This window comes from Puma concolor, chromosome A3 (genome assembly GCF_028749965.1).
Source record: "Puma concolor isolate L17-30 chromosome A3, mPumCon1.1.hap2, whole genome shotgun sequence".
NCBI classification, from domain to species: domain Eukaryota; kingdom Metazoa; phylum Chordata; class Mammalia; order Carnivora; family Felidae; genus Puma; species Puma concolor.
In genome coordinates this window covers 46,051,432-46,123,520 of record NC_141669.1, presented here as the reverse complement: position 1 = coordinate 46,123,520, position 72,089 = coordinate 46,051,432, and positions in this window count along the sequence as shown.

Below are 72,089 nucleotides of genomic sequence, written 5' to 3'. Positions count from 1 at the left end.
CGAGTCTTATAGGTGTCCCTTTATATGTGAGGGCACGTTTACCCCTTGCTGCTTTCAGAATTTTCTCTTTATCCTTGTATTTTGCCAGTTTCACTATGATATGTCGTGCAGAAGATCGATTCAAGTTACGTCTGAAGGGAGTTCTCTGTGCCTCTTGGATTTCAATGCCTTTTTCCTTCCCCACTTCAGGGAAGTTCTCAGCTATTATTTCTTCAAGTACACCTTCAGCACCTTTCCCTCTCTCTTCCTCCTCTGGGATGCCAATTATGCGTAGATTATTTCTTTTTAGTGTATCACTTAGTTCTCTAATTTTCCCCTCATACTCCTGGATTTTTTTATCTCTCTTTTTCTCAGCTTCCTCTTTTTCCATAACTTTATCTTCTAGTTCACCTATTCTCTCCTCTGCCTCTTCAATCCGAGCCGTGGTGGTTTCCATTTTGTTATGCATTTCGTTTAAAGCGTTTTTCAGCTCCTCGTGACTGTTCCTTAGTCCCTTGATCTCTGTAGCAAGAGATTCTCTGCTGTCAGTTATACTGTTTTCAAGCCCAGCGATTAATTTTATGACTATTATTCTAAATTCACTTTCTGTTATATTATTTAAATCGTTTTTGATCAGTTCATTAGCTGTTTTTATTTCCTGGAGGTTTTTTTGAGGGGAATTCTTCCGTTTCGTCATTTTGGATACTCCCTGGAGTGGTGCAGAACTGCAGGGCACTTCCCCTGTGCTGTCTTGAATAACTTGGGTTAGTGGGTGGGGCCGCAGTCAGACCTGATGTCTGCCCCCAGCGCACACTGGGGCCACAGTCTGACTGGTGTGTGCCTTCTCTTCCCCTCTCCTAGGGGCAGGATTTACTGTGGGGTCTCGTGGCCTGTCTGGGCTACTTGCACTCTGCCAGGCTTGTGGTGCTCAGGATCTGGCGTATTAGCTGGGGTGGATCGGCAAGGTGCACAGGGGCGGGAGGGGCAGTGTCAGCTCACTTATCCTTTGGTGATCCACTTCGGGAGGGGCCCTGTGGCATCAGGAGGGAGTCAGACCCACTGCTGGAAGGATGGATCCGCAGAAGCACAGCGTTGGGTGTTTGCGTGGTGCAAGCAAGTTCCCTGGCAGGAACTGGTTCCCTTTGGGATTTTGGCTGGGTGATGGGCAAGGGAGATGGCGCTGGCGAGCGCCTTTGTTCCCCGCCAAGCTGAGCTCTGTCGTCTGGGGCTCAACAACTCTCCCTCCCATTGTCCTCCAGCCTTCCCGCTTTCCGAGCAGAGCTGTTAACTTATGACCTCCCAGATGTCAAATCCCGCTTGCTGTCGGAACACACTCCCTCTGGCCCCTCCGCTTTTGCAAGCCAGACTCGGGGGCTCTGCTTGGCCGGCGGGCCGCCCCCTGCCCCGGCTCCCTCCCACCAGTCCGTGTAGCGCGCACCGCCTCTCTGCCCTTCCTACCCTCTTCCGTGGGCCTCTCGTCTGCGCTTGGGTCCGGAGACTCCGTTCTGCTAGTCTTCTGGCGGTTTTCTGGGTTATTTAAACAGGTGTAGGTGGAATCCAAGTGATCAGCAGGACGCCTGGTGAGCTCAGTGTCCTCCTACGCTGCCATCCTCCTAGACTAGCATTATGTTTTCAAGATTCATACATGTTATAACCTATACCATTCATTCATTTTTATGACCTACTAATATTCCATTGTGTAGATATACCACATTTTGCTTATTCATCATTTGATTGACTTTTGAGTTCTGTGTACTTTTTGACTATATGAATACTCCTGTAAATATTTGTGCACAAGTTTTTGTATGGAATTTTTTTAAATTTCTTTTGGGCATATACCTAAGAGTGGAATTTATGGGACATATAGTAATTACATATTTAACTCTTTGAAGAACTGCTAAACTGTTTTTGTAAGTGGCTTTGCCATTTCACATTCCTACCAGCAATTAATGAAGACTCCAATTTCTCTACATCTTCACTTGGTGTATATGTGGTGCATAACATTAAGTCGTTTTCACAGCTTGAACCAATCTTGCATGACTGAGGCAAATCCCACTTGGTCATGGTATATAATTATTTTTACATGTTGTTGGACTCAGTTTGCTAGGATTTTGTTGAGGATTTTTGCATTCATATTAATAAGATATATTGATCTGTAGTTTTATTTTCTCGTGATGTCTTCATCTGATTTGGGTACCAGGGTAAAACTTGCCTTATAGATTGAATTGGGTTATTTGATTTTCTTCACAGACTCTTCTCCACCAAGAATATAAGTACTTATGGGCAGAATCAAGCTCAAAGACTTACAAACCCATAATTCAATAAAGGTGTGATGAACTGAATTGATTTGGCTGCACAGTGAGCCCCTTCTGTTATAGGTTTCTACCAAATCCTGAGGAAATGGCTTATTTCCCCCCCCTCTCAATTTTCCTTAATTATACTTGGCTTCTCATTCCAAAGCTTTGAATATGTCTATTTTCATAAGTTTTGCTGGAAATAGAGCAGGTTGATCATTTATTTTTCCTTGTTTCAAATTCTAGGCTTCCTGGAAATTTAGCAAGATTTATAAAAAACCTTAAAGTTTGCCATGTATTTTGACCTTTTCTGTGATTTTCTCTTAATGTATTAATACCATAGGTATTTTTTTAAAAAATTAAGAAAGTATTGGAATAAGCAAATGTTAATCATATAAATATTAAATCATTTAATCAAATTTTCATATAATAAATGGAAATCATGTAATATTATAAAGGATATTATATAAAAACATTGTAGTTATTCATTCAAAAATATTTATTGAACACCTATTCTTCTTAGACAAATGCAAGATGAATGTTAGGTTGAGGCTATTGGTCCATCTCTTAAAAGTGATGATTTCATTGTTTTTTTTTTCATCAGTATTCTTTCTGAAGCCATCATTCAAATGCAATCTGGTCAATAAGATAGAAACAGTAGATTTTAGGTGGAGCAAAAAAGGAAAAATAAAGTGTTTTAAGAGTTCCTCTCTAATAAGAATTAACTTTTTCTTACATCAAGATGGCTACTACCTCACTTTTTCAAAGTTTACCAGGTCCCAGTTCAATTTGAATTAAGAAACATTGATTAATCCCATTGATTTCCATACATTGGGCTCTGGTCACTCATATAAAAAGATGAGTGTATCGTTTATATGGGCATTAAGGTGCTCTCCATAGATGGGAAGATGTGTACCCTATAGAAAACTATGAAAGTCTAAGGAATCCTCAAGAACAGGATCATGGTCTAAAGGCCAAATCGTTCTGCTTCCTGTTTTTGTAAATAGAAATTTATTGGAACAAAGGCACACTTATTCATTTTATTTTCTATAGCTATTTTTCTGCTACAGTAACAGGTTGGAGTGGTCCTGACAGAACTGTATGGCCTGCAAAGCCCAAAACATTTACTAGCTGGCTCTTTACAGAACAAGTTTGCCAGTCCCTTCTCAAAGAACTCTCTCTACTCCTTTGTATCCATCTGAATGAATGAAGAAGATAACTGGCCTGTCCATTTGGACTTTAAGCTTGGTCTAAACAGAGCCACTAAACAAGTACACCTGATACAACACGAGAACAATCCTAATGTAAACTGACTTAATGAAGCACAGAGTTAATAACCACTGAAAAATTAGGAAAGATTTTTCTGAAGAAGAATGACCTGTGAGGCCAGTACTGAAGATAAGGAAAGAACACTATTTAATAATGATAAGGAATCCTTCTCCAATAGAGAAAACGTACTGGCATGGGGTTTATCCAACACACTACTGCCAACTTGTAATATACAATGTGTGCTCCATTCTTTCCAGAATTTCCTAGGAAAAATTCAGAAAATGATGTTATGCTTATTGTCTTAAGAGAAATGTCAAAGTGTTTTTCTGAAACATGAAAAAAAATCTCATTTATTGGTGATTTCTTTCACTTTCCTGCTAATTACAGGCAGTTTCAGTTGTAGTTGAGAAGATGAAAGTACTAGCATGGAGTTTAACCAATTTACTACTCATTTCTTCTCTGGGTCAAGAGAAAATTAATGTGGACCTTATTCACAGTCCATTGTGCAGAGGAGTTCTGTTCCATATAGTCCTTCAGAGATCCCGGATTCTTTCACCTGTGGCTCTTGGCAACCTACTCATTCATCTGGCAGAAGGGAAAAAAATATAAATATACACCTAAAGATAATGCACATCATGTCTGCTCACATGCTGTTGGCCACAACTTAAGCCACACCAGACTACCATGGAGCTAGAAAGTGAAGTCTAGAACTCTGCCTTATTGTCACATCTCTTTCCTTCTCTTTTCAGTCCCATTCTGAAGCTTCTCAGGACTCATATTATGGCCACATTTTTCCTTTTTACATTTTTTCTTGTTATCCTTATCTACTTCCCCTCCTCTTATTTACTGTAAACTTAATGTATCTTCTAAAATACAACTGAAACTGCCTGTAATTAGTAGGAAAGTGAAATAAATCACCAATAAATGAGATTTTTTTTCATGTTTCAGACAGACACTTTGACATTTCTCTTAAGATAATAAGCACAACATCATCCTCTGAATTTTGTCCTGGAATTGCTGGGAAGAATGAACACAAGAGCACTAAAATTGCTCTGCCTACAAAAGTAACATGGATTTGAGAGTTGTTCACTCTATCTCATGAGACACAGGAAAAGAGAACCTTGGGAAAAAAACAAGAAGCAGAGAGACATGAAGGGAAGGAAAAGAAGAGAGACCAGATTGGCTAGGTAGGTGGGGGGGGGGGGGGTGGGGTGGGGACATGAAGAGCCTCAGCTAGTAGAAATTCCATTTGTCAGGGAATTTCAAGGAATTGTTATTTGACATTCATCTTGATGTGCATTTCTTCCCTATACTGGCATTACTTTCCACTATCCTCATCTTTTTCTGTAAATACTTACCACAAAAACATTTTTGAGATGGGTATTTTCAGGAAATCAAATAAGAAAAAGTTGCCTAGTATGGCACAAAACAAGTCAAACTCAGGAATGAAGGCCAATGTCAAGAGATGAAAACAGCAGAGAGGCAGGCAGGTTTAGCAAGGCCTGACACAAGAAAATGAAACATTCCCCTAACCTCCTCAGGAATCTTTGGAGAACACACAGAAGACTTCCCTTAGTTACATACTTTTAAGTCTCAAGTTATTTTACCTTAGTCTTGAAGAAAAGGGCAGTCTCAGAAACTGGAGGACTTGGGACAGATGGGTTCCCACTATGATGTGTGTTAGCTTTCCAAGTGACTCATCCTATGTGCCAAATGGTCTCCAGGCCCATGAAAGGCACATGTGGAGACGTGAAGTTTATCACATCTCTAACCTAGTCCTAGGCATAGAGTACCATACAGCTTCTTCTGAGTACTTGATGATGTTGCTATAAAAAATTGTAGTTTGCCATGATGTAAACCTCAAGGTTGAATGGAATCAGTACCTGGCAGGCAGAAAGTAAGGCTCTGTTTCTTCAGCTCTGATGATCCTTGCACCCAAAGTAGGAGGAAGTCTTATAGAGGCTGGGATCCACTGGCAAGACCTGTAGACAAAATTACATATGAGATGGCTGCAGGCTTTGCAGAGAAGATCTGTGAGCACTAGTCAGAATCTAGTGCAGAAAGGGAAATCAGACTTGTGCTTGCATTTTTCAGATAAAGAAAATACCATTTATTTTTTAAATATATTTTTTAATGTTATTTTTTTTTGAAAGAAGAGAGCATGAGCAGGGGAGGGGCAGAAAGAGAGGGAGATACAGAATTTGAAGAAGGCTCCAGGCTCTAAGCTGTCAGCACAGAGCCTGAGGCAAGGCTCAAACCCATGAACTGTGCGATCATGACCTGAGCCGAAGTCAGATGCTTAACTGACTGAGCCATCCAGGGGCCCCAAAGAAATCACCATTTGGAAAAAAAAAATGAAAACAACATGGAGGTGCTTGCTCACAATCAAAATATCAAATTTTATTCTTTGGCAGTAAGAAAGACACAGTGAAGTATCAAAAGTCTAGGCAAGTAATAACAGTTTAAAAGTCACAGGTCTATTAAAATACACTAAAGACTAAATACCATGTTGAATTTGAATCTAACTTTTCTTCACTGATTCCAAAAGCACTCTAGACTCTTATGGTGTCTCAAGGTCATCACTATAAATAGTACCATAACATTTTTGGCTATTATTATTAAGTAATCATACCTGCCTTTACTCAGTACTTATTATTTGTCAGAAACCATGCTAAAGCCTTCAGATATTTGTCTTATTTAATTGCCACACCAAATTTTTGAGCTAGTTATTACTACCTCCATTTTTCAAAGGAAAAAACTGAGACTTAAAAGGTCAGCCTTCTAGGAAACCAACTTCCTAGGAAAAACTAGGATTTGTATTAATATGTATTGACTCCAAAACCACTGCCCTTACCTAGTTCACCACCTTTCACGTAAGACATTGGCCCCAGTTACAAGAATCTTAGAGTTCACCCATTGAGATAAAAATGAATATGAGACTCACTCAGAAATAAGTTATGTAGAATTATTGGTGCCACAGGAGTTGAGAAAAAACAGAAATGTGTTTACTAAAGAAGTTAGAAATGTTTTGTGAAGAAGGAAGGACATGAGCTAGTCTGTGAGAGTTGACTAGGGTTTCTGTTTGTAGAGTCTCTGATGAGTGTCGCTGACAGGAAATCCTTTACACAATGCTTCCTAATGATGTATTATTTAAATAATTCTTATGAAAGCACTGTGAAGTAAGAAGAGCAAATTTCATGATCTTAGCATCACAGATAACAAGCCAGGGACAAAAGGGGCACCTGGGTGGCTCAGTCAGTTAAGTGTCCAACTCTTGGTTTCCATTCAGGGCATGATCTCATGGTTTTGTGAGTCTGAGCCCCGTTTTGGCCTGTGTGCTGGCAGTGCAAAGCCTGCTTGGGATTCTCTGTCTCCCTGTCTCTATGCCCCTCCCCCCACTCAGGCTGTCTCTGTCTCTCTCAAAAATAAATAAATAAATAAATAAATAAATAAATAAATAAAGCAAGCCAGGGTCCAGGGAGGGACAGTGACTGCTGGGTACCCTAATGTGATAATGTGGTCAGAGGGCAGAGACAAGATGTAGGTTTTTGGAGTCAACCATGTCTATTATTTCTCACTACTCTGCTGACACATACACCATTACATGCAAGCATACATATACATACACACATAATCTCAAACCAGTAGCTGCACAGAAAGTCCCACATTTCTGTCCTAGACTCTGACTAGCCACGGGGCTTTGACAGACATAGATAACATCCCAGCAGATATATTATCCCCAACTGCACCACTACTGAGTATTTGAAGTCCATATTTTTAGTCTTTTCATTTATAAAAATTACAGTGAGAACATCATTTGAAGATAAAAGGGCAAATGTGATCACAGAAACTAATTAAGGACAATTAATAAATCAAAACTTTAATAAAGCTGTTTTATAGGCAGAAGCTATTCTGGAAATGGTCCTCAAGCCTGCGACTACTCTCCTAAAGGAGAAGTCTTTAAAGGAACAAAGAAAATTGTGAACGAGGACATAGAAGATTCTGTTTGAGAAGTTTCCAAGCACTAAATGAATGGTTTCTTAGGCATGGACTATGGTATGCTGCCTGTTAATCTTACTGTCTTGCCATTTCATTGAGACCCTGAACTGGCTTTGCATTACCTTTCTGTGTTTAATGGTGGTGTTTGATCTTCATATATACATATATATCTGTTATTAGGAAAAGAATCATTTGGTAGAAGTTTTTCCTGAATATCTCATATCAGTTTAGGAGAGTGGATTATATTTTGCCTTTTCAGTTTTTCCAAAACATAAACGTTAGAAAGTACACTCAGCCTAGATTTTAAATTTGCTGGTTGATCTGACTAGTAAAGAGAAAGGTAGGTGTGGGGACTCGATATATTTACAGAGATAGGGCATATTTTTGTCCATATCTATGAAGAATAGTGTTTTTTAAAACACTTTCATTTCCACTGAGTCATTCAGTTCTCATGGTCCACTTGAGAGGTTCAGAAGGCAGACACATTTACTACCATTTGACTGATGGAAAGACTGTATCTAAAATAGGCTCAGAATTTGCTCAAGATAAAATTGAGAGCAAATGGTGAAGGTGGACTTGAACTTTGTTTCTGTCTCCTGGTCAGGTATTCATTCTACCTCACCAGTCTCTACCCGCCCATTTTCCTATAGCTTTCTTTCACTAGTAAGCCATTACTTTTGTGTTTAGGGAGAAAAGTTTTTGATTTGCCATGGCTCCTTATTTCCCTACAAATACATTCTCTTTGCTTTAACATCTTTCTTCATGGACTTTGGGATATTTTACCATGGCAGGAAAAAGATAAGTAGTATAAAAGATAGAGAAGATTTAGTTGTGTTCCTTCCCCCAAATTTCATATCCCTGATGTGCTGAAGGTGTTCCATATTTCCCCCTACTCCTGCAAGTCCTGACCACAGGACCGCATCCAACATCAGCTACACTGATGGATATAGTATAGTACGTTACTCCCCTTTGCAATATTATTTGTGTGTTCTAAAGCCAACTCCTCTATTTAGGAAGAAAAGACTTTATCCAAAGATCAAGGAATATCAGCCATCAGCTATACTGTTTTGTCCTATATGTTAATGGTGACGAATTTTCATTGATTTTTTCCCCTAAAATTGTATCATAGTTGAGGAAATTCATGTTTCAAGAGTCTAAGGAAGTTGTCCAAGATTACAAAGCTAGCAATTATAAAGGTGAGCTTAGAAGAATGAAGTAAATAAAGACGTATACCTAGGCACAGTAAATACTGCTGGTTCTTTGCCAACATTCATTTCCACGTTCCTCCTTAAAAGTGAAATATATGGGGCGCCTGGGTGGTGCAGTCGGTTAAGCGTCCGACTTCAGCCAGGTCACGATCTCGCGGTCCATGAGTTCGAGCCCCGCGTCAGGCTCTGGGCTGATGGCTCAGGGCCTGGAGCCTGTTTCCGATTCTGTGTCTCCCTCTCTCTCTGCCCCTCCCCCGTTCATGCTCTGTCTCTCTCTCTGTCCGAAAAATAAATAAACGTTGAAAAAAAAAATTTAAAAAAAAAAAGTGAAATATATATATATATATATATATATATATATATATATATGAAAAGCAATTGTGGATCTGTGTGTGTGTATATGTATGTATATATATATATATCTATATATCTATATATATATATACACATTTAACCTCTTCTATGTCACCATGAGTTTCAAGGGAGGGTGGCTATATTCTGACTCGGGTTAAATTTAACCTAATAGTGGTCTCAACAAAAGCCAAGAATTGTTACTCAAGTCAATAAAAAGGAGGAGTGATTTGGGGCGCCTGGGTGGCTTAGTCAGTTGAGCATCCGACTTCAGCTCAGGTCATGATCTTAGGGTCCGTGGGTTCGAGCCCCGCGTCGGGCTCTATGCTGACACCTCAGAGCCTGGAGCCTGGTTCGGATTCAGTGTCTCCTTCTCTCTCTGCTCCTCCCCTGCTCGCACTCTGTCTCTGTCTCTGTCTTTCTCTCAAAAATAAATAAAAACGTTTTAAAAAATTTAAAAACAATTTAAGAAGGAGGAGTGACATCAGCATATGGTGGAATAAAGTGTTTCTCACTTTTGTCCTCCCCTCAACAATGGTTTGAGATCTATCCATGGATAAAAGTGCCTTTGAAGGAACTATGGGATCCAGCATTATACATCAAGTCCCTAAGGATGAGTCTCAAACCCGTGCATTGAGTAACAGACATACAGACCTCAGTCCTGGCAATGGCACCTGCAGTGGCCTATGAATGGGCCCTAGCCCCTGTCAGTCAAAGTCAGGGACTCCCTGGAAAACAGTGTTTTAGACAATCACCCATGGACAGAATAGCCTTTATGGAAGTTCAGGTTTTCAAAGGAGAAGTTTCAGTGTACTACTGGAGCAAAACAATACAAGTTTGGACACACGGGAAAGGGTAAGAGGAGCAGATTTACTACCCATATCAGCCCTCTTCCAAGGTAGCACAGTTTATGAACAAGAAAGATCTTGGCTGTGATTTCTCTCATGGAAGAAATTAAGAAACACAACTGATTTCTGTATATTGATTTTATATCCTGCATGTTTACTGAATTTGTTGATTAGTTCCAGCAGTTGTTTTGTTGATTATTTAGGATTCTCTCTCTATAAAATCATATCATCTGCAAATCACAACAGTTTTGCTTCTTCATTTTCAAATTGGATATATTTTTATTTCTTTGCCTTGTTTAGTTGCTCTGGCTAGGACTTCCAGTGCAATGTTAAATAACAGTGGTGAGAATGGGCACCCTTGTCTTATTCCTGATCTTAAAAGAAAAGCTTTCAGTTTTTCACCAGTGAGTGTGATATTAGCTGTGGGTTTGCCACATATGGCCTTTATGATGTTGAGGTTTATTCCTTCTATACCCAATTTGTTGACATTTTTAATCATGAAAGGATGCTGTATTTTGTCAAATGCTTTTTCTTTGTCTCTTTTTACTGTTTTTGGCTTAAAGTCTATTTTATCTAACATGTCCATATTGTACAAAACCATCTATAGATTCAATGAAATCCCTATGAAAGTTCCAATGACATTTTTCATAGAAATAGAAAAAAACAATCTTAAAATCTATATGGTGTCACAGAAGTCCCAACTAGCCAAAGAAATCCTGAGAAAGATAAACAAAGCTGGAGACATCACACTTCCTCATTTCAAACTACACTACAAAACTGTAGTGATCACGGGGCGCCTGGGTGGCGCAGTCGGTTAAGCGTCCGGCTTCAGCCAGGTCACGATCTCGCGGTCCGTGGGTTCGAGCCCCGCGTCAGGCTCTGGGCTGATGGCTCAGAGCCTGGAGCCTGTTTCTGATTCTGTGTCTCCCTCTCTCTCTGCCCCTCCCCCGTTCATGCTCTGTCTCTCTCTGTCCCAAAAATAAATAAAAACGTTGAAAAAAAAAATTCAAAACTGTAGTGATCAGGAGAGTATGGTAATAGCATAAAAATACACATACCTGTTAGAATCAGGAAGATAAGAGAAAACAAGTGTTAGTAAATATGTACAGAAAAGGGAACTTTTGTGCACTATTGATGGGAATGTAAATTGGTGCAGCCACTGTGGAAAACAATATCGAAGTTCCCCAAAAATTTTAAAATAAAACTACAATATAATTCAGCAGTTCCACTCCTGGGTATTTATCTGAGGGAAATGAAAACACTAAGTTGAAATGATATATACACCCCATTTTCAATGCAGCATTATTTGCAATAGGGGAGACAATGGAAATAGCCTAGATGCCTATGGATGAATGAATGGATAAAGAAAATTTACTGTACACACACACACATACACACATACACACATGAATATTATTCAACCATAGAAAAGGAAATCTTACCATTTGCAAAAACATGAATGGACCTTGATGTCATCATGCTATGTGAAATAAATCAGCCAAATAAAGACAACCCATATGATCTCACATGTGAAATCTCAAGAAAAGAAAAGAAAGAAAAGAAAAGAAAAGAAAAGAAAAGAAAAGAAAAGAAAAGAAAAGAAAAAGCTCACAGATACAGAGAACAGATTAGTGGTTGCCAGAGGTTGGAAGCAGGGGCAAGGGGGTAAAGTGGGTAAGAGGATCAAAAGGTACAAATGTCTAGTTATAAACTAAGTAAGTCATGGGTATGTAATGTACAGCATGGCAAGTATAGTTAACAATACTGTATTCCACATTTAAAGTTGCTAAGAGAGTAAATCTTTTTTTTTTTTTTAAGTGTTTATTTTTGAGAGAGAGGGAAAGCATACATAAACGGAGGAGGGGCAGAGAGAGCTGGGGACAGAGGATCCTAAGTGGGCTCCATGCTGACAGCAGAGAGCTCCATGTGGGGCTCAAACTCACAAACCACAAGATCATGACCTGAACCGAAGTTGGATACTTAACCAACTGACCCACCCAGGTGTCCCTAAGAGAGTACATCTGAAAAGTTCTCATCATAAGAAAAAAACAAATGTTTTAACTTTGGTGATAGGTGTTAACCAGACATATTGTGATGATCATTTCACAATATATACAAATAATGAATCATTATCTTGTACATCTCAAGCTAATATATCAATTATATGTCAATAAAAAATTATTTAACAAAGAAGGGAAGAGCCTTCAGAATCATGTAGAAGAGGAGTCCAAGCTTTGATCAGTGGGTACCTGAAGCTGACCCTATTTTGAATTTCTTGTAATTGAGTCAAAAGATCTCCTTATAGTTTAAGCCACTTGAATCCATGCTGTCAATTCCTGAGAGTGAAGGCATCTTAAACAGTACCCTGCTATTTTATGAGATTTAAAGATTCTTTTAGTGGCACGCAACATAATTACACTTGAATAGGTGGAAGGCAGAGAAGAACTGCCAGGCAGGGCCACCTAGGGGATTGCACTCTAGAGATAGGGTAGCAGCAAGCTAGAGTTGTAGGGTACAGCTTATGTGTGACAGTTGAGGTGAGATTAATTAGGTTTGTGTCTCCCTGTGAACTGGCTAATTCAAATAACTTCTCTGACTCCAGGCACAGGGACAGTTGCTAGTTGTTTGGTACCTGGCCCTAGGGTAATTGGGCATTAGGTATTAAGAGGCCCTGGAGTGTGAGACCTGATAACGGAAGGGATTTGGGTATGGACTTAATCACCTGGCCCCAAACAGGAACTGACCAACCTCCAGAAGGGCCTCAAAGCTGGATCAAAACAGCAAAATTTAAAAGTAAACAGACTACATTACACATAGTCAACCGAAAGAAGTAGCAGCTGCCACCTTCAGTCATTTCCCTTGGACAAGCTTCCCAAGGCATCTCTAGGCATTTCCTTTCTCTACCTTCAGGAGCCATGACCACGCCAGGAGATCCCTGATGGTCAAGGGCCAGAGTACAAGCTCGCACACACCTACACACAACACACACACACACAAATGGCCATCACTCTTCAGGGAAAAGTCTTGAACAGTTGATACCAGAAGTCACCCTTCCTGACTACCACAGAACATGGCAGGAGGCAGTACAAGGAGAAGCCGTACTTAACACTGCCAAGAAAGAAAATACAACCTGAGATCGATGTGCCTCCAGCCAAAGAAATAGGTCCAGGCTCAGCATGGACTGACACTACTGGTAAAATGAAGCTACATAAATCCAACACCCTTCAATATGTCTAAAATCCCGGGCTTTCTGAAGCTTCTTTTCAAAGCTATCTTCCAAAACACAAAGGATGGTCTCATTTTTATTGGAAGACAAAGATAAGAGATAAATCCAAAACCGCCTAAGATCTCCCTGAGGTGCAGAAACCTAGGAGAGATATTACATTTAAAAAGAAGGACACCAAACTATGAGAAACAGGAATATATGTATTAATGAAAAAAAAATCAAGGATGATTCCCCCCAAAGCTTCCTAAACCTTAGATCTTACGGGCTATAGGATTACCTTTTCAAACGATTTTAAAGATGTGTTCTCATGGAATAATCATTCAGATTCAAGCTGCCAGAAAGCAAAGAGAGAAGCTTTCAAACTATCTACAGAAATACTGAGAATCCTTGTAAAAATAAGAGCATCATTATTTTCACTGTCTTCTTCAAATAGCTTTTCAGAATTTGTGTGTGCTGCTGGGATGAGTCTTATACACTAAAAAATACAGCAGCTAAACTCCTTCTTCAAGTACCTTATATGTAAGATAGACAATGTCCCACATAATATGGATCAGGAAATTTTTTTGAATACAGTGACCCCAGTTGAACACATTCTCAGACCCTTCACATAGTTGATAATCACTAGCCAGGGAATTTAGGGCACACTATTTAACGTCCCTAAGCTTCAATCTTTTTAGCCATAAAATGGGGGATAATAAGTGTCCCAATGTTATAAAGATTAAATGGAGCAACCTATGCTCACTGTGCAATGTAGAGTGTATTGCATCAACATTAGCTAATACTTACATGGGAGCACTACACTGGATGGGAAGTGTTAAGATAACTGAGGTAAACTTCATATCAGAGATTGAAATAGATTTTAAGTGAAGTTCCTTCTCCAGCTACCACTATTATCTGCCTGAATTGCTGGGATGAGAAAGATTCTAAAGTTGTATCCAGGCTGAGTAGGAAAGATTGCCTGATAGACTAATGCTTTCTGCTATGGGTTTTGAATAGAAGAGAGTTGGTACACATTCTGTGTATTTGTCTCCTGGGAAAAATTATTTTATGTTCCTCCTGGGACAAGTTATTTTATGTCTTTTCCACATCTGTATTTGATTCTGTACCACAGACTTTCTTCTGTGAAGAAGACATCAAATGCAAATAATCCTGGAAGAAGAAATACAATGATTTAGTCGCCTCATTTAATTACCTTAGGGTACATTTGCAATTAGTTACCTTCAAGATTTTATCAAGATTTACTTACAATTAGACATGCTATGGATAGTTTATTAAGATTGGTTTACGGTCACTCTGGTGCTAGCAGTTGTAAATACATCTCTAACCACAGAGCATCTCATGTTGGGTATTCCTGGGACACAAATTAACTTGGAAATCTATATCCACTATTCCTTAGGAGTTGAGTATTCACCCTATTCCCAGGGATAGGTATGTGATAACCAGACCAAATGTTTCCACTGTGCCAAGCCAGCCAGTGGTCCACAATACTCTCCAGGGTACTAGCCCTGTGCCTCTGCCTTCATTTTAAAATTTTTTTTTTTTTTTCCAACGTTTTTATTTATTTTTTTTGGGACAGAGAGAGACAGAGCATGAACAGGGGAGGGGCAGAGAGAGAGGGAGACACAGAATCGGAAACAGGCTCCAGGCTCTGAGCCATCAGCCCAGAGCCTGACGCGGGGCTCGAACTCACGGACCGCGAGATCGTGACCTGGCTGAAGCCGGACGCTTAACCAACTGCGCCACCCAGGCGCCCCTCTGCCTTCATTTTAAACACACCTTCAGGGTCTTCTTCTGTGGAGGTAAATACCCTTGTGGAGGTAAATTTAGCAATATGTATCCTAATAGTGTTCATTTGTTTAGACGTGATAATTCTAGGAATTTATTTGGGAAAATAATTGCAGATGTGCACATAAATTTATGTGCAAGATTATCCATTATTGTATGTTCAAATTTCTTTAAAAACTTAAATTACTTGAAAATGAATATAGGCTAAATTATGTTAACCCATAATGGCATAGCAGTCAGCAAATTATGTATTTGAATAAGTTTAATGACAGGAAATTCTTTTAATGAAATATTAATGGAGAAAATTAGGTATAGTAATTATAATTGTTAAAAAGAAATAAACCTTTAAATGTAAAAATATAAAATACCCATATACATGATTTATGTAGGGAGAGATAGTAGACTTCTTTTTTTACTGCAAGTACACAAAGTTTCCAGTCTATGGAGAAACTCTGTGGGCTGGACTCTGCTCTAGAAGAACTAAGTTCCGCTCTCAGGAGTAAAAGTGTATGATTCAAAGTGGATTGCTTCATGTGACTTGCATACCTACAACTTCTAGAAATAGCATATCAATTTCCCTGCCTCAGATCCAACTTCCCCACTGTGGGTAGTCTTGATAGGGCTATTAATCAAGGTGTTCTCTCCTTCCTGGTCCAAGCAGCAGGCACGTTACCCTGTGTAGGCTATTTGGACACTCTCTTGAGGATTTGGATTATGGAAACAGGATTTAAAAGGATTAATATTGACCTAACACCTATATCAGTGGCCTGAAGAGATAAACCATTATTTTTTGCTACTAAAAACCCTGTTGTTACTCTGCCCTTATTTTTCTGAAGCTAATTCTTTAGCTCTTCCTTTAATTCTTGACCCACCATTTGACCTTCTGGTAAGTGTTTTTGTTAACCAGACTTGGCTCTTCTGTATCTTATAACCCAGGAGTCATAAATTAATAAAGTTATATAAAATAAATAAATGAAATTATTTATAATAGACAAAAGAAAAAGTTCTGTCTGTGAGATTGGTCTTAGATCTAAGACTAGTGAGGTTCCTGGCATTCCATAATCTGTGACCCTCCTTGCCTATGGGTCTATAAACCCTTACTTCATTTCTTGTTACAAGCTGCCAGTCCTGGAATGCCACTTGAAAAACTCAGCTGCCTCTCACTTTTTTTTTTCTGAAGGTATATTGTCCCAAGGGGCAGTCCTTGCCCAGTAAATTGCCAAAGGAAGCCAATCTGCACAGCTCTTTGAGTAGCGGCCTCCCAGATGTTCCTGCATTTATCACCTACAGTGGGTGGCATTGGGTCAGAAGACAAGAGGATGATGTTTCTGGGATTTATTTTTTATATCAATGAAAGAATCATTTGAGGCTCTTGTAAGATAAATGGATTTTTTTTCCTAGTGGCAAGTATTGCTCCAATGGTTGGTATTTTCTATTCACATGGCTTAAATTCAGTGATATTATAGTCTCTAAATAACTGTGAAAAGTCACAGCTTGACTTTTATGATTGTTACCCCTCTGGAAAAGTTTGGCACAATAAGTCTTAAATTATACAAGAGCACATTGAAACCATAATGAAACACCATAGGATCCTACCAAATGTGGTTGTTATGAGTTAATTCTAAATATCCCCACAATGCTTCTACCAGGGAAGTTTCTCCTCTTAGTCTTCCCACTATCAATTCTTATTTAAAACCTGGCTCAAAATTCAACACTTCTAAATTAACCATGACTGAGTATAATGAAAGAAAGAAAGAAAGAAAGAAAGAAAGAAAGAAAGAAAGAAAGAAAGAGAGAGAGAAAGAAAGAAAGAAAGAAAAAGAAAGAAAGAGAAAGAAAGAAAGAAAGAAAGAAAGAAAGAAAGAAAGAAAGAAAGAAGAAAGATCAATTTTCTATCTGATAGGCAGACCAGGCTAGATATTTACTCAGTCTCTTACAAACTGTGTGATTTTCATGAAGTTGTGTGACCTGTGAATCTTGGCTGTCTATTTATAGATATAGCTATATAGCTGTATAGCTATATAGATATATAGATATCTTGTGTATGTTTTAGGTGAGGATTAAATAAGCTAGTGGGGAAGGTGTGTAAGTATCCTGTCCGTAATGACAACCACCTGCATGATGGGACCATCATTACAGACAGGATACCAGCCACAGTCCATTTAAACCAGGATCCAGACATGGAACAGCAGTCATTTTAAGGACTTGTGTGTATAGAGCAGGGAAACAAGGTAAGGAGGAAAGCATGGCTGGCTCAGGGTATAGTCAAGATACTTTCAAAAGGGATAGCATATGACAAGGCCACACAGTATGAACTCCATTGGTAGAATCAATGAACAAAAATACAAAACTACTCACTTTGGACTCCTATAAAAATAGATACTCTATTAATGAGTACTTCATTTTTTAGACAGTATTAGACTTATTGTTTTACTTGCATTATCTCATTTATTTTTTATAAGCTGCTTTCTTTTTCCTTTTCTTTCTTTTTTATTTGAGTATAGTTGACACACAATGTTACATTCGTTTCAGGTGTACAGCACAAACATAGTGATTCAGTAAGTTTATACATTTTGCTATGTTCACCACAAGTGTAGCTACCATCTGTCCCCATACATCTGGTATTACAATACCATTGATTATATTCCTTATGCTGTGCTTTTTATTCTCATGACTTAGAGAGAATTATGCTAAGTAAAATATATAATTGATTCCTCATGGTCATCCTTTATAGTAGGTACTGATCCATTTTTCAGATGAGGGAACTGAGTCTTAGAATGGATGAAACAATCTGGTCAAAGACTCAGAGTATGAAAGTGGCTGCGTTGTAATGAAAACACAGTTACCTGATTTCAGCACCTGGATCTAGACTGCACAAAGAACAAAGAGGGTAGAATCCATGAAAGAACTCTCTTAAGTCTCAACGTGTAGAGAAGGAAGAGTTATCCACTAGATCCAGGGAGATTTGGGTAGCTACCTAGATGTGAAGACAACAACGTAGGGGATCTTGGGACATGCATTTCTCTTCCCAGTTCTCTCAGCATTTCAAATATCATGGGCTGAACTGAAACCATGGCTAGGTGTCTGTGTTTCCACATAATGATAACTAAGGCATGAAGTTGATTACCTGCATCACAGAAGCTCCCAAAATACTTCCATTTAAATACTGAGATAAGAGTTGAGACAAAAATACTTGAACATGAATTGCTCTAATAATGCTTTTCCATTTGCCTCTGTTCTCTCTGGACACATAGGTCTTTACTAGGTCCCTTTTAGAAGAACCTCTACACTTCTTGATGTCTCATCCCACTTCACTCTCTCTTTACTTTGGTCATGGCAGGGCAGTCAGTCACTGCCCATACACTTACTACTACTCATGATGTATATGGCTTATTAGCTCTTTTTTTAAATGCTTATTTATTCTTGAGAGAGACAGAGACAGAGCACAAGTGGGAGAGAGCCAGAGAAGGAGAGAGGGAGACACAGAATCTGAAGCAGGCTCCAGACTCTGAGCTATAAGCACAGAGCCCAATGCAGGGCCAGAACCCATGAACTCTGAGATCGTGACCTAAGCCAAAGTCAGAAGCTTAACCAACTGAACCACCCAGGTGCCCCTTATTAGCTCTTTTAGCAAGCCAACAACAACAACAAAAAATGTAATTGCAAAGTCAAATTACTTGTCAAAGATCACTGAATGTCAATATAATATTAAGATAAAAGTTATGATATGCAAAATGGAAATTCCTCTAAGCGATACTAACTAGCTCACCTTGTCCACAATTTGATATGTTATGCATATTGATGGTGTAGCCTTCTTTGCATATTCTGATTGCACAGTGGGTGGAATGTGGGCAAGGGTGAAATGTAAAACACTTAAGGCATTGCATCTTCAATGGGGAATGAGACTGGGAAGAACATTTCAAAAGGGTTTTTCAATCATAAGCATAGTCATTATTCTCTTAACAAATACTTATTAGACATCTCTCATATTAACAGTATTGAGAAGTATCTCTTGAAGTTTTGTAGCTCATGGGTTTCATACATCTGTGGTGCTTGTTAAATGCAGTTTCCTTGCTTTCAATTTAGGATTTTATTCAGAATCTCTGGGATTAGGGCCAGGGCATCTGGGTGACTAAGTCGGTTAAGTGTCCCAACTTCGGCTCCGGTCATGATCTCGTGGTTTGTGAGTTCAAGCCTCACATCGGGCTCTGTGCTGACTGCTCAGAGCCTGGAGCCTGCTTCGGATTCTGTGTCTCCCTCTCTCTCTGCTCCTCCCCTGCTCACATTCTCTCTTTCTCAAAAATAAATAAACATTAAAAAAAATAAAAAGAAATAAAAAGAATCTTTGGGATTAGGGCCAATGAATTGCCCCTGGTGATTCTACTTATTCTAAGCTTTGAAAACCACTGTGTAATGTGCTGGAGGTAAGAAACACAAACTACTCTGATTGTGAAAAAGAATATAAGATGGTTAAAGACACAAGTTACGTATAAGTTGAGGAATAACTAAAATTCTATAGATTTGAGTGTAGTAGTCAATAATAGCTCGTGGAAGTCAGAGGAAGAAGGTTAGAAAAACTTTGAATGAATCAGGAAGATGCCAATTCTGAATAAAATATAACAAACAGGCATAGATTTAAAGGCATCAGAGAGCTGATGAGGGAGCCAAGGATTGAGGAGTTGAGGTACTAGAAAGAAGAGAAGGCCATTGCAGTGTGCCCAACAGTCTCCATGTTGCTTTTGCTATCAGGATATTGTCTTAATATTTTTTAATTGAGGTAAAATTCATATAACGCAAAATTAATTGATCACTTCAAAGCATATAGTTCAGTAGAATTTAGTACATTCACAATGTTATATAATCACCAGCTCTATCAAAGTCAAAAACATTTTTATCTCTACCACACTGACCCTGTACAAATTGAAGTCATTTCCTATCCCCAGTGCCTAATCCTTGGCAACCACTAATCTGGTTTCTGTCTGTATGGATTTACCAATTATAGATACTCCAAATTAATAGAATCATACAATACATGCCCTTTAGTATCTGGTTTCTTTTGCTTAGCATAAAGTTGTCTATGTTGTAACATGTATCAGTACTTCATTCCTTTTTATGACTGAATAATATTTTATTGAGTGGATATAACATTTTATTCATTTATTACTTGATGGACAATCAGGCTTTTTCAACCTTTTGACTATTGTCAATGGTGCTGCTATGAACATTCCTGTGTAAGTATTTGTTTGAATAGCTGTTTTCATTTTTTTGAGGTATATACCTAGAAGAGGAATTGCTGGACCATATAGTAATTCTGTATTTTACTTTTCTTTTAACCACCAAACTGTTTTCCTAAGTGATTGCACCATTTTACATTTCCACCAGCAATGCATGTGAGTTCCAATTTCTTCACGTTAAAAAAAATTTTTAATGTTTATTTATCTTTGAGAGAGAGACAGAGTGCAAGTGGAAGAGGGGTAGAAAGAGAGGGAGACACAGAATCTGAAGCAGGCTCCAGGCTCTGTGCTGTTAACACAGAGCCCGAATGGGGGTCGAACTCACAGACCGTGAGATCATGACCTGAGCTGAAGTTGGATGCTTAACTGACTGAGCCACCAAGTTGCCCCCAATTTTTATATATTCTTAACAATACTTGTTATTTTCTTTTTTTACAATCAATAGCCATCATGGAGCACCTGGATGGCTCAGTCAGTTAAGCTTCCAACTTCAGCCCAGGTCATGATCTCACAGTTAGTGGGTTAGAGCCTTGCATCAGGCTCTGTGCTGACAGCTCAGAGCCTGGATGGAGGCTGCTTCATATTCTGTGTCTCCCTCTCTATCTCTCTCTCTCTGCCCATCCCACACTCATGCTCTCTTTCTCTCAAAAATAAACATTTAATAAAATAAAATAAAATCAATAGCCATCACAGTAGGTATGAAGTGGCATTTCGTTTTGGTTTTGCCTTAAATTTCCCCAATGACTAATTACGTTGAGCACTTTTTGTGTGCTTACAAGCCATATATATACCTTCTTTGGAGAAATGTCTATTCAAGTCCTCTGCCCATTTTTAAAATTGGGTTGCTTATCTTTTTTGTTGTTGTTAAGTTGTAATAATTCATTTTATATTCTGAATACTAGACCCATATCAGATATATGAATTGCAAATATTTTCTCCTGTTCCATAGTTGCATTTTCACTTTCTTGATAGTATCCTTTGATATATGAAAGTATTTTATTTTGATGATGTCTATTTTATTCTTTTGTTGATTTGTTTTTGGTGTCTTATATTTATTCATTCTTAACGTAAGGCAGTGGCTAGTATAGAAAGAAGCAGCTGAAAAGTAAAGCTGAGCTTTTTGAAGTCTTGCTGTGCTATAAAGTAAAGAACTAGAAACAGACCCCCCCCCCCAAAAGCCAAGTTCTTAATTTAGGCCCAACAAGAATTATATTAAATTAGAAAAAGAATACGACCCAGCCTCTATCACCACAGTCCCTGATTGATTAAGGGGAACATCCTCTACTCTAGTTGCCTGACAGAGGAAAAGGTGAATCCCTTTTACAAGAAGATAGCACCATCCAGAATACTGCTTCCTACAGAGGACTAGCTAACTATCAAAAATTACCTAGCAAACCAAGAAATGGGACCAGAAGTTAAAAACTGACAATAGAAATAACACATGGGAATCCTGGATAAAAAATATCAGAGATTTGAACATAATTGTGATTCAACATTCAAGAAATCAGATGACAAGATAAAATCTATTTTAAAAGCATCAAATAGAAATTCTAAAACTGAAGGATACAATATCTGAAACTAAGAACTCAGTAGGTACATATAAAAGCAGTTGAGCTTAGCTGAAAATACAATTGTCAAGTTGGAAGATACGTCAGTAGAAAATTCTGAAACAGAATTAGAAAGAAAAAATATGGAAAATCCAGAAAAGAGCTCAAAGACACATGGAAAAAAGCAAAACAATCTAACATGAATGTTATCAGGGTCCCAGAAGAGAGATACATTGCACAAGGGCAATGTTTGAGGAGATAATGAATAAGAATTTCCCCCAAATTGTAAAGCATCAAGCCAGCAATTCAAAAATTATTACAAACCTGGGGCGCCTGAGTGGTTCATTCGGTTAAGCATCCAACTCTTGATTTCAGCTCATATCATGATCTCACGGTCGTGAAATCGAGCCCCACATCTGGCTCTGCGGTTGCACTTAGTGTGGAGCCTGCTTTGGATTCTCTCTCTCTCTCTGCCCCTCCCCTGCTTGTGTTCATTCTCTCTCTTCTCTGTCTCTCTGTCTCTTAAAATAAATAAACAAAAAAATTATTACAAATCTTAAGCAGGATTAAAAAAATATATATACCTGGTCACATCATATCAAAGCTGATAAATACTAAAGATAAAGTACAATCTTAAAAGCAACCAGGTACCAAAAAGTAAACTGCATTCCAATCTTCACTGAAGCATTATTCACAATAGCCATGATATGGAAACACCTAAGTTTTCATCATTGGATGTACGGGTAAAGAAGACGTACTATGTACATACAACAGAATATTATTCAGCCATGAGAAAGAGGGCAGTCCTGCCATCGGTGACAACATGGATGGACCTAAATAAAATCAGCCAGAAAGAGTAAGACACATACTGCATAGTATCACTTATATGTGGGATAATACTACTTTTAAGAAGTTAAATGGATAGAAATACAGAATGGAAAAGTGGTTGCCAGGGGATGGGGATGGGAGAAATAAGGATAGGTTGGTAAAAGGATACAAACTTTCAGCTATAAGATGAATAAGGTCTGAGGATCGAATGAATAACACGGTGACCATAGTTGATAACACCGCATTGTACAACTGAAATTTGCTTAGAGTAGAACTTAAATGTTCTCAGAAAAAGAGGTAAATGTGTACATATGTGAGGTGATGGATGTGATAATTAATTAGATCAGGGAAATACTTTTGCAATGTATACATATATTAAATCATTATAATGTATACTTTAAATATCTTCTAGATTTATTTGTCAATATACTTTAAGTAGTTGGGAAAAAAAGCCAGAGGAAAAATACACAATATCTCTAAATGAACAACAATAAGACTGACTGCTAATTTTTGAATAATTTCCAAAAAAAAATAAGTAATATTATAAAATTAGAATTCTATAATCCAGCCAAAATGTCCTTTAAAAGGGAAGAAGGAGATATGAAACCCCTTGGAATTGCCTGCACAGATATGGTCTCTTCTTTGCTACAATCCTGTATCCTGGCCTTTGTCTTGATGTCATTTTAAGACCCTCTTTTTATTTATTCTTCCAGTGGGTCTCATTATCTTGGAGTCCTACTTCTCTGAAAGAGAGAGAGAGAGAACTAAATTTGATGAGGACAAAGCACAGTGTTCTTCCTATTAAAGGAAAATCTTTGAGATTATTGATTCTATATTAAATACTCCAACCTTGAGTACAACATCATTTCAAATAGCTGTTTCTTTGTGTCTGGAAAGAAGCAAGCACTTTGTTGAAAATTTTCTCTTAAAAAAATAATAACAGGTAAAAGGAGGGCATGCCACATACGGTTGGTAGAGCAGCTGAACAGAAAGCTTTGAAGGCTGAGAACCAAAGCATTCATTTCATGAAATCAAAGCAGCAGCAAATTTAAGCCTAAATACTCTAGGTTTATAACTACAAATAACTTCATTTTACAGATAAGTAAACAGAAGCTCAGAGAGCTTACACAATTTGTTCAAGGTCAATCAGCTATTCCTTGGCATAGTCAGGAGCTGAACCCAGGTTTTCCATATACTTTCTACTCCATCACTCAGAGACTCTTAGTTCATGTGATCTCTATCGCTTAAAGCCCCGTGACCCAAACCATCTTCCCGACAGAACTTCCAGTGTGATGAGATTCAGGCGAGTCCGTTTTATAAATAACAAGATGTCTACCAAAGACCATAGTTATACCTATGAGATATAATATGCTAAATTATTAAATCCTACTAACACATGATAATTTATTTTCAGGTGAACTGGGTAACTTTCAGCATTTGAGTATGGCCTAAGGACACAAGACAGATAATTTTTGATGCAGAGGAATTGATGTGACAAAGAGAAGCCTCATATGGACGTAGGCACAAGTTTGCACATGAAGGTGAAGCATGAAGTTGCCGAGAGAGGATGTTATGATATCTGTGGGGAAACCAAAGGGTCTGGGATTTAATTCTTTAAAAAAATTTTTTTTTACATTTTTATTTATTTTTTAGAGACAGAGCACAAATTGGGAAGGGGCAGAGAGAGAATGAGACAGAATCTGAAGCAGGCTCCAGGCTCTGAGCTGTCAGCACAGAACCCGATGTGGGGCTTGAACTCACAAACTGTGAGATCCTGACCTGAGCCGAAGTTGGAAGCTTAATCGCCTGAGCCACCCAGGTGCCCCTGGGATTTAATTATAAAGAACATCCATGGACTTCATAAATTTTTAGAAGTCTTAATCCTCCCCAGCTAGCTTCATATGTCACATGACCCAATTTTGTTAGAACTTAACAGCAGGGCCTTATCATGACACCTCTGGCAAGAGACACCTTATTTCAAAATGATGTCTGAGATTCTTTCCGTTGCCTGCCTTCCTAGCATCCACATATTATCATGCCCTAAACATATCTCATAATTTTCTAGGCATGGCAGAAACATTTATAGCCAACCAGCTCAACGGTTAGCAAAAAGGTTAATGCTAACTGGGAGAAGAATCCCTTGATGGGAGGTTACCTGAAAGCATCAGGGTTACCCAAGAGCATCATAGTATCCATCTACACAAGTTTAGGAGCAGGTACTTAGAGCAAGGAGAAGTTTCACAGTCACTTAGCCCTTGTTCCCTGACTTTCAGAAGATGGCTCAAGCCCAGATAAATATTAAACATTATGTTTGTGTAAGAGAGAGGACCTGAACCCAGAATTCTTGACTCTTAGTCCAAGTTTCTTTCTGTAGTAATAGTTTAGTGCTTGCCAAGTGTGGTACAGGGACCTCTGAGTATCCCCTAAACCATTTCAGGGAATCTGTAAGATAAAAATATTTTCATAATAATATTAATGAATTATTTTCCTTTTACATTCTCCTTTCCCAATTATATAAGGAACGTTTCCAGTGTCTGAATAATATATGATGACATCATTACTCTGATGGATAATGAATGTGTGCTTGAGTACCCTTATGACTTAAATTTTTTTCAATTTAATTTCTAAGATATCCAATATTAACAGATATAATCTACATAAACAAAAGTTCTTCAGTCTCCTAAAAAGTTTTTAAGAGTGTTAAGGATCCTGGAACCAACACTTTTGAGAACCACTGCTATAGATGAGCAAATATTATTAAGCTGCTATTATGACTAAAGTGCAGTGCTGAGAGCTTTCTTTGCCCTCAAAAAAAGGTTCCATCCTACTAACATCAGTAAGAAGTATTCATAATAGAAAAAGGCTGTATGTATTTCGAGTCAGTAACAGGTTAATAGAAGAGATAGATCAAGAGGAGGGTTTTCAAGAAGGATAAGTTCAACATATGGTAACGTGGAAGCAGAATGTTTCTGGTTGAGAGAAAAACAGATACTCAGAGGCAGCAGATCATGGAGCACATTCTGATAACCGTCAATCCTTAGGTGACATGTCATGTGCATGAAGATAAGTAGTAGTAGGGAAAACCAAGAATGTGAGATTAGATTAAAGTATGAGGAGGCTTGAATGCCAGACAGTTAAATAGGACTTAATTTTAATGATCATGATAGTTTGTTGGGCAGATGAGAGAGGAAAAAAAAAAGAAACTCCCCACTCTAAGAGGATAAATTACTAACAAATACAAGTTACTACCAAGGCAGCAAATAATTAAGACCTTCTTTAATTATAGTACTAATTAATGGTATGGGTAAATATTTTTAAGTGAATATAGAAAAGCTGAAAGGGAACTGTTTCAGGGAGGATAAATAAATATACCCAAAACTAAGAGTCCAGATCTATCCCTGATTCTGACCCACTATCTGAACCTAAGCAAATATCTTTCTTTCATTGGACATCAGTATACCCACAAGTCATATGACCATAGGCCCACCTACTTCCCAAAGTTGTTTTGAAAATAAAGAGAGTAAGTGAAAAGTGGTCAAGCTCTGGATATTAGAAGATGCTGCATAAGGGTATAAATGTTTAGCTCCCAGAAACCGTGTTGTCAATCTCAGTGAAAGGCATTGAATATAGTTCAAGATAATGGGTGGCCAATGAGTATGTGCAGATCAGAGGAAACCACAAGACTGTTTTTGCTTTGCCAGGGGAGAGGGAAACAACATAGAATATCATGCCTTCCTTGGGAGGATCTTGATAAAATTAAATAAAAATAATAATTTCTATTGTCCCTAAATTGAGATCTATAGCAGAATGAGTACCTTGACATTTTGAGAGATATTTCCCTCCAATTTTTGTTTGTTTAATTGGTTGTTTTAAGTAGATGATACATACACATGCTTATGATTTAGACAGGCAAACAAAAAGAATATATAGTTAAAGTATCCTTAATGTAAGGAGAAGTTACATTCTATCTGAATGAAGTCCAGCTGGAGGTTTCAGTGACAATATCAGAGGGAGGAATGAGGAATATAGATGGATATTTGGATTATGATTCTTTCATCCCTTCCATCAGATGTCCAGGCCTTTATAGGATGACTACTTCCTGCCTTTGTCTGATCATGACATGATCCTTAGGGATCATGATACATGAAGTTAGGAAAGAAGTTAGCTGGTCATATTCTAAGTGTTCCTTGGCTAGCCAAAGAATCTTTAAGAATAAAAAAAAAAAGTTGCCTGTAGAATGGCAGCATGGTGATTAGCAAATGTCCCATTTTGAACTTGCTCAAGCCTGTCAAACTAAGCAGTGACTATACCTGGCTATCTGGTCCAGCCCGATCCATCATTTGTTATCTTGCTAGATCCCTTGATCTCGTCCTGGAAAACACTTCCACTCATCCAACATCTCCTCCCAAATATACTCACAAATACTGGAAACCATAGTCACAGCTTTTGAAAATTTATATATCATCTAACTATTTTTATAAATCTTCTGTGGTTGATATTAGTAAAAGTAGACCAAGAAGTTGCAACTGGCAACAGGTGAGTTCACCTCTGGTATTCTAGACCTATTTAGAAACCCAGTGGTATTTTCATGGCCCTGAAGAGCTATAGTAATCACTAGTGTTGGCCAAATATTCCCCATTCTTTTTCCAAGCACATGGCACATTTGCATTTCTTGAGTCCTTAGGCATGGCCATGAAATGTAAGCAGATGAAGTGTGTCATTTCTGGGCAGAAGTTGTAATCATGAGTGCATAATCTGGCACAGCTCTTTTTCCCTCTGCCATGGGGACCACACCATTCCAGACAGTGTAGCTCCATCAGCCTGGGTCCTTAACTAAGGGTGACACAGAGTATAACCTCTAGCTGCTTCAGAGTAGACATTAGGTTAGGGGAGAAACAAACTTATTTGTTTCAAGTCACTGAGATTTGAGGACTGTTTGTCATCACAGCATAACCTATCCTGTCCTTCAGATTGCTAGGGGCAGAGGTGATACAGGAGACAGAAGACTATGCCATGGAAAAACAGGAAGAATGGTTAATATCAAATAAGAAAATAATACAGGATTTGGCATCAGAGAGATTTAAGTTTTAATCTATCAATTTCTAGCTGTGTGATCTTAAGAATGTTACTTAAACCCTTTAAGCCTCAGTTTCCTCATCAGTTGCTTTGAAAAATGAATGAACATATGCAAAGTGCTTGTCCCCGTATTTATCACATGGTAGGTATTCATTAAATTTAATTTAATTCCATATCCCTCCTACCCCAACACAGCCAAGATCATACCATATGGAAAACTGAACCCTCTTACGTTGTTTATAAACAGCCATCCCTGAAACTTTCCTTTCAACCATAGATTAGGGACCATCTCTGGAGCAAGGACTCTCCTTTGCTGTTCTCAGTGCCCTAGGGCCAAGGTTCCTAGATAGATATTCAGTGTGTGCATTGTATAAGCCGAGTCATTATGGGACCAAGGAGCAGATGAATTATACAGTACAGTGTTACCACTAAATCAACACCGTGCAAGAAGCAATCCAGGACAGGCAATCACTCTCCTTGGGCCGGGCTAGAATGCAAATGAAAGGCAGAGAGGCAGGTCAAAAGGATTGAATGTTACTGAGAAAGTCATTGAAAATAGCTGACTCCTGGGTGGTAAAGATCTCGGATCAGAGTTTCACTTTCTAATGTGACTTTGAGCCGGACAGAAAACATTAAATCTGAAGGTAACTTGAACATGCATGGGGCACCACCCTGCCACAGCAAATCATGGCTATTAAAGTCTTTCACAATGCAAGGTATTCCAGGGGGGCAGGGAGGAAACTACCCGTAAACAGTTTTCAGGGTAGGCAGTTGAGCTAAGTTGATGGGTAGTAAAGGAGAGTAAAGGAATCACCCCAACTCATCCTTTGGCAAGACAGTTAGAACCATGACCATAACAAGTATTTGTGAAGGTTCATAACTCTGTTCCCTTAAGTTTATAAAATGACTTATGATTTTTTTTTCTTCCTCAATATATATTCAGTGAGCAATAGCTTACGTTTGCTTTAAGTTCTGACAAGTCTGTTGTCACTACTGGGCCAGTCTCGTATGTTGGAGATCTACAGACATGTAATTTATAGAGTTCTGCAAAAATCTACTAGTATAAAATAAACAATTTCTCTTTTGCTAACAAGTCTGTTAATCTATGAAACTCTTTGGGTGAAAGTTTTCTTCACCCTTTGCAGGAACAATACATTAAACAAAATCAGTACCTTGGTAGGAATTTGGGCTGTCTGTTGGACAGAAGGTATAGAACATTCAACTGCTTAAGATAATACACAATCTGGAGGTAAAAGTACCAAAGACTGCCCTGCAAAAATTTTTAAGGACCCTTCACTTCACTGGGGCCCAGCTAAGCTTCTGAGAGAATGTAGCTTCATCCTCCATCAATCTAAGTTTCATGTCAAAAGTAGATTTAACATGTAAACTAATAATTAAACTTTTTTTGAAAAAAAAGGAGTGACAGGTAATAGTTTAGGTAGAAGAGGGATAGGCAGAAAAGATTTCTTAACTTTTCATTTAAATCTTGTATTTGCTTGTTTGTTCGTTTGCAAAGTACATGGTTTTAGCTTTGCTCTTCAAAAATCATCCCAGCATCTTGAATCTCATGTCAGATTTATAGTGCAACCTTCCTTGGTATATGTAAAATATTTGAATAAATGTTTGCAACCTGCAAATAAGAACCCAAAACGTGGGAAGATGATTCTAGTTCTAGTTCTTTTAGCAATTGGAGATGAGAAGGAAAATGAGATGTTCCTTTTGTGGTTCTTTCTGCCATAGCTGTTTTGCTTTGTACCCTCTCTCTCCTACCAAGAGAGCTCGGGTCAGATAATGTTTCATGAGTTCTGTGAAATGTTTCAGTAATGGCCACTGTAATTCATACCTTGATTTGTCCTGGGTCACTGGCAACTATGATGGATTATGACTGCTGCACATTCAAAAGGTTTTCCCAAGGTTACACAGTGAGGGTTAATGTTCAGTTCAGCCACAGCACTTACTGGGTGGAAGAGGATGCTTCTGCAGCTTTAATCAAAGTTTAGAAGACAGTCTGTGCTCTCAGTAGAAGCCTTGTAATCTGGTGGAAGGCAAGGGCATGTTTGGCTCCTACATAGTAGGTGGTAGGAAGTATTTATCACATGGAGGGCGAAATAAGGGCATTCCTCAAACATATTGCCAAACAGATATTTAGCCTAAGTAGGCTATTCAGGATGGGCACAAGATATGCCATCTACAAAAAAAGATAAAAGGCAGATCTGAATGGCTACAAGGCACACATTTTCTCACAATATTTGAGAATTAAATTAATTCAATTAATTACAGTGTTTTCATACAAGTGGAACATAGCCTAGCTAGAAAGAGGGATCTTCTTCCTTATATTAGGAACAATGACCTAGTTTTATGTGTTTGTAGGGCCTGTTTGGTGTGGGTTGTCTTTCCTAATTATGCTCTTTTGTTGGGCTTTTCTCTGCCAGCACTCAGTGAATGACAAAGGGATGAAAAAGATAGAAGGCTGTTTCTCAGCAGAGAAGGGTTTATAATCCATGTTCATTTTGGCCACAGGCCGGCTGATTCTGCTTTGTCTAATTTGTAGAGGGCTTCAGAAGGAAAACTGGAAGCAATATTCCATCCCTCAGTGCAGAGACAAGATTTTAGTGTCATGGGAGAGACATTAGAGATCAAAGCAGATAAAAGAGTTCATTCATTCAACATTTAACACAACTCGGGGGCACCTAATATGTGCTGGGTGGAGAGAAGGATATTCTGCCTTGGCATTCCAGGAAGGGGAGATAAACAGAAGCTATTTTCATACTTATGTAAAATATTTCATACTTCAGATGTAGTTGAAAAGAAAGATGAGGAGTGTTGGTCAAGCAGGAAGTGGAATTTAAAACAGGATGTCTGAGAAGGAAAGGACCTAAAGGAAATGAGAGAAAAGAACAAGCAAAAAAGAGGAAGCATTCGTGGCAGAGCACAGAGCAAGTGCAAAGGCCCTAGGGTGACAATGTGTTCCATTCTCAAGGGACTGCAGGGAAAGTCTGTGTGGCTGAAGGCAGTTAAGCTTGGGGTAGAACAATGACCTTGAAAGCTAATTGGGAAGGAGATTGCATGAGGCTTTCTAGACTATTGCAGATCTCTGGCAGAAGAGTGCCAGGACTTCCTTAACTGCTTCATTGAGAATCTACAAGAAAGAGCAAAGGGAAGCAGAGTAAGCCCCTGAACACAGTTCCCATAATCCAGGCCAAGAGACAGGTAGGCTTTGGGAACAGAGAGACTAGGTTGGCATACACTCTAGCAATTAGAAATCATGGGCGATGGAGTAGTAGTAAAAACAGGATAAGCAATTTACACAGATTACCTCAATTATACTGTGATTATAACCTGCAGTCTACACATGACAGTTTTGCATCGGTTTCTTAACCTAAATTCTGGGGAAAATAATACTATTTACCTTATAGAGTTGTAATGAAGAGAAAATGCAATAATGCTGAGACAGAGTAACATGCTCAATAAAGGGTGACCATGGCTATTATTATAGGATTTGATTAAGACAGACAAAATTGTGTCCACGCACTCTGCCTACCTGCGTGTGTAGACTGATGAAGGTGGTACTCTCCATCATCCACTTAATTTAATTTAGTTTTGAGTCAAGAGATGGAATTAACACAAATCTGAGAAGCATACTTTCTATATTTAGTAAAAGACTCCTTCTGAAAAAATTTTCTGTGACCTCTGCCTAAAGCAGCTAGCACCTCCATTTATCTGTCCCGGTATTTTCCTCCTGTCTTATTTCCTGCTCAGAGTTGTTTCTGTCTAATGCTGGAATTCTATTTCTTCTATTTCTTCTGCAGTAAATTTTATGGTCCTCCCACACTACTCAAAATTCCCTTCTGTAATCAAGCCTTTTTCTTAATGTTTATTTATTTATTTATTGAGAGAGAGAGAGAGAGAGAGAGAGAGGAGAGAGCATGTGCGCACACTAGCAGGGGAGGGGTGGAGAGAGAGGGAGAGATAATCCAAGCAGGTTCCTTACTGTCAGCATAGATCCCCGCTGCGACTCAATCTCATGAACCATGAGATCATGACCTGAACCAAAATCAAGTCTGACACTTGACCAACTGAGACACGCAGGTGCCCCTGCAATAAAACCTTTGGGTGGTCTCACCTCATCCTTTCCAGGGCCTCATCCCAGCATCACACCCCTTAGATTCTCCATACCTGGATGCTGTCAGGATTTCCTCTCCTTTTCACATTTGCTGATTTATTTCTTTTGGAGTAGGCTCCATATTCTTGTAGATAGGCGGATTCTTTTTCTATGCTACTGTGGGCCCCTTGAACTTGAAAATGGGAAGATGTCTTGGGAATCTCCTTCAGACACACCACAGTCTCATTAGACAGGGAGGCAGCTCATATACAATGCTGCCAAGAATGAAACTCTAGACCCTTCCCTCCACCCTGAAATAGAGTGTGGTTATGCTGGGCCACTCAAGGTAGAGTAGTTAACTTAGGAAAAAATTCACTGCTGAGCACTTTATTTATAATAATGACAGCAGGCGACAAGAAAGGGTTTACATCCAGTTCCTTGTGCCACAGGATAGAAGCAAGTTAGAACCTTTATTTAGATAAGGTTCTGATTATTGAAAGTCAAAATGGTTTTGTTTCTGGGTTTGGTTTTGGTTTTGGCTTTTTCCTAGAAGGGCTGGATGATGTTGTACCTGAAAAAGAAAATCTTTTCCTGCCAGACCCTTCCTTGATCTTAAGTGGGGATGATGTCTAACCCTACCTATTTAAGTTTAAACACAGAGACTGGCCAATCAGTCAGCGTAACCCAGCCACAGAATTCTCTCCAACCACTGGGCACCTCAGCAAAGTGCTGTTAGAATAAGAAAGTTGAAAAAGAACAATGTGGTTGGCTCTCAGTCGCACATTCCTCTGGTCAATAGCATCAGCCCTATAAATGGGTAAAAGGCAGGAATCATTCAGGGTTTCCCTGGCGAGAACAAGGATTCCATCCTCAAACCAGATATCAGCCAAGAACAGTGTGTTCAGGGCACCTGGGTGGCTTAGTCAGTTAAGCGTCTGACTCTTGATTTTGGCTCAGGTCATGGTTCGAGACCCACGTTGGGCTCCATGCTGACAGCACAAAGTCTGCTTAGGATTCTCTCTCTCCCTCTCTCTCTGCCCCTCCCCTGATTGCTCTCTATCTCTCTCTCAAAATAAACAAATAAACAGCAACAACAAAAAAACCCACAGTGTGTTGTCCTCATGGTTCCTCAGCAACATGCACACTAAGCTTTCCCCACAGTCCTTGAGCACCGCCTGCTGCTGATGCTGCTGTAGATTCCACAATGTGTTCTCTCTCCTCCACTTCTAACATTGGCTTTTATGGAGCCACACTCACATGACTGTAGCAGCACCCCAGTCTCTGGCTCACTGTGTACACTGATGCTCCTCCACTGCCACTCTCGGTGGTAACCACCTGCTGAAAGCAGCCTCTCTGTGTAGGTGTAATGCCCTAAACTTCAGGCCTTGAAGACTTACCAAAGTCAAATACTCTCACATTTCCCCAAAAGCAACCTTTGCTTTTGTCATATAGGCCAATCTGCTTTTCACCTAATACTGTGTATATTCCTCCTTCCATTCTTTGCTTGTATTGTTCCATTCTGAGAGTGCCTTCCCTTTACCACTTATTTAAATTCTGGCCAACATTTGGGTCGCCTGGGTGGCTCAGTCAGTTAAGCATCTGACTTCAGCTCAGGTCATGATCTCGCAGTTGGTAAGTTCAAGCCCCATGCTGGGCTCTGTGCTGACAGCTCAGGGCCTGGAGCCTGCTTCGGATTCTGTGTCTCCCTCTCTCTCTGCCCCACCCCTGCACACGCTCTGTCTCTCTCAGTCTCTCAAATATAAAAAAAAATAAACGTTGACAAAAATGAAAAAGAATAAAGTTGGAGCTCTCACACCTTCTGATTTCAAAGCTACTACAAAACTATGGTTAATAGAAACAGTGAGGTACTGGCATAAAGACAGATACAGAGACTGGTGAAATAGACTAGACAGCTCAGAAATAAACTGACATATACAGTCAAAGAATTTTTCAACAAGGGTGTCAAGACAATTCAAGGGTAAAATGACAGACTTTCAACAAATGGTTTTGAGAAACTGGTATCCACAAATCCCCAAGAAAAAAAAAAAAAAAAAGAGTGGTGCCTGGGTGGCCCAGTCAGTTAAGCATCCATCCATCTCAGTTCAGGTCTTAATATCAGGATCCAGAGTTCAAGCCCTGCATTGGGCTCTGTGCTAGTCATGGAGGCTACTTTAAAAAAAAGTGGGGAGAGGGGGGAGGGAGTGCCTGGGTGGCTCAGTCAGTTGAGCATCCAACTTCATTTCAGGTCATGATCTCGCAGTTTGTGAGTTCAAGCCCCGCGCCGGGCCCTGTGCTGACAGCTCAGAGCCTGGAGCCTGCTTCGGATTCTGTATCTCCCTCTCTCTCTGCCCCTCCCCTGCTCATGCGCGCCCCCTCTCTCTCTCAGAAATAAAAAAACATTAAATTCTGCCTAACATTCAAGACACAACTTAAATCCCACTTGCCTCGTGAAGCCACTCCAGTCTTCAGGGTTATTACAAGTATAATTGCTACCTTGCAGTTTAGCAATTAATGGCCTTCACCCTGTTTAATATGTCTGAATCTTATCTATAAGGTAAGATATTGAGAAAAAAATCCAGGTATTTTACTATTGCTTAGCCCAATTCTGCACACAGAGGAGATGCTCAACTTTATGGCCATGCAATTGGATCAATGCCTTATATAACATGAAATAGAATAGAATTTTGACTTCAGTATAAGGGAGTACAAAGATTTTTGTGTACTTCTTCTCTTCATCCCTCTGAATGTCCAAATTCTCCACCCAAAAAGAAAGAAGTCGAGTGTCTTGTTTTGTTTGCTAACACTGTAGAATTCTGACTCTGTTCTGTGAAGGAAAGACTACTTGACTTTCAGAACTGAACAGTTGTTTGGAGATTATATAATCCAACCCCCAAGGAGGAATTCAAAACCCAGAGAAATGAAGTCTTTGCCCCAAGTCACAGAGGAAATAAGTGCTAGAATGAAGCCCAGATCCTAAGTGTTCTGAATTTCCAGCTAGAACTCCTCAGTGAATCTCCACATATTGTCCCGTTGCATTTTCTGTTTCTGGTGTCTGCATGGTAGTGATAGAAACAAGTTTGACAAGTACTTTGTATTTTCTATGCCCCGGGCTCTGTACTAGGGCTTGTGAGACCAAGGAGAAATGGAAATAAAAATGACACGAACTCAACTTTCACACTCAGGACTCCAGAATTCTGTGTTCTTTTCTAAAGCAAAATTCTAACCTTTTTTTTTTTTTTTTAATTTTTTCCTCTCCTTCCTTCCTCCCTCCCTCCCTCCCTTCCTTTCTTTCTTTCTCTTTCTTTTTTCTTGTTTTCTTTCTTTCTTTCTTTCTTTCTTTCTTTCTTCTATCTGGGTCACAGAACCCACTGAGAATATAATTAAAAATATAGACTTAGGAAAATGCATATACACACAAACCAACAAAACACTGTGCATAATTTCTGGGTTTTGCAGCACTTTTGAAACTCTAGCTTATAGCCCCTTTTCTGAAACCTTGGAAAGCTTTCTCTCAGCACCTTCAAAAATAGAGCCATAGTTTTATAATTTACAGAGTCCAGATGCTAACCCTCGCCTTTTCCTCCTCCCCTTTGAGGGACTTGAGGGAAGTCTGAAATCACAGCTTCATCTCCTCCCTAAATAAATAAGTACTTCTCTGAGTGCCTCCAACTCCATTGTTCCAGATGTTACACTGGATAAATGGCTCATTTAGGGCTCAGCAGGGCCCACGTCATGCTCTAAGTTGATCAGCACTTCTGTGTCCTATCCTAGTCACTCAGGAAGCTTCCCTGCCACTTTGCCTATTTGGAAAATGCACATTCCTATTAGAGGCCTGGGAGCAGAATGCATTCTTGCATCCTCTTGGCAGGGCTGGAGAGGAGAGGAAAGATCTGGGCCACAGAAAATACTGGAGAAAGGCTTGTGGGGTGTTTTAAATGGTGGCTCCGGAATGAAAGAGTCAATGGAAGGAACACTTCTCTCAGAAGCCATATATCATGGAACTTCTCCAGGCAGGAGAAAGTGAGAAACAGATGGCAATGAACAGGCAAATGCAACACAGGGCCAAGCTTGAATGGGGGGGGGGGGGGGGGGGGCGCGGCGTGAGGAGGCAAAAGCCACAGGCAGCAGTTGTCAAAGGGAAGAGGCCCACACTGTGGAGCCTACATATGGAAAGTCAGGATGGGAGACAGAGGACCACATGTCAAGAGCCTAGTTCTCATAAAAGATGGAACCAAGGACAGGGTCAGCCTCTTTCAGCTAGAAAATAAGACAACCTCCTACTTGATATAATGGCTGGAGACTAATTTCTGTACTTGAGAAAATAAGTTGTTCTAAAAAGGAGGAGGATAGTAGTTTTCAGCCATATTGCACCTAATAATCACATGTGGAACATGATTAAAAACACTAGGTCTTCCTGGAGTAACCAAATTCCCCTGTTTGCCCAAGACTTCTCTGGCTTTAACACTGACATTCCTAGGATAGTTGTCCCTCAAGCCTGGGCAAACTGGGACAACTGGTCACCCTATGACATCTCTGATTACTCTGATTCCTTAGTCTGGGATGAGACCCCAAAATCTGCATCTGTATCCAGCACTCCCAGGTGATTCTGATGCTGAGGCATGAGGAGGGTGGACCAGAGGACACTTAAAGGAATTGTATATTTAGTCCCTGGCATAACTTGCTAAGTAGTTCTAGAAGAGAGAAAAATTAAAAAGAGGAAGGAAAGCAGGAAAGAGTTCATGGTTTCTGAAAATTCTAAACAAGATGTTCTCAATCCTTTCAATCACAGGGACAACTTTTTTTTTCTTTTTTTTTTAAACATACATATATTTTCATTAAATACATTTTTTTTCAATATATGAAATTTATTGTCAAATTGGTTTCCAAACAACACCCAGTGCTCATCCCAAAAGGTGCCCTCCTCAATACCCATCACCCACCCCCCCACACCCTCCCACCCCCATCAACCCTCAATTTGTTCTCAGTTTTTAAGAGTCTCTTATGCTTTGGCTCTCTCCCACTCTAACCTCTTTTTTTTTTTTTTTTCCTTCCCCTCCCCCATGGGTTTCTGGTAAGTTTCTCAGGATCCACATAAGAGTGAAAACATGGTATCTGTCTTTCTCTGTGTGGCTTATTTCACTTAGCATCACACCCTCCAGTTCCATCCACGTTGCTACAAAGGGCCATATTTCGTTCTTTCTCATTGCCCTGTAGTACTCCATTGTGTATATAAACCACAATTTCTTTATCCATTCATCAGTTGATGGACATTTAGGCTCTTTCCATAATTTGGCTATTGTTGAGAGTGCTGCTATAAACATTGGAGTACAAGTGCCCCTTTGCATCAGTACCCCTGTATCCCTTGGGTAAATTCCTAGCAGTGCTATTGCTGGGTCGTAGGGTAGATCTGTTTTTAATTTTTTGAGGCACCTCCACACTGTTTTCCAGATTGGCTGCACCAGTTTGCATTCCCACCAACAGTGCAAGAGTGTTCCCGTTTCTCCACATCCTCGCCAGCATCTGTAGTCTCCTGATTTGTTCATTTTGGCCACTCTGACTGGCGTGAGGTGGTATCTGAGTGTGGTTTTGATTTGTATTTCCCTGATGAGGAGCGATGTTGAGCATCTTTTCATGTGCCTGTTGGCCATCCGGATGTCTTCTTTAGAGAAGTGTCTATTCATGTCTTCTGCCCATTTCTTCACTGGGTTATTTGTTTTTCGGGTGTGGAGTTTGGTGAGCTCTTTATAGATTTTGGATACTAGCCCTTTGTCCAGTATGTCATTTGCAAATATATTTTCCCATTCCATTGGTTGCCTTTTAGTTTTGTTGATTGTTTCCTTTGCTGTGCAGAAGCTTTTTATCTTCACAAGCAGGGACAACTTTTAAAACCACTGATGTCTGGCCCAGGTCTGGATAACTGCATCAGGTTCTATGGAGGTGGGCTCTGGCAGTGACAGGAGTAGGAACCATTGTATTGGGTGGCCTTTGAATTCCCTGAATGATGGCATCTGGTGGACCAGCTGGAAGCAAGGGAGAACTACTGAGTATCCACATCTGGACAAAATAGCCCTGCATCCCTGCTCATGGGAGACAAGAAGTCCCTCTAGAGTACTATATCTACTCCTTAGTGTCTTTACTACCCAGTAAAGAAGTAGTTTATTGATGAGCATTGTCTCAGATAATATTAGAGAAACCTATGCATATTATCCTCCAAGAATTACAAAAATGAGGCTCCTTTGAATGGTCTGTAGGGAATGTGTCCAGGTTCTCTCTGTGCAGAGGTTTCCTATGTGCAGTCACATACCATGGGTACAATATAACCAAATCTCCCCCCCTGAGAAAAATCTGGAAGATTGGGCATCCACTTCTTTCTTTTCTATGGCTAATAATAAGGTGGAGGGGGGCACTTTCTGAAAAGGAAGGAAGGAACAAAAAAGGATTCTGAGGCAGGGAAAGGGAATCAAAACTAATGATAGCATTTGAATGGAGGGGCAAAGAGGCAACCTAAGGGGCCACATTTTAGGTTCAAGCCTATCAATCATGAACACCTGAGGACATGAAGAGGCTTAAAGGTAAAACAGCAGAGAATGATAAAAACGGTTATTTTGCCCAAAACAAAGGGATATATTGTGCCGTGTTGATTCAAAGCTTGCGAGGCAGCTGAATGTTACATTGGCAGAGGCCAATGGAAGGTGTGCCATCTTCTTGAAAGACAGTTAAGGAGAAAGGAAAGGAAGCTAAAACCTAAAACTTGCACTTCCTTCCCACTTACACAGGTTCTTCAGAAGACAAATGACTCCTTAGTTTGTACAACGAGGAAATGTAGTTCCTTGCAAATGGACAGCAGCATATATATAGGAACCTAATAAAATACAATAAAGTGGATAAAAAGGATAGTGTAATCCTTGGCAGAATATATAGCAATATGAAAATGTTTTGCAATAAATTGCTATAATGGTTAGCACTTTGAATTAGAATAGCAAATACTTTGTTATAGAGTACTAACATTTTACTTTTTATCTATCACATATCAAAACTGAATATGGGCTTGAGACTTTTATGGTACCTTCTGGCTAAGGATTGCACCTTCATCATTGGAAAAAATTTTTGTATCAGATTTATTTATTAAGCAAGCCTACCTCTGCAGTTGGATCTGTGCAATGCACAAACTTGAATAAATAAATAAATAAATAAAACATCTTTAAAGTAGTCCTGCCCTCAAAGACCTTACACATCATGGTAAATATTCCTACTGAAACATGTAGAATGCTATTAAAGTTAATGATTCACACCTGAAAAAGAAAAATATGCCCTTGTCTGCAGCAGGAGAATACCTAAATCACTGTAGAACTTAAATTGGCTGCCGTCATCATCAATTTGCATTTCTCAAGTGCTCAGTAAGCAAAGGGTAGTGGATTTCAGAAGGGAAAGAAACAGGCATAAAAAAACTGGACTCTGCCCTAAATGAGCACACAATCTGGTTGGAGGGAGAGGAGGTAAACATACACAAAGAGATTAATAATGGCCCCTAGATAGCATTTTTTTTAAGTGGTCAGTGAGTCACCAGACCCTAAATGCTGACGTAGTTTGGAGGAGGGTATAATAGCCAAAGCGGGGCTGTTTCACAAAGCTAGATAAGTACACTAAAAGAAAGGAAGACACATAATAATCATAATAAGCTCTTATATTTGCTTTGTAGTGTCCAATCACACCCATTATCATATTTAATTCTTATAATAATCTTTGAAATGAGTGTAATAATCTCCACTTTACAGATGAGGAAGGTAAGACTCAGAGAAGTTGAACAGCTTCCCTGAGGCCACACAGATTTAAGTCTCAGAGCCAAATTTCAAGATCAGTACCAGCAGAAGTATGGCCTTGAAGTCCAGAATGAACATCTGCAGAAGCAGTCGGCCACAGCAGGCTTCTATGAATGTCTTCTGGCTGAAGCTAAAAGCAAGACAGACCCTATTAGTTTATCTTATTCATCCCTGTTCTTCATCCTATTCTACGAACTCCAGTTGGGATTATCTAATGCTTACAATAGGATTTGCTACTTTTCTACCTGCCGGGTCCCTGGTTATTCATCATCATTACCAGGAAGAGCGGTAACAAAAATAGTGGGAATACTACTTGTTCAAATAAAATTTTGTGTGGAGGCCTAGTGCATAAAATTGCATATGTTTCCCTGTTCCTGGCCCTCTTATTTTCTGGAGTTAACATTTCTGAAAGAATATAGAAAGAGCTGTAAAAGGGCATCAATTCAGTATTTTGACTGCTATAAAATAAGCACACACGGACAATAAAGGGGTGGCTGCATTCTTTGGTTGTTACAAATTTAAACACTGTGATTTATAGACTGATGGTGTAAGAAGGAATAAAATATTTTCATATTCCTATCTAAGGGGAGAGGTTTACTCAGTTTCCTAGGCATAAGCATTGTTAGACTAACTATACACACACACACACACACACACACACACACATATATATATACATAAAATATATATATATATATATTTTTTTTCATCATGGTTCTTTGGTCTTGCATGTTTGGTTTACATCTGATTCTGGCAATAGTCTCTTTTTAAGTTTTAGTTTCTGGAGATGATGTATATTTTTTGTCGTTTTCTGTCTTCATTGTTATTTTAGTAGAAATATGGGAGATGATGCATCAATGGCAACTAGCCAAGCACCATTTTAAACTGAAATCCAAAGGAAATTTAATTTGATTGCACTACAAATGTTAACTTCATGAGATTTTTTCCTCTCATCAAGTACGTCTCTCCTTCCCATTAGGCGTATTTGGGTAGTACAAATGAGTGACGTGACTAGGAACAGGAAAAGATTATTTCCATTACAATTCTGAATATAGCAGTTGTAAAGTCAGACATGACCTGTGTGCCAATTTGCAATCCAATAAAGATTTTTAATGCTTGAATTATTAAGAGAGAGCAAGGGATGGAGATTAGAATGGAGACATTTATAATGAGGTGACGATTCCCAGCATAATAGAGTTACTCATTTTTGGACCATCCTACATGCATATTCCCTACAGTCTTCATAGCTTATAAATTGTTTGCTGCTTGGACTCATTTTGAATTCTCTTTGCTATTTCATTCTCATCTGCATCAGCAGCAGTCAGGACAGCTGTAGATAGCAACATAGTATAATTTTTAAAAAGACTCAAATACAGCTCAGGTAAAGCTTAAGCTTTAGAGTCAGACATGCCTGGATTCAATTCTAATACTGACTTTCACTTGCATTGTGGAGCTGATGAGGCATCCCTGCCCATGGCAACAGAAGTGCTTAGGTTGACCAGATACCACATGTGTCAACTTCCCAGCATTTGCTCCATTTGATTTCCTATGCTAGTTGTCTCAGTCATAAGCATCATTTACTTTTAAGTACAGAAGTAATACAGATTAATTTTCCATGTGTTTAAATACAGTTAGACAAAAAGGGAGAAATTAATGCCAAGATGACTGCAGTTAACCTGATAACTTTTTGATACATATTTAACTATACATGAATATGTTCCATATTGTACAAAAATGGATCCCACTGCACATATCTTACGTTGGCTTTTTTTTTTCACTTTACAATATATTACGACCACTGTTTCATGGTGATAAACAAATGACTACATACAATGTGGATGCATATTATCCCATTATATGAAAATATAACCATCTATTTGTTCATTATTTGAGTTAACACATACCTGGAAATTTCTAGGAAGCCTAGAGTTGCTGGTCCCAATTCCAAGGCATGTATGTGTGTGGGGGTGGTTCTCCACACCAACAGTTCTCCAACACCAGGTGGGTCCCCTATAATACACCTCATTTCTAACACTGTCTACCAGGATCCCCCAAGTTAAGGGTTCAGTCTCACAAGTCTACTCCCAGCCCCCACTTCAGATGGCAGTTACAAGTCAAGGTTGTCACCTGTGCATCTGACCCCAGTTATAGGTTAGAAGTCCCAATAACCCCCTCCTTGGGTTTTATTAATTTTATAGAGCAGCTCACAGAACCTAGAGAAACATTTTGCTTACTAGATCATCAATTTATTATAAAAATATTATTAACAACAACAACAACAGAAACAAGACAGTTACTCAAAATAAAGTAGCTTATGTCAAGTCCCATGTCACCAGACTTGACTTCTAACAATTTTGACTCTCTCAGATGTGGAATCTTAAATCAGTCAGTCAGGAATCTCCCAGTCAGCACTACTTAAGTATCTGACTGGTAGATGCCTGAGAACCCCTAAAGGAAAGCAACTTTGCAATTACCAACTCACTTTTTTGCCTAGTGTAACCTCCTCGTTCCCACTGTTAAAAACAGAACAGGCCCAAAATGGAATTACTTGCCCCCAAGACAGCAAATGAAGACTTAATTAATTTCAGCCACTCCCAGGTAGAATATGACCTTTAACTAGTCTATCTAGAATTACCTGATCAACACTAGTGTGGTAATCTGCTTGATAGATCCCTGCCCACCCCCACCAAAGGAAGGTGACCTTGCCTGAAATAATCTTATGACTTTCTTGTCTTACCCACTTTCTGCCTTTAAAAACCTTCCATTCAGGGGCGCCTGGGTGGCTCAGTCAGTTGAGCATCCAACTTCAGCTCAGGTCATGATCTCATGGTTCGTGAGTTTGAGCCCTGCTTCAGGCTCTGTGCTGACAGCTCAGAGCCTGGAGCCTACTTCAGATTCTGTGTCTCCCTCTCTCTCTCTCTCTGCCCCTCCCCCACTCATGCTCTGTCTTTCTCTGCCTCCCAAAAATAAAAAAAATGTAATAATTTTTTTTAAATAATAAAAAATTTTTAAAAAATCTTCCATTCTGTACAGCCCTTTGAAGCTCCCTTTTATTTGCTAGATAGGATGGTGCCTAATTCATGAGTCATTGAAGAAAGCCAATTAGATCTTTAAATTTACTCAGTTGAATTTTGTTTTTTAACACCACTCTGTCTGCCAATAAAAGTCTTTGATTTTGTACAGCTCCTCCGCGCTCCTTTCTATGTGCTAGATTGGATGCTCTGGCAGCCAGCCCCCATCCTTAAATGCTTTCCAAAAGTCACCTCATTAACATAGCAAAAGATATTTTTATGGCTCTCATCACTTAGGAAATTCCAAAGGTTACAGTCGCTCCAAGCCAGAAAGGGGATGACTACCAAATATATATTTATTATAAATCACAATATCACTAAATCTCTACTGTCTACTCGTCCCCTTGGTCTTTGCTAGGTGTCTGTTCTCCAACCACCTATAGCACCTAAAAGGCTCTAGTCCAACACGTATATTGTGTAAATACCTATTCCTTGCTTCTATACACCTTTGCCTACTTAGCTGACTTAAAAAAAAAAAAAAAAAATCGAATACCTAACCAGTTACTGACAGACACATAGTGGGTTTCCTACCATATTTGTTGGATTGAATTGAATAATACCATTGTGGTTAAGATCCTTCTACTAACATCTTTACTCACTTGCCAAATAATACTTGAGCTAACACCTTGAAAAGTGTTCCTATCACAGGATTAATGATCTCAGATTTCAGTCTTTTTTTTTTTTTGTCTTTTTGCCTTTTTGCCTTTTTTTCATGTTATCTTCCTGGAATGAGAAAAGGCAGAGGAGAAGAAAAAAGATGGATTTGAGAAAGGAAGCAGCTTCCTTCAGTCCCATTCCCAACTCAGTATCCAAAGTAAACATAAACTCGGCTGTATAATTTACATACACTGGTCCTCCAACTGTCCAGTTTCACAGATCCTGGCACCCTTAGTGTCCTTTAATTGTCATAATTGGTAGAGTTCCCCTAATGTTGTTTATAAATATGTGCTGCTACAATTTTACTGAATCACTTTGTCTATCCCTAGGGAAATTATTGAATAACACCGTGTAACCTCAGGACTGGACAGAAATTTTGTTGCAAAATGAAGTAGAGTGAAAGTAGTATAAAGGAGCTCCAAGGCACACATGCCTGAGTTTTGTTTAGAGAAACAGGTATGGCAGGGAACAAAACTGCAGCACGGCTGAGAAATTTACATTATTTTCTTTTTGTCATGACTGAGAATGGGCAAGTTGTCTGAGGTCGTTCAGGGACGACAGGTTCACCATTAGAACCCTGAAGGCAGTAACATTACTCTGCCTCATATACTTGTGCCTCTCCCACTTTATGAAAATGGAACATTTTGTGGTTTTGGTACACATTTGCCTGTCATACCAACTTGGGCCTGAAGAGATACAATCATATGTGGCAGCTCCTTCCAATCTAGAATCATACAGCACAGAACATATGATGAACCAGTAATTAGTTTGTGAATTCAGTTACTCTGAGCAGTCTAAGTGCATATTTCAGGCTTTGATTACCCTTCCATCAGGGTTTTTGTTTTTCCTTCCCTTCAATGAAGCAAGCAACTATAGAAAAAAAAAAAAAAAACAAAAACAGTATTTTAAAGGTTTATCACACCTGGATAATTGCAATTAGACATGGCTTCGGAGATACGGAGTTAGTTCTCCACAGTAAGAATTACCTAGTATATAAAACAGGTAAATTAGAAGGTGGTTTTGAATGTTATGAAAGAAGTCACTATTCTGTATAAATTGCATTGTTAAGTGATGGGATGGGGAAGACATTCTAAACTAGAACTCAGTATACCTGGACTGTAAGATAAAGGATTTCAATCTGTAAGGCCTTTGTGAATTCAAATTATATGTGAAATATACTATATAGAGGCTGGCACAGGAATCAGGCAAAATTGGGGGAGGGTTATAGTAATTTGGGAAATTATGAGAATTTAAAATTCTAGAATTTGAGAAGAACAAGTAAGAATTGAAGATAGTTGATCACTATAAATAATTTTATTTGGCTTTCATAGAATTTTTAAGGAGATATTGATAACATCAATTAAAGCAATATTTGACATTTGCTTTATTATTTTTCCAGTAAGATGTTGAAGAACTTTTCCAAGAAACCTGAGTACACAGAATTCAAAAGAGTGCTTAACAACAGGGAAAGTTCAAGTTTCAAGCAGCCTTGGTGTTCACCCACCTAACTTCCTTGATTTATAGTTGAAGAAGCTGAAATTCATGTACCTAATAATGGATGATGTAAATTAATGAAAAAAAACTCAACCTAGAGATGAAATCTCACAAGCTGTAAGGCCAGTGTTCTTTCAACATACCTCTTATGTCCTTGGTTAATGAAAACAAAGTTTTATCTCTGATATAATTCGTATTTTAATTTTCACAATTTTCATCAGTGCCTTGCATCTTCACAGATTTGATTCAGTTGATCAAATGCACTTGGCTGCATCTAACCATTTAATACCATGGCTTCACTGAATTACCTGCTTGTTAAATCAAGGCTGTTGCTGCTTATGCATCAGTAAAGATTTCTAAGTCAAGCAGAAAAAACTACATTGGAGTCATTTTATAAAAGAAGTTCAGACTTCAGTTGAGAAATACTAAGGTTCCTTTATGTTTTGAGGCTCCAACAGAATGTGACTTCTCTCTGTCTATAAATGGGTGACTATCAGGGTTCAAAGCTTTCTGAGTCATAATAGGCTGTTCAACAAGCACCTTTGGCTTTGAGCTGAAGTTTCTCTTTGTTGGAGGTGATGAGCTAGAGTTGCCTGGTCGCAGAAATAATTGCTTCTCCCTCTGTTGGTAGGTTCCATTCTGATTAAATTCCTAGCAATATATGCTTGTTTGCTTTCAACGATGTAAAGGACTGTAAAGAAAAAAAAAAAAAAAAAGGAAGATTCAACTTACATCATTTCTCTAAGTGGAATTAGGCCAAGAAACAGAAGTTACTGAAGAGTACTTTACACCATAATTAGGAAGAAATTTATAACATTTAAAGGTGTCCAAAAATGAAATGAACTGTCTTGAAGTTTAATAAACTTCTTTCCATTGGAAATGTTCAACCACCTATCTGTGATGTCACAGAGATGAAAATAGAAATAACACATTAAAAATTTTTTTTAAGTTTATTTTTGAGAGAGAGAGAGAGAGAGCACGAATGGGGGAGGGGAAGAGAGAGGGAGAGGGAGACACAGTATCTCAAACAGGCTCCAGGCTCTGAGCTGTCAGTACAGAGCCTAACGTGGGACTGAAACTCAGGAACTGCAAGATCATGGTCTAGGCAGAAGTCGGACGCTTAACCGACTGAGCTACCAGGCGCCCCTAGAAATAACACATTAAATGAGAGATTGCACTTAACTCTCTACCTTTCACATACTAAAATTCTGTGAGTTTTTCTATGAAAGGTGAGATACCAAAGTATCAAACAAATATTCATGAATCTCCTGTGGTAAGTTTAACTATGGGAGTAAAAGTAGTAGATGACAGAGGTCCTTCCCGAATAGAATATTCACTAATGCTTAGGAGACGAGGATAATTCACTAAAATTCTTAGATAATGATATAACCAACATAAAGAACATGCACCTGTAAAGTTGATGATATTATCTGTAAATTCTGTAACATCTGTGGAAGTAAGGAACATAATTGATTGGAGAGGTTGGGTTTTAGGATGGTCCTTAAAGAGTGAATAGAATTTAAATGTGCAGAGGATTATTATAGAGATAAAAGATAAGAAAGAGGGAGCATGAACTTCTATGTAGAAGCTATGTAGAAATCTATATGTATGCTGTAAGGGGGTTTTGGTGTGAGAAACCTAAAGCAGTAAAGTGTTTGCAGAAGTACATTTTTACTTTATAATTTCCCATCACATAACATGATGCATAAACAAATGAATATAAAAGAACTAATTTTTGAGCTGCTTTGCCCCCTATCATGTTTTGTTTTGTTTACTTTGTTAAGGAATACTTGACAAATAAGTTTTATTTATTTAAACTGTGCAATATGTGGGGCTCCTCGGTGGCTCAGTCCATTAAGCATCCGACTTCAGCTCAGGTCATGATCTCGCAGTTGGTGGGTTCGAGCCCCACGCCGGGCTCTGTGCTGACAGCTCAGAGCCTGGAGCCTGCTTTGGATTCCATGTCTCCCTCTCTCTCTGCTCCTCCCCCTCCATGCTCTGTCTCTCTGTGAAAAATAAATAAACATTTAAAAAATTTACAAAATAAAGTGTACAATGTGATAATTTGATATATGTACACACACACACACACACACACACATTATGTGATAATTACCAAGATCAAGATAATTAACATATCCATCCTCCCTGTTTTGACACCGAGCCCTAAGTGCTGCCTTAGGCTTTAATATGCAGTGCAAATAACCAGATTTCAGCAGCCAGAACAGCATCATACCCAATTTTATGTTGGGAGCCCTTCCTGAATTGTGTGAGATTTGAAATGCAGTTTCTTGTCAATCAAATACACTAGTCCCTTGCTGAAATGGGGTGCATGGGAGCTGTCTACCCTCTGGATGAAATAAATGGCACATCAAAAAGCTGTCTTGTGTTTGTACGCCATCCCTATTTATCATGGTAACAAGCAACTGTTATCTTTGAAAGTAGGACAGAGAGGGAGAGGGGAAAGGAGGAACTATTATCCAGGCGCATTCACAATCAGTGCAGGCCAAAGAGTGGAAAGGACACAGAGAAACTGGAGAACTCTTACAGGGGATTCATTATAATGAATGGGAAGCCTTTAGCAACCACGATTGGCACAGGGAGTGGAGCGTGCTTGGCTTTGCGACCTCCCCGGGGTTTACTGAATTTAGGGAGGAGTATATGAGGAAAATAGAGTAAATTAGAGAGCCAAGTTTTGTGCTGCTTTGATTAAAAAGCCTTGCATCACTTCCAGCTAAAACCTCTCTTTCCTCAGTCTTAAAAGTAACTACTGAAGCTTCTAGTGCTTTCACATTGGTTATCAGGAAAATTTGGTTTTCATCTGTAGACTGTACGAGGAGAGCATTTCATATACTTTCCCTGGTAATTAGAATGAATATTTCTTCTCTCTCTTTCCCTGCATTCTGGGATAATGCACGTTAGTTCGTGTATTCAAAACCAACTAGGATCTCAAACAGTTTGAAATAACAGCTATAAGAAACATAGGTGTCCCAGTAGCTCTGATATACAGTAAGTCGAATAAATATAAACAGTAGATGCATTCAGAGGCACTTAGGATGTTAGGTACTCAAGACAACTTAGAAGAAATGACATATCTTTAAAAGGTAGAGAAAATGGGACTGCAAGGCTGTTTGCTGTTTCTTCACCTACTCTGCATCCTTTTGGTGCATTTGTGTGAACTGACTCCACTGTGCAGAATTCTTTCTTCTCTACTTTTCCTTGTCAAAATTCTACCCAATCTCAAGTCCAACCACCCCACGTCTCTGGTTTCTAATCTCACTACTTATTTAAGAGAAGAACAAAATAGTTGATGCGAATATAGGTTTGTGTCAAAAATGTAGTTCAGGGTCACATAGAAGTCACAAGATAGGGACGCCTGAGTGGCTCAGTCGGTTAAGCATCCGACTTCAGCTCAGGTCATGATCTTGTGGTTTGTGAGTTCGAGCCCCATGTCAGGCTCTGTGCTGACAGCTCAGAGCCTGGAGCCTGCTTGGGATTCTGTGTCTCCCTCTCTTTCTGCCCCTCCCCAACTCACACTCTGTCTCTGTCTCTCAAAAATGAATAAACGGTAAAAAAAAAAATTCAAAACGAAGTTGCATGATAAAGCCATTGTAATTAAAGGGAATTACAATGCTAAATCTACAAAGATGATCACATTTCTTGAGTCTTGGTTACATTTATAGTTAAATGTTCATTGCATAAAGCTATGGATGTTCATATATATTGCATATTTGCATATGCATGGAATTTCTATTACCTATTTACATTGTGCTTTTTTACTATGATTGTGTCATTTTTCTTTATGAAATTTATCATGTTTCAATATTCCTCACTTATAGTCTTCAATGATAGAAGTGTTCAGAAAACTTGAGTATCTAGTGTGTTTAGTTTTGGGGACCTGTCCTCTGAAGATGTGTGCCATTCTTTCATAAATGTTAAGATAGCAGGTAATGTTGAGAGAGACCAGAGGCATCCTATTTGTTGGCTACTTTACTGCTCATGAAGCTTGCCCTCTCCCTTTGGAGTGGCCCCTATATGCACTTCACCTTTCCTCTAATGCCCCCTCTTCTTTGTTCAAGCCACATAGGCTACTTGAGTGCAACCCCAAATATCAGAAATTACACCGCCAGAGGTACCTGTAGTATGGAATATAGGTCCCTGAAGCTGATTGTCTGTCAGAATCTCACCATGAGTTTGGTTGCCTCACTGCTGAGCATCCTTGCTATGATTAGAGAATTTCCACAGATGAGCTTTGCTGGGACATAGACACTGCTCGCTGTACAAAGGTGCCAGTGCCAGGCACTCACTTCCCCAGCCTCCCTAGCCGCCAGTGCATGGTCACAGCACCCAGTGCTGCCAGGCACCATGCCCACCCCAGACTCTGAATGAGGGCTTTGGAGAGGCAAGTAAAAGAGGCATGTTTGGAGTGCCCCAGGTGTCAATGAGAGGCCTGGTACTCGCCCTGCTGTGCAGTCTAGGGCAACATGGCGGCAGCCTCAACTCTGTGCTATGGTTTGGAGTGTTTTGGCAGGCTCCCTCGGAGCTGCAATGTTGTGAGTCGTTTTTAAACAGTTTTTCGAGGTATAATTTACATGTCATAATATTCACCATTTTCAATGTACAATTCAGTGATTTTTTTTATTGTAAATTAACAGAGATTTGTGCGCATCAATCACCACAGTCCGGTTTTAGGATATTTCTGTTACCCCCCAAAATCCCTTATGCCTGTTTGCAGTTAATCCTGGTTCTAACCCCAAGCCACAGGCAACTATTAATTTCCTTTCTTTCTGGATTATAGGTCTGCTTTTTTTGAATATTTCACATAAACACAATGGTGTCATATGTGGTTGTTGACATCTGGCTTTTCTTCAGGAAGTATAATGTTTGAAGTTGTCTATCTATATTGTCATGTGTATCAATACTTGGTTCTTTTCACTAAGTGGTATTCCATTGCATGGCTCTCTGTTCATTCATATAACAGCTGTTGGACATTTGGATTGTTTCCACTTTTAGGCTGCTATGGATAATGCCGCCTTTACACAGTTTTTTCTCCAATAAATTTCTTCTTAATGCCTTGGGAGTAGATTATACTTCCTGCGATCATGATTCCTGATGGATATGAGAAGTTTTCAAATTATCATTCCCTGGGACCTGCTTCAACTATTAAGCCCAGATCCTCCCATCTAAGATCCAGGAGTCTTTTAAAATAAACTACCTGTTAGAAGTAAGCGTAACTCTGTGAAACAATATTTGGGAGGCACTAATTTAGAACCTTACACTTGTGTACCTTTATCCCACCTCTGTGTCTTCAATTATATTCTTTCCTCCTCTCAGAATACCTTCCCTCCCCATAGTACCCTCTTCTAAAAATCTTTAAATACCCTTTTATTGAAAACATATACTCTTAACTTGAAATAAATAGCCCTTCCTTTGTGTTCCCATTAAACACTCTTTTTTTAAAATGAAAACTTACCTTATTTAACTATCTTTTTCTCACCTTTGACCTTTTTTCTCTCCTTGTGTGTTAACCTAAAAGCTTCAATATAGGGAATGCTTCCAGAAATTATTTTCACCTTTGCATGTATTGTAAACTCTACTTCCATCTATGTGCCAACCACAATTTATTTAATAATTAATTGTACTTCTCTCTGCCCTCTTCAGTTTTAGACTCATAGACAAAGGGTGTCATGTCTCTTTTAGTGGAAAGTAGAATCTTCTCGTGTTCATCTTAATTATCTAGGTATTTCTTTTTTAGTTTTATTTATTTTTTTATTTTGAGGGAGAGGAGGGCAGAGAGGGGGTGGGGGAGAGAGAATCCCAGGTAGGCTCCACACTGTTGCCGAAGAGCCTGATGCAGGGCTCGAACTCACAAACCATGAGATCATGACCTGAGCCGAAGTCAGATGCTTAACTGACTGAGCCACCCAGGTGCCCCTAGGTATTATTATTTAATAGACCTGTTTATTCATATTGTTAGCTGTTCTGCCCTGGAGATAGTGAGGTAACTGATACATGATTGCCAGTTTGAGAATCATTGGTCTAAGAAGATACTAGAGTCAAAAATGTAGTTGCTGTAATATTACATGCTCCCTTATCAGTCATATCTGTTTTACTTTTCTTTTCAAAATAATTCACCCTGCTTTTATATTAAGGATCTCTCTAAGTTCCCTAAAGATCTGAAGATCTTTTCTAAGTTCCTGGCCCAGTGTTCCAAGTCCCTGTATTCTAAGTGCAACCACTTGTCTTCTATTACCTTGCTGGGCTCTGGGCACAGGCTTTTTGGACAGCCTACTTCTTCTGAGCAGTCAGAACCTGAGGTTCTTTCTCTTTTTCTCTCTTCTGAACTTGCTATTAATGCTCTTTGTTGGGCTATTTAATAAACCCTCAACCTCCAGCTTCACCCATCAGGGATTATCTTCCCTATTCTGAACTTGCTTCTAAGTCATCAGTGGTCACATTTACCATATGGAACCAACATGAAAGAAGAAACAGCCAAGATCTAGCCCAGAACTGCGCACCATTCAACATTTGGAAAATGTATCTAGACTTCAGTGAAGTCAACATTTGGGAAAATGTATCTAGACTTCAGTGCTTGGCTCTAGAGGCACAGCTTACATGGGCCAAGCACCAAGTTCAAGGTAGCACCATACTCACAATCCCTGTTTTAGCACTGGCTGGCACCAATGATTTCAGCTAGGTATATCATTCAGCCAAGAATCAGACTGGCTGCTAGTGGTAAGTTTGGAAACACAGTCCAAAGAAAGCAGAACTTCAAAATCCTAGGCTGACAAGAAGGGCAGAGTTCTAGACTGGCTGTGGTGAAGAGAAGCAATGGGGCTTATTGGCATTAAAGTACACTGTTCCAGGAAGGCTCTGGTCCTAGAAAAAAGTCGGACTGGTAGAAAACTGAAAACGAATGATGATAGAAAAATCTGTGGAAGTAGCCAAAACCAGGTATGAGAGTGGGGAGACAGAACATAAGAATGTAATATAACCAGGGGCACCTGGGTGGCTCAGTTGGTTAAGCCTCTGACTTCAGCTCAGGTCACTATCTCACAGTTCTTGATTTCAAGCCCCATGTCAGGTTCCATGCTCACAGCTCAGAGCCTGCTTCAGATTCTGTGTCCCTCTGCGCCTCTCCCACTCTCTCTCTCTCTCTCTCAAAAATAAACAAATGTTTAAAAAATTTATTAAAAGAACTTAATTTCAGATGACAATGAGCCATCAGATTTTGCAACTTGAAACAGGACTTAATATTTTACTCTTTTAGAGGGGAGAATAAGATATAAAAATAATGATCTAACTCAATCAAAACTGTCCTAGAAGCTGGAAAATCTAAGAGCATAATTAGGGGGCATATTTCTGTTGGATAACCTGGGTTATGCTGCAAAGAATAAATCCCATGATTTCATTGGCTTAAAATAGCAAAGACTAATTTATAATTCACACTACATATCCACTGCATGTTGGATGGAGACTGGTGACCTTGCTGTCCCAGTAATCAAGACTAACAGAACAGGTCACTGTTCTAGAGGGAAGGAAGGGAGACTTCTGAAAGGTCTTGAATCAGCAATTAATAGCCCAGCCTAGAATGTATACATGACTCTTCTGTTTATGGGTTATTGGCCAAGACTAGTTACATGGCCTCACCCAAGGAACCCAGAACTTACTGAGAAGGTATAGAACCAGAAGTACTTGGTAAATGGCATTATTGACCATCCTCATCCTTTATTTCTTGGAATTATTTGTAGATTTTAAAACAGGATGAATATAAAACATGGTTGCAGTTACAAACACAGGTGTAGAGCTTTATAATACATCTCTCCTTACAGTCATTGAAGTGGAACTGTGTATAACCTCATTGCAGGTGTCCAGCATCTTCATTTGTGGTTCTTCTAGCCCTGTCCTGCTCCTGCCCTACCTTGCTGGGTTCTGATGTTCACAAAGATGCAATGAGGTGAGAGGCAGTTACTAAGAATTACTTCAGTTCCTGATCTTACCAGCCTACATTTGGATCCTAGAACACAGCCCCCCTCTCTTTTTTATTCTTCTCCCCTCTTTCCTTTGTTGTTCTCTCTTCAGTTCTAATCACTATCTTATAAATACCTCACCAACTAGCCAATATTTTTCTGGGTTTCATCACTAGAATATTTTTCCCTGCAAAATAAATATTCACCTCTATTTAATCACAATTAACCTACCTTGGCTCCAGCCAGGCTGGACACTACTGAATTTAACCTTGTTTATGGTTTGGGGTTATGCAGTGCACAAATACATGGGAAGCCCAGAATTAAAAGAATAATTTTACTTGGAAATTATTCTTTTTATTTATTTATTTTTAAGAAAGAGAGAGAATGTGTGCGTGCCTGTGCACAGGCCAGGGGAGGTGCAGAGGGAGAGGAAGAGAGAATCTCATGCAGGCTCCATGCTCAGCATGGGCTTGATCCCACGACCCTAGGATTATGACCTGAGCTGGAATCCAGAGTCGAAAACTCAACCGACTGAGCCACCCTGGCACCCCCAAATCATTCTATTTTAAAGAAGAATTTGAGAGAACATATTAATACCCAAATAATGCAGACAAAAGTGAATATTTTCTTTTAAAACATTACCATTATGGTCTACCTTATTTATCATAATTATCTGGCTTGCTACAAAGCTTTCCAATTGGATATAAAATTGTAGTCCATCATATAACTAAAATAAATAGGAAAATAAACAAAAAATTTGATAGATCCAGTCCTGTTTGCAGCCTGAATGTCAAGTTAAATAGAATATTACTCACTTAAGTCCTATAACCTTAAATTTGCACAAAACTAGGATATGCAAATGAGCCACTGTATTTTGCAGATAATCAACCTGGGGAAAATATGCAGCACTAAGCAATGTTTGGAAACAAATAAGATAAAAGAGAGAATTTTGCACATTTTTTGAATTAAAAACATACTTATGCCCGGTAGGTATAAGTTTTGTTAAAGGTGAATTCTTGTCATCTTCAGCAAGGGTAAATTTATTCAATAGAAGTTGTGTTTCTTCCATAGTTTTGTGTATCATGCACACGAAGAAGATGTTCACTATCTGTCTTCATAACTTAAACAATGAGAATGATCTGGCTTGGGATTTCTAGACATCAAAGAGTGACATGGATTAAATGTTTCTAACATTACATCACATTTCAGTTATGTGTTTTGTGTTTTCTTCTGCTTTGAATGAGGCTAATTTAGAGAAAAATGTGTTTTTCCTTCATGGGGTAATAATGAATGGCATGCTTTCTATTACCACGCAATTATATCATCAACTGATAATAATTATGTAAAGTAGCTAATTATTTTCATGATTACTTCAGAATAAGCATTCTAGGAAACTGCATCTCCTCCCTTAAAATGGATAAAAGTCTAATTTTGTAAACCATCAGCAAAACCATTTTTTTCTCTCAACTCTGGGAAGTACACCTGTTTGTCTTTGCCCTCTGAGTATCTCTGTTAACTTGGTCATTCCCCATTCTTCACATTGACAGGGGTGAGAGAGAAAGCCAGCTGGGGGCCTAAATAAGAGGTGTGTACCTGGAAACTAATTAAATTTGATTTATTTCTTTTGACAGCACTTGGCATTTCTCTTTCCATGTTTTATTTAAAATCTGACTGCTTAAATAGCAATAAACAAGTAACTAAGCAGAGCCTGGCTGATAATTATATTGAATTTCACCTATTTATCAGCAATTGGATATATGATCTCTGGCACACTAAACCATCACCTGTCTTTTCTATGTCATTTCAATTTACTTCAGGTACCAGACTTATGGAATTTATGTTTTTCAGATCAGAGAAACAAAACATTTTCTTCTCTTCCTTCAAATTACAGTTTCAATCCCACCTTTTCAATCAAGCTTTCAGTGATTATTTCATCTTGAGTTTTTTCTCTACCTTAAACTCAATACCAAGTTTGCAGATTTTTTTAAAATTTTAATTCCAGTATAGTTAACACACAGTTTTATATTAGTTTCAGCTCTAAAATATAGTGACTACACACTTCGATAGATCATCTGGTGCTCATCAGGACAAGTGCCCTCCTACATCCCTCTTATTTTACCCATTCTCCTCCCCCCCACCCAACTCACCTCCCCTCTGGTAACTTTCAGTTCTCTATAGTTAAGAGTCTGTTTCTTGGTTTCTCTCTCTCTCTCTCTCTTTTTCCTTCACTCATTTGTTTTGTTCTTAAATTCCACATGAGTAAAATCATATGGTATTTGTCTTTGACTGACTGATGCATTTCACTTGGCATAATCCTCCCTAACTCCATCCATGTTGTTGCTACAGTTTCCTTGTAGCACTTGTCACACATAGCTTAATGTGGCTGCTACCTGAGAAATACTTGGATCTTATTAAGTGGAGTCAGACTAAGTCCCCACCCATGAAATTCTTGTTAATAGTGATGTGGTAATTAGCCTTAATTCTCTTATATGCAAATAGGAATGATACCTTCCAGGATTGTTGTGGTATCCAACCTTGACAAGGTATATAACAGATCTTCCAAAACCACAGATGTTAGTGCAGAAGTTGTACTGGGGCCTTTAGAAGTGAAACTATCATCCTACCAGTGCAGCATCCTCCAAGAAGACTGATGCTCAACAACTTTATTTAATGAATAAATGAATGTATGATTGAATTAATTGATTAATTCATCAATGGAAAAAATAGAAGTTCCTAAGGAAGGGTCCAGGGAAAAAATCAGTGACTAAAATAGTAGGAGACGATTACAGAAAAGCAAAGACCAGGAGCAAGGAGGGCCCTTATCCCCACTCAAGTACACACCATTGCTCTACCCTCCTTCTGGGCTGGTTGCCTTTCTGCAGACACTGTAGGAATCTCTACCCAGTATCACAATCGTCATTTCTGCTAACAATTGGTGAATTTTTACAATGAATTATTTCATTCAACTCTCTCTATATATTTAACAAACCAATGAAGTGAGTACTATTATTATCTCAGGTTCACAAATGAAGACACTTAGTCTTAGAGTAATAACTTGCCAAAAGTTGTAGAGTAGGAGGACAAGGATTTCAATCCCTAACAATCTGATTCTAGCACCTGCCCATGAGCACTATGCTTTGCTGTCTCCTCATAAACCACTGAGACAAATGTTTATTTTATTGCCCAATTGTATAAACATCCCCATACTGTAAGGGGATATTTTTATTTGCTTTTGAAAACATCATTATCTGATTGAGATTTATAAGCTCCTAGAGAGTCTCTAGCTCAAGATTGGTGGTCTTAATTGGACCACCAGGGCTCAGAAGGCTCTAAGGAGGGGTGTTGGGTGGAGCTGTGTCTCCACCTTACACAAGGGAGTGGGGCATGGGACTATGCTTCCGTGACTCCCTAGTGCAACTTAGCAGTCCTAGCTTCTTGTGATGACCTGATGCCATTCCCAGATAAGAGATTGCAAACTTTGTCACTATTTTCTAAGCCAGTGAGGCCAACAACTGTGTGATTAGCATCACCTCCAGCCTGGGAGAGTTCTTTATCTGGCCATCCACAAAGCTGTACCCTCCTGCCCTGACCTGCTGAGTACTTGGAGGCTCTCTGAGTTCTTGAGAATATCACCTATGACAACAGAAAGATATGACTTCTAATTTTTAATTTTATTCTTATTTTCTGGGTAACTTTCTGTAAATATTCAATTACTCTAAACCTCAATTTCCTCATTATAGAATGCGAATGTAATAAATCTTACCGCCAAGTGCTATTGAATGGATTCAGTTTACTAGTTTACATAAAACATTGGCACACAGAACAAGCTTGGTGAGCTGGAAGTGATAACCAAGAGCATGGACACACCTTGCAGTTTTCCTGCTAATAGAACTCAGCTAATAGAACTCAGCCTACACCTATTCTCCCTCTCAGCCTCCAACCACGGCATTTGTTGTTTTATATTAGAAATAGATTCAAATAACCATAAAGCCCTGCCCCCTGCAGGGTCACTTCCCATGTCATGCTTTTCCCCTTTTGTTCCAGGACTTTTATCAAATCCTGCAGGACTGCCTAGACTCCCTGGCACCACCTTCCCTGGTCAGGGTCATTTGGCTACTCCTGGCCCCAGTTCTAACAAAGAGGAGCCACTGACCTGTGTCATTTAGTTCAACTGCTGATAGAAATCCTGTTATCCTAGTGCCACTTTCCATTGTGGTTTCAAGGTGCAGTCACACAGCTCTGCACATGGTTCACACAGGGGTTGAGCCATCATGTTTACTCACCAGTGGGGGGTTCAGGTGGGGAAATAAGACTTTATATGCATGATACATGCACCCAGGATCAGGCTCCAGTCACATTGTTTGTTTTTGTTTTTGTTTCCATTTTTCTCTGACAATCACTGTTTCTCTTCTATCTCATTCACTGTGACCCCAAGGGAACCTTTGGCATGGGAACCACTCCTGGCAACATAGCTGGTTACCCTGAATTCTGCATCAGGGGTGTAAAATAATGAGACCTTCTAAGAGCAAGCTCTTAAAAACAAGTTTATTTCATTAATAAAATAGATAATGTACATGGATTGAATAGTGACTGGGTGAGAGAAACTTAACAATCAAAAATTTACCACCTAAAAGGGTGAAAAAGAAATGAGCACTTCGAAAAGTGTCCTAAGATTGCAGTGGTTTAAGAAAATAAACCTGGCATAACACCAATGTCGAATATACCCCCTTTACGAAGGCACAGATTGGTAAATCAATTTCCTTATATCAGTTTTACTATAGCTCTTCTGGCACTGTAGGACATCACTTACCAAAGCACAGTGACACCCCCGTAGCACACATATCGTGCCCCGTTGGCGAAAGACTGACCACTTACAAAGTGGCCAAAGAAGACCCTTAGGCCTTGTTTATAGGTGTTTAGGATTAAATCCCAGTGCAAATAGACACTACCACTGATTTCAGCAAAGTCAAACTGGCCACTGTGAATGAAGGCTGTATGTGTTTTCACAGAAATGCTTATGATAAATATAATGATGACAGCAATGATAACTAACATTTATTGACCGATTCTTCTTTGCTTGATATAGTGCTAAGGGTATTGCCTGCACTACCCAGGGTACTAGTGTAGTACTCACAATCCCTCTTTTTTTTTTTTTTTTTGAGACATTTGCATTTCATTTTTTTAATTATTTGTTTATTAATTTTTTTTCCTAATATTAAATTTATTGTCAAATTATTTTCCATACAACACCCATTGCTCATCCCAACAGGTGCCCTCCTCAATACCCACCACCCACCCTCCCCTCCCTCCTACCCCCCATCAACCCTCAGTTTGTTCTCAGTTTTTAAGAATCTCTTGTGTTTTGGCTCCCTCCCTCTCTAACCTTTTTTTTTCCTTCCCCTCCCCCATGGTCTTCTGTTAAGTTTCTCAGGATCCACATAAGAGTGAAAACATATGGTATCTGTCTTTCTCTGTATGACTTATTTCACTCAGCAGAACACTCTCCGGTTCCATCCACGTTGCTACAAAAGGCCATATTTCATTCTTTCTCATTGCCACATAGTATTCCATTGTGTATATAAACCACAATTCCTTTATCCATTCATCAGATGGTGGACATTTAGGCTCTTTCCATAATTTGGCTATTGTTGAGAGTGCTGCTATAAACATTGGGGTACAAGTGCCCCTCTGCATCAGCCCTCTTTTATCCCTTGGGTAAACTCCTCGCAGTGCTATTGCTGGGTCGTAGGGTAGATCTATTTTTTATTTTTTGAGGAACCTCCACACTGTTTTCCAGAGTGGCTGCACCAGTTTGCATTCCCACCAACAGTGCAAGAGGGTTCCCGTTTCTCCACATCCTCTCCAGTCTCCTGACAAATCTATAGTCTCCTGATTTGTTCATTTTGGCCACTCTGACTGGTGTGAGGTGGTATCTGAGTGTGGTTTTGATTTGTATTTCCCTGATGAGGAGCGACATTGAGCATCTTTTCATGTGCCTGTTTGCCATCTGGATGTCTTCTTTAGAGAAGTGTCTATTCATGTCTTCTTCCCATTTCTTCACTGGATTATTTGTTTTTTGGGTGTGGAGTTTGGTGAGTTCTTTACAGATTTTGGAAACTAGCCCTTTGTCTGATATGTAATTTGCAAATATCTTTTTCCATTCCATCAGTTGTCTTTTAGTTTTGTTGATTGTTTCCTTTGCAGTGCAGAAGCTTTTTATCTTCACAACCCCTCTTTAAACTACGTGCTATTAGGGGCACCTGGGTGGCTCAGCTGGCTAAGTGTCTGACTTCGGCTCAGGTCATGACCTCACAGTTTGTGGGTTTGAGCCCCGCATCAGGCTCTGTGCTCACAGCTCAGAGCCTGGAGCCTTCTTCGGATTCTATGTCTCTCTGCCCCTTCCCCATTTGCACTTGGTCTCTCTCTCAAAAATAAATAAACATTAAAAATGTTTAAATAAATAAAGTAGGTACTATTAGTAACTCCTGAATTAGAGTGGTAGCCAAGGCCTCCAGAATGTTATGGCCCTGTATACTTTTCTGTGTCTTCTTTTTCAAGAAGATGTAATAATATTGTAGATATAACATTGACTTTTACACTTTGTAGATATAATATTGACTGTTACACTTAAATACCAGAGATGACATGCAGAAAAGGAGATTTTTTTTTCCAATGATGCCTTGACCCTACAAAAATTCATATCTGTGCTTCTTCATGCCTGTATTTATATTGCAGATGTACCCTAGCAATAAGACTCTTGGTGCATCCAGAGAAGAGGTCATCATGTATCTCCAACTATGTGATTAATAATAATGAAGTGGTATCAAGAGGGAAAATTTCATAATTTCTGGAAGTGTTAAACACAGCTATCTGAAGGACTTAGAAATGTGTTTTCATAGGAGGTCTGATAATAGAGTCAGGGGTTTGCTGTGTTCCAATACACAAATCTCATATCATGAATACATATCAAAGATAAAAAATATTAGAAACTGAGAGTACCAACATTCTGAAGTCTCTAGATCTGTGGCATTGTGCTCCAATGGTAAATTACATAGGCTTTGATTTAAGGCATGATTAGGTGCAAACCTAACTGTATTCAGCCTACTACCAGATGGCTTTGGGTAAGCCCTTATTCTTCCTGATTCTCAACTTTTCCATCTGTGAAATGGGTATCACCTACCTGACATGTTTCAAGGTGATAACATAAGTAATATTCTTAAAACTAGGCCTGGGGCACCTAGGTGGCTCAGTCAGTTAAGCATCAGACTCTTGATTTTGGCTCAGGTCATGATCTCATGGTTCATGAGTTTGAGCCCTATGTTGGGCTCTGTGCTGATTGTGTGGAGCCTGCTTGAGACTTTCTCTCCTCCTCTATCTGCCCCTTTCCCCTCAGCCCCCACCCCCTGCTCCCCACTTATGGGTGGTACGTGCACACACTTTCACTTCCCCTCAAAATAAATAAACTTAAAAAAAAAAAAAAGAGGCCCAGCATATAGTATTAACTATAACCATGGTCACCTAACCATAGTCATTAACTTAACCAGAGTTATTATGCTTCATATTTACCATATACCTTAATACTATATATTGGTTTTCTGTTTTCTAGAATTAGTGTATATATGCATGAATTCCTGGTTTAACCAGATAAGAATATGTTGTATATTGTTTTGTTTTGTTGTTTGACATAATTTTAAAATATCTGAGTTGTTTTTCTGCCTTAGTAGGTTCGGTGTATAGTGTAATCTGTCTTTTATCATTGAATTTTTGCACAGGACTCTAGGGACATTATTTGAGCTTCATTTTTCATTGTTACACACTGGAAAAGGAGATCGTGGTTACAGAAGATTAAGTTTGAATATCTTCCAATCCAATACAAAATTACCAAATTTTACTTTCCTAGTTAAAACCTCAAAATGGATTTGTTCTCATTTGAACTAATTCAGCAGGTTTTTTAGGAGTTATTAATATGTCTTAAGGCCATCCTGGTACAGTAATTGGTAATTGATAAGAAAAATAATAAATATTATTCCAATTTCTGCCTGGGTGAATTCTGGCTTTGAGTTGATGGTTTTCCACTTAATAAGGAAAGTGTACATTCACAACAAACCACTGAGTTGGGAGGAGAAAAAATAATTTCATGCCTTATAAGCTTGTTAGTCTCCATGAGGACATACAAATCCCCACAGGTTATCTCTGTAGGCCAAGGAATATAGTTGATTGTAGAACTGATCCTCAAGCTTGTGTATCAGAATCACCTGGAGGGCTTGTTAAGAAACATATTTCTGTACCTCCCCTCCAGATTTCTAGTTTAGTAGGCTAGGGTGAGACTTTGAAATGTTGGCCTAATATCACATTTTGAGAACATCAACATTCTCTGAAGAGATGAAATGTTCTCAGCTCTGTAGGGTGTACGTTTCATAAGCATTATCCCTTATCAATCCCATGGGTTTCTGTTTTTAATCATAGCTTTTTCCTTTCCTCCCAGATCTGAGCACTCCCTAAGACTCATTCTTTATATATTTTTATTTTCCTTCTGTATTGCAGAGCAACCTCCAGTCTTCCTTGTTTATTCTATGCAATTGGCTCTCAAATATCTCCTTCCATCTTCTTTATCTCCCTTGAGATCTAGGTCCAGAATTCCACATGTTCTTATTCTACAAGAATTTGTGGAACCATTGAATCAATAAATGAATAAATGGATGGATGAGTGGATATGCAATGCCTCACGAGCTAACTAAAGAACCAGAGTGCTTCAACTTGCAGTTCTCTTGGCTCTAAATCCCTGTTGTTAATCCAAATTAACTGTAGAAAGATATACTTTATAATTCTCTGTGATATTTAATGGGAATAAGGATAAGGAAAAAGAGGGAAGAGTGAAGCTGAGCCACAGTTGCTATAATTGTAAGGAAGATTTGGGAAACAAGCAGCCTGTGACATTGAAAAAATTGTCACAATAGGATATGAATGAGCTGTGATTTGTCTCTGTGCCTTTCCTAGCAATTACCTTGACTCCCAATAGCACCTGCAGTTTATATGAACCACATACCATAAAACATGCTTTTTCTACTTTCTGCTTCTTCCTGGAGGAATTACAGAGATTAATGTCATTAAAAATTTTTAAGGTATGGGTCTGTTAGTTCATATCACCTACCCATTGAGTTTGCCACTTTAAATCTCTCCTTTGTGCCTCAGAATTATATAAACTTACCTGGCCTCAGTCATTATATACTTCTTAGGGCCTTGATTGCTTTGATATTCCAAAGAATATTGCTCAGTTTATTATATTATATTGATGATGCCATGCAATTATGAACCGTAGTGAGTAGGAATTGATATGTATGTTAGATTTCCTACTAGACACATGTGTCTTAGGGAGTGGAAGAAAAATAACCTGAAACATTCAGAGTACTGCCTTATTGGGGACATTTTTAGAGGTCTAGTGGTCTCACATCATTCTATGCTATCCTTATAAGGTAAAAGATGGGACAGTCTTCCACTTTCAGATATGGATGAAACCCCATACTCTGCGTTATGAGATCTCCTTCCTAAGCAGCCACCAAGGCCCAGATGGCATAATAAAGAAGTATGGGGGCATTAGAACTCCATGGAGTGAAATATAACCAATTCGAAATAGAGAATCAGAAGAGTTAAGCAGGTAAATTCTTCCTCTTTCCTCTCTAATGGGACCTCTCAGAGATGTGATTGTTTTTTCTTTTTTCCCAGCACTGTCAGAGAAGATATACATGTTAAATTAAAAAGCCAACTGAGAATCCTGCTAGTCTTTTTTATTCAAGGTTCATCATGAGGCAGTAGCCAATGCTATAATGCATCACACTGCATTTTCTTTATCTGTGATGCATTATGTCTCCCTTGACCTCAATTTCTTTTTCACCAATCCCCACAGAGCTGAACTGGCATCTTCTAAATAAATTGTTAGCACTTTCATGTTTGCTCACTTTTTACAATACTAATCATGTAGGATTTATTCCAGAAATGTAAGGATGGTTTGACATTAAGACATTTATCACATTTACCAAATTAATGTATAAAGACGAAAAATCACATGATTATCAAAAGAAAGTAATTTTATGAAGTTTAATACCTATTTATATTTTTAATCATGAGAATTTTTTAAAATGATAACAATTCCTTAACTTAGTGAATAATTATATATAAAATCTAGAGCAAACGTCACACTTAGAAGAGAAATAATCACATCGCTTAAAACAAGGAAAAAATGCACATCCCACAATGATGCTCAGTATGTGGACTCTCATTGCTGGCATTTAACATAGTACAAAAGGTTGGGATAAATACCATAAAATAAACAAAAAAAAGGAAAGGAAAGAAAAAAACACAGCAAGAGAAATAGCAAGAGGATAGCAAAGAGAGAGAAAAATTATCATTATTTGTTGATCATGTAATCATTTGCAGAAAAGAATTAAACATACCATCAGACCTAACATAATTGTGCTCCGAGTTTTTCAATACAAACTTAACTTTTTTTTTAAGGTTTATTTATTTTTGAGAGAGAGAGAGAGCACAAGCAGGGGAAGGGGCAGAGAGAGAGGGAGACAGAGGATCTGAAGTGGACTCTGCGCTGACAGCAGTGAGCCTGATGTGGGGGTCAAACCCAAACCATGAGATCATGACCTGAGCTGAGATGGACACTCAACTGACTGAGACACCAATACAAACTTAAATTTAAATGATGTTCTGAGGGGGGTAGATGGCGGTGTAGGAGGACGCTGAGCTCACCTCATCCTGCTGATCGCTTAGATTCCACCCACATCTGCCTAAATAACCCAGAAAACCACCGGAAGACTAGCAGAATGGACTCTCCGGAGCCAAGCGTAGACAAGAGGCCCAAGGAAGAGGGTAGGAAGGGCAGAGAGGCAATGCGTGCTACATGGACTGGTGGGAGGGAGCCAGGGCGGTGGAGGGGCAGCCCGCCTGGCAAGGCAGAGCCCCTGAAGTCTGGTTTACAAAAGTGGAGGGGCCCAACTCTGTGAGTTCTGACAGCCAGTGGGACTTAACATCTGGAATATTATAAGTCAAGAGCTCTGTTCAGAGAGCAGGGAGGGTGAGAGAACACCAGGAGAGAGAGTTGTTGAGCCCCGGAAGAACAGAACTTGGTGGGGGAACAAAGGCACTAGCAAGCGCCATCTCCCTCTCCCATCCCCCAGCCGAAATTCCAAAGGGAACCAGTTCCCATCACCTGCTTGCACCGTGCAAACGCCCAACACCCAACACTTTGCTTCTGTGGATCCATCCCTCCGACGGGTCTGCCTCCCTCCGAGTGCTGCAGGCCCCTCCCACAAGAGACCACCAAAGGCAAAGCGAGCTAAGCCTGCCCCTCCCACCCCTGTGCACCTTGTGGATCCACCCCAGCTATTATGCCAGATCCCATCAAAGCAGTACCACAAACCTGGTAGTGTGCAAGTAGCCCAGAGAGGGGCCACACCACTCCACAGTGAGTCCTGCCCCTGGGAGAGGGGAAGATAAGGTACACACCAGTCTGACTGTGGCTCCAGGGGTGGGCTGGGAGCAGACATCAGTTCTGACTGGGGCCCCACCCACCAACACAAGTTACTCCAGACAGCACAGGGAAAGTGCCCTGCAGTTTGGAGCTACCACAGGGACTACCCAAAATGATGAAATGGAAGAATTCTCCTCAAAAGAAACTCCAGGAAGTAGCAACAGCTAATGACTTGATCAAAAACGATGTAAACAATATAATGGAACAAGAATTTAGAATAATAGTCATAAAATTAATTGCTGGGCTTGAAAAAAGCATAGAGGACAGCAGAGAATCTATTGCTACAGAGATCAAGGGACTAAGAAATAGTCATGAGCAGCTAAAAAATGCTATAAATGAGGTGCAAAATAAAATGGAGGTGGCCATAGCACGGATTGAAGAGGCAGAGGAGTGAATAGGTGAATTAGAAGATAAAATTATGGAAAAAGAGGAAGCTGAGAGAAAGAGAGATAAAACAATCCAGGTGTATGAGGGGAGAATTAGAGAACTAAGTGATGCAATCGAATGGAACAATATCCATATCATAGGATTTCCAGAAGAAGAAGAAGAGAGAGAAAGGGGCTGAAGGTGTACTTGAAAAAATCATAGCTGAGAATTTCCCTGATCTGGGGAAGGAAAAAAGCATTGAAATCCAAGAGTCAAAGAGAACTCCCTGAGATGTAACTTGAATCGATCTTCTGCACCACATATCATAGTGAAACTGGCAAAATACAAGGATAAAGAGAGAATTCTGAAAGCAGCTAGGGATAAACAGGCCCTAACGTACAAAGGTAGACACAAAAGGGTAGTAGCAGACCTAACTACTGAAACTTGGCAGGCCAGAGGAATGGCAGGAAATCTTCAATGTGATGAACAGAAAAAATATGCATCTGAGAATCCTTTATCCAGCAAGTCTGTCATTTAGAATGGAAGGAGAGATAAAGGTTTTCCCAAACAAACAAAAACTGAAGGAATTCATCACCACTAAACCAGCCCTACAAGAGATCCTAAGGGGTATTCTGTGAGTGAAATGTTGCAAGGACCACAAAGTACCAGAAACATCACTACAAGCATGAAAACTACAGACATCACAATGACTCTAAACCCATTTCTTTCAATAATAACACTGAATGTAAATGGACTAAATGCTCCAACCAAAAGACATAGAGTATCAGAATGGATAAAAAAAAAATCAGGACCCATCTATTTGCTGTTTATGAGAGACTCATTTTAGACCTGAGGACACCTTCAGATTAAGAGTGAGGGGATGGAGAACTATTTATCATGCCACTGGAAGTCAAAAGAAAGCTGGAGTAGCCATACTTATATCAGACAAACTAGACTTTAAATTAAAGGCTGTAACAAGAGATGAAGAAGGGCATTATATAATAATCAAAGGGTCTATCCATCAGGAAGAGCTAACAATTATAAATGTCTATGCACCAAATACGGGAGCCCCCAAATATATAAAACAATTACTCACAAACATAAGCAACCTTATTGATAAGAATGTGGTAATTGCAGGGGACTTTAATGCCCCACTTACAATAATGCATAGATCATCTAGACACAAGATCTATAAAGAAACAAAGGCCCTCAGTGATACATTGGATCAGATGGACTTGACAGATGTATTTAGAACTCTGCATCCCAAAGCAACAGAATATACTTTCTTCTCGAGTGCACATGGGACCTTCTCCAAGATAGATCACATACTGGGTCACAAAACAGCCCTTCATAAGTATACAAGAATTGAGATCATACCATGCACACTTTCAGACCACAATGCTATGAAGCTTGAAATCAACGACAGGAAAAAGTCTGGAAAACCTCCAAAAACATGGAGGTTAAAGACACCCTACTAAAGAAAGAATGGGTCAACCAGGCAATTAGAGAAGAAACTAAAAAATATATGGAAATGAATGAAAATGAAAATACAACAATCCAAATGCTTTGGGATGCAGCAAAGGCAGTCCTGAGAGGAAAATACATTGCAATCCAGGCCTATCTCAAGAAACAAGAAAAATGCCAAATACAAAATCTAACAGCACACCTAAAGGAAATAGAAGCAAAACACCAAAGATACCACAAACCCAGCAGAAGAAGAGAAATAGTGAAGATCAGAACAGAAATAAACAATATAGAACCTAAAAAAAAAAAAAAAACCTGTAGAGCAGATCAATGAAACCAAGAGTTGGTTTTTTGAAAAAATAAACAAAATTGACAAACCTCTAGCCATGCTTCTCAAAAAGAAAAGGGAGATGACCCAAATAGAAAAATCATGAATGAAAATGGAATTATTACAACCAATCCCTCAGAAATACAAGCAATTATCAGAGAATACTATGAAAAATTACGTGCCAACAAACCGGACAACCTGGAAGAAATGGACAAATTCCTAAGCACCCACACACTTCCAAAACTGAAACAGGAAGAAATAGAAAACTTGAGCAGACCCATAACCAGTGAAGACATTGAATCAGTTGTCAAAAATCTCCCAACAAATAAGAGTCCAGGACCAGATGGATTCCCTGGGGAATTCTACCAGACATTTAAAGCAGAGATAACACCTATCCTTCTCAAGCTGTTCCAAAAAACAGAAAGGGAAGGAAAACTTCCAGACTCATTCTATGAAGCCAGCATTACTTTGATTCCTAAACCAGAGACCCATTTAAAAAAAAGAGAACTACAGGCCAATATCCCTGATGAATATGGATGCAAAAATTCTCAATAAGATACTAGCAAATTGAATTCAACAGCATATAAAAAGAATTATTCACCATGATCAAGTGGGATTCATTCCTGGGCTGCAGGGCTGGTTCAGCATTCGCAAATCAATCAATGTGATGCATCACATTAATAAAAGAAAAGAAAAGAATCCTATGATCCTGTCAATCGATGCAGAAAAAGCATTTGACAAAATTCAGCATTCTTTCTTAATAAAAACCCTCGAGAAAGTCAGGATAGAAGGAACATACTTAAACATCATAAAAGCCATTTAGGAAAATCCCACAGCTAATATCATCCTCAATGGGGAAAAACTGAGAGCTTTTTCCTTGAGATCAAGAACACGACAGGGATGTCCTCTCTCACCGCTGTTGTTTAACATAGTGTTGGAAGTGCTAGCATCAGCAATCAGACAACAAAAGGAAATCAAAGGCATCAAAATTGGCAAAGATGAAGTCAAGCTTTCACTTTTTGCAGATGATATGGTATTATACATGGAAAACCCGATAGACTCCACCAAAAGTCTGCTAGAACTGATACATGAATTTAGCAAAGTCGCAGGATACAAAATTAATATACAGAAATCAGTTGCATTCTTATACACTAATAATGAAGCAACAGAAAGACAAATAAAAAAAACTGATCCTATTCACAATTGTACCAAGAAACATAAAATACCTAGGAATAAACCTAACCAAAGATGTAAAAGATCTATATGCTGAAAACCATAGAAAGCTTATGAAGGAAATTGAAGAAGATACAAAGAAATGAAAAACATTCTGTGCTCATGGATTGGAAGAATAAATATTCTTAAAATGTCAATACTACCCAAAGCTATCTACACATTCAAGGCAACCCCAATCAAAATTGCACCAGCATTCTTCTCAAAGCTTAAAACAAGCAATCCTAAAATTTGTGTGGAGCCACAGAAGACCCCGAATAGCCAAAGTAACATTGAAGAAGACCAAAGTGGGAGGCATCATAATCCCTGACTTTAGCCTCTACAACAAAGCTGTAATCATCAAGACAGCATGGTATTGGCACAAAAACAGACACATAGACCAGTGGAATAGAATAGAGACCCCAGAATTGGACCCACAATTGGGCCAACTAATCTTTGACAAAGCAGGAAAGAATATCCAATGGAAAAAAGACAGTCTCTTTAACAAATGGTGCTGGGACAACTGGGCAACCACAGGTAGAAGAATGAAACTAGACCACTTTCTTACACCATTCACAAAAATAAACTCAAAATGGATAAAGGACCTGAAGGTGAGACAGGAAACAAAAACCCTAGAGGAGAAAGCAGGAAAAACCCTCTGTGACCTTAGCCGCAGCAATTTCTTACTTGACACATCTCCAAAGGCAAGGTTATTAAAAGCAAAAATGAACTATTGGGACCTCATGAAGTTGAAAAGCTTCTGCACTGCAAAGGAAACAATCAACAAAACTAAAAGGCAACTGATGGAATGGGAAAAGATATTTGCAAATGACATATTGGACAAAGGGCTAGTATCCAAAATCTATAAAGAGCTCACCAAACTCCACACCTGAAAAACAAATAATCCAGTGAAGAAATGGGAAGAAGACATGAATAGACACTTCTCTAAAGAAGACATCCAGATGGCCAACAGGCACATGAAAAGATGCTCAACGTCACTCCTCATCAGGGAAATACAAATCAAAACCACACTAGATACCACCTCAAGCCAGTCAGAGTGGCCAAAATGAACAAATCAGGAGACTATAGATGCTGGTGAGGATGTGGAGAAACGGGAACCCTCTTGCACTGTTGGTGGGAATGCAAACTGGTGCAGCCACTCTGGAAAACAGTGTGGAGGCTCCTCAAAAAATAAAAAATAGATCTACCCTACGGCCCAGCAATAACACTGCAAGGAATTTACCCAAGGGATACAGGAGGGCTGTTGCATAGGGGCACTTGTACCCCAATGTTTATAGCAGCACTCTCAACAATAGCCAAATTATGGAAAGAGCCTAAATGTCCACCATCTGATGAATGGATAAAGGAATTGTGGTTTATATACACAATGGAGTACTACAGGGCAATGAGAAAGAATGAAATATGGCCTTTTGTAGCAACGTGGATGGAACTGGAGAGTGTTCTGCTGAGTGAAATAAGTCATACAGAGAAAGACAGATACCCTATGTTTTCACTCTTATGTGGATCCTGAGAAACTTAACAGAAGACCATGGGGGAGGGGAAGGAAAAAAAAGGTTAGAGAGGGAGGGAGCCAAAACACAAGAGATTCTTAAAAACTGAGAACAAACTGAGGGTTGATGAGGGGTAGGAGGGAGGGGTGGATGGGTGGTGGGTATTGAGGAGGGCACCTGTTAGGATGAGCATTGGGTGTTGTATGGAAACCAATTTGACAATAAATTTCATATTAAAAATATAAAAATAAATGATGTTCTCTACTCAATAATGGACTATCATAGCAAAAATATAAGTATATAGTCATTGACTTAATGCATGGATCATTACAGCAAAAATGATAAGAAATATAAAAAGAAGATATGAATAAATGGAGGGTTATGCCATGTTAATGGGTCAGAGGAAAATCTTTTGAAATTCTCAGTTTGCCCCTCAATCAAATTATAACTCGAATGCAATTGTGTTTAGTATTCCAGCTGCATATTGTGAAAAATTTGAAATTTTTGTTCTAAAAGTTTACATGGAAAAATATAAGGTCTACAAATAGCAAAGGAAGAAAACTAATACTGCTACATATTAACACATATTATAAAGTTAACAACAGAAACCCAAGGCTATTTATCTAAGAACAGGCAACAAAACAATAGAAGTGAATAAAGAATCCAGAAATTGACCTTGGTTCATTTAGAAATGGGATATGATGAAATTGGCATCACAAATCCATAGAGAGTAGGTAGATGGATCTAGAAAACTGCCTCACAGAACTAATGTCTATAAAATATTTAAAGTTAAAAGTAAAATCATGGAATTAATAGAAAAAATATTGGATGTAAGGATGAGAAATGTCTTCACAAAAGAACAAAATTATGTTTCTACTAAGATATTACAAATATGGAAATATGCAGACTGGAAGAAGATATTTACAGTTTCTAAAACTGACAAAAAATATTATCTCTTATCTAAAACTATACTGTCTAATACATAGTTACTAGTTATATATGGCTATTTAAAAATTTGCTTTTAGAAGTTTATTTATTTTGAGAGAGAGAGAAAGCACATGAGTGGGGGAGGGGCAGAGAGAGAGGGAAAGAGAATCTCTAGCAGACCTCATGTTGCCAGCATGGAGCCCTATGTGAGGCTTGAACCCACAAATCCTGAGATTATGATCAGAGCCAAAACCTAGATTCAGGCGCTCAACCTACTGAGCCGGGAAGATGCCCCTAAAAATTTGAATTTAAATCAATTAAGTAGCATTCCATTTCCTCAATTGCACTAACCACATTTTAAGTGCTTTCTAGTCACATAAGGCTAGTGGTTACTGTATTCAATAGTACAGAGATAGAACATTTCTATTATCATAGAGAGTTTTGTTGATCAGGCTTATCTAGAATAAAACTCCTGCAAATCAGTAAGAAAAGGCTGGAAACTCAAACAAGCAGTTCATAAATGGAGAATTCTAAATGGTTAGCAGGCTTAATTTCAGTGGAAATCAGAGAGAAGAAAATTAAAACAAGATACCAGTTTAGATCCAACAGATTGACAAAAATTTTAAAGTGGGATAATAACAAATTTGGGTGAAAATTTGAAGAAATAGAACACTGCCTCACAGAACTAATGTATATAAAAAATCTAAATGTAAAATTATCAAATTAATAGAAAAAAACATTGAATGTAGGGCTGAGAAATGTTCTCATAAGAAGAACAAAACTAGAAGGTAAAATTTTATGTTTCTACTAACATTTGAATATATGCTTAATCTCATATTGAATATATGCTTAATCTTGTGCAGTGTTGGTAAAAGTGTAAACTAGCCCAACTTTTGCTGAAATCAGTTAGCAACACTAAGTGCAATTGAGAATATCTGTGTCCCAGCACTCATATACATCATTATAGATACTAGAGAAGTTGTCACGAAGGTTGATGAGACACAAATAGTCATGGTCCTGGATGCTCCATCTCTTATTTTGAACTGGTTCAGCAAGTCTGAGTACTATTGCAGAAGAGTGGTCTCTAGAGGTCCTGCCTCTCCTACAAGATACTACTCTTAGATGTTACTTGCCCTCAACTCCATAAATATGTAGAACATTACAGAGGTGGGCCTCTCTCTAGAACACTGGCCATGTTACATATAGACTACCTGTGCAAGACCTAACATGTGGGACATGGAGAGTCCAAGGGATCGTGCACTTTCTACTTCTACACGTGTAAGAGTTGGCAGAGGAACTTCATATTATATCTGCATTGCATGGTGCTATGTGTGTACGTGACTCCTTATAGTGAACTGGTCTGTATGAAGATCTATGGAAGATACTTGTTTGTTTTCAGGGTGGTGGAGGCAGTATCAGTGCCTTATTACTAGGGAAAAGGAAAATGAGGTAGATCTATAATATATCATCTTTGCTGCTATCAGAAGCAAAAAACCGATTCTTACTGTTCATCCATGGGTCTTAAAAATAGTATTGAACCAAAAAAGAAAGCAGAACGAGTTACATAGCTCATAGCATTTACATACATTAAATCGATATATATAGCACTGCATATTTTATAAGTATACATGCATATTAAAAAACATATCAAATGACTTAGACTAAGTAGATAGGAAAATGAGAATAGAGTGTCGAGATGAAGAGAAAAACACACTAAATTTCAAAAAAGAGAATTTACGTGGACCTATGATTCTAATGACGTGATAACATGAGGAGTATGCAAGACTAACTACTTGTTCATTAAGTATCAAAAAAACATGGGTAAAAGAAATAATTATCTTTATAATGACTTAATAATAATTAGGAAGGGAATCAAGTGAGCTATATAAGGGTTAACCAAAGAAGATTCTGAGGTACTAACCCTGTGATTTTCAACGTAACTGGAAAAAGAGTGGCACTTTACAGTGGTAGAGAAATTGGCAAGTTG